This window comes from Oncorhynchus masou, chromosome 25 (genome assembly GCF_036934945.1).
Source record: "Oncorhynchus masou masou isolate Uvic2021 chromosome 25, UVic_Omas_1.1, whole genome shotgun sequence".
Taxonomy (NCBI): domain Eukaryota; kingdom Metazoa; phylum Chordata; class Actinopteri; order Salmoniformes; family Salmonidae; genus Oncorhynchus; species Oncorhynchus masou.
The window spans coordinates 14,882,645-14,954,733 of NC_088236.1; the positions used below are offsets into that span (position 1 = coordinate 14,882,645).

At 42.3% G+C, this 72,089-nt stretch overlaps 3 protein-coding genes across 4 annotated transcripts in view; 2 read left to right on the forward strand and 1 right to left on the reverse strand.

Annotated features, from left to right (window-relative positions):
- The first annotated feature begins 1,195 nt into the window (after positions 1-1,195).
- Positions 1,196-43,372, forward strand: LOC135513813 (neural proliferation differentiation and control protein 1-like). 2 transcript variants are annotated; one of them, XM_064936760.1, is made up of 9 exons: positions 1,197-1,591; positions 27,925-28,086; positions 37,967-38,062; positions 38,261-38,485; positions 40,764-40,830; positions 41,017-41,101; positions 41,432-41,511; positions 41,877-41,976; positions 42,246-43,372. In XM_064936760.1, the coding sequence occupies exons 1-9, from the start codon at positions 1,489-1,491 to the stop codon at positions 42,315-42,317; spliced, it is 990 nt and encodes a 329-aa protein (XP_064792832.1). In that variant the 5' UTR covers positions 1,197-1,488; the 3' UTR covers positions 42,318-43,372. The 2 variants fall into 2 exon arrangements, with proteins under 2 accessions (XP_064792833.1, XP_064792832.1); XM_064936761.1 differs by lacking the exon at positions 40,764-40,830 and having other exon boundaries at positions 1,196-1,591.
- A 3,255-nt stretch (positions 43,373-46,627) lies between these two features.
- Positions 46,628-47,644, reverse strand: LOC135513503 (alpha-(1,3)-fucosyltransferase 7-like). The gene has a single exon (XM_064936382.1). It carries the CDS (start codon positions 47,642-47,644, stop codon positions 46,628-46,630), a length of 1,017 nt encoding a protein of 338 aa, XP_064792454.1.
- Positions 47,645-59,623: 11,979 nt separating this feature from the next.
- The window catches only part of LOC135513589 (ATP-binding cassette sub-family A member 2-like), a 149,088-nt gene continuing 136,622 nt past the window's right edge, over positions 59,624-72,089 (forward strand). The window contains 1 exon segment of the mRNA XM_064936475.1: positions 59,624-60,043. Within this exon segment, the coding sequence (XP_064792547.1) occupies positions 59,978-60,043 (66 nt within the window). The 5' untranslated portion in view covers positions 59,624-59,977.

Below are 72,089 nucleotides of genomic sequence, written 5' to 3' on the forward strand. Positions count from 1 at the left end.
AGTTCATGATCCCTGCACTAGAAGCACTAGTCTAGTGTCTTATGAAATGCACCTTTTTGTATTTTCCTCTTCTGTACTGTCTATTATATTGACTAGATAGCCAAGTGGCAGTTCTAACAATGGAAATACATGTCCTCAAAGATGGAACGCAGGCGGTAGGAGGCGAGATCAGATGGGACCATCGTAGCCAAGGAGAGGGCAGATACTCCATAGAGATAGAGGACTCATCTTTGTATCTGTGACGTAGTGTCTGTGACCGCATGTGCAGCACCATTGAGGCTATCTCCATTTTAATGTAGTCAATTTTATTTGTCTTCATTGGCTGATTGCGACCAACTTATAGGAATCCCCACCCAGTTGACTACTTTAAAATAGTGGAAGCCCTCATTGGCAACGTCCATACTAAAACGGGCAATATCCATGATGAGTCCTCTAGCTCTATGAAAAGAGGCACAACTCTGATAATGTATTTTATGCAGCATACCACCCTGCATACCACTGCTGGCTTGCTTCTGAAGCTAAGCAAGGTTGGTCCTGGATGGGAGACCAGATGCTGCTGGAAGTGGTGTTGGAGGGCCAGTAGGAGGCACTCTTCCCTCTGGTCTAAAAAAATATCCCAATCCCCCAGGGCAGTGATTGGGGACACTGCCCTGTGTAGGGTGCCATCTTTCGGATGGGGCGTTAAACGGGTGTCCTGACTCTCTGAGGTCATTAAAGATCCCATGGCACTTATCGTACAAGTAGGGGTGTTAACCCCGGTGTATCACGGTCACCTAATAATCCCCAGTTTACAATTGGCTCATTTATCCCCCTTCTCTCCCCTGTAACTATTCCCCAGGTCGTTGCTGCAAATGAGAACGTGTTCTCAGTCAATTTACCTGGTAAAAATAAAAAAGTTGCCAAAATGCCATGTGCGTCCGCTTATATCAGTGCATTTGTAACAAACTAACCATTACGACACTTGTATTCGATTAAATAAACCTCACGTAGCAAATGAGCAATTACATGTTGTTTTGTTGACAAATTCGACACTCACAGACCTCCATACAAAGATTCCTCACTTCGTGGTATTATTTTCGTGGGCGGAATAAAACCTCTCCCTTCGCCTCTTCCCCTCTGCCTGTAATTGCGGCTATGCGTACGGCACAACGGATTAGGAGAGCGTCGTGACGACATCGTCCACGTACCGCTCTCACCAAAGACCGACAGCTCAGCAATAACAGCCCTCAACGTCGTTTCTTCAAGCTTCACCCAATATAGCGCTCAACTGAATGGGATCCTGCGCAAAACACAGAGGAGACGGCATCGTTCACCATCGCTCTATTACCGAATCTGATAACTGCAATTGAGCGCGCACTCCGCATTCGGATTACATATATACAGAAGCTGAACACATTTCCTGAGCTTCCTTCTCTAGTAAGGGGATGGGGGTATGACCGACCCCCGACTCCCAACTCTGTTCTATCAGTTGTAGGAGCGCTTTGCAGCATGCTATCGCCGAGAAGAGGGGTCGATCACAGGCCCGCCGCTACGATTTTAACCCAGGTTGCTGTCATTGCAATCTTCGTTTCTATGAGCGCTTGCATGCCAGGTAAGAACAACACTTTTCGTACGAAGTCGTGCATGTTTTGCACACATTTATTAAAGTTGATGTGGATGATGTCATATGCTGTCAATTAAAACATATTTGCAGATGTTACCACGTTCCCTAACATATAGTAACATATGATAGGTCTACACCAACTCATGAAAATAAGACTGTTTTCTGACCATAGGCTATTTTAGAATTTAAAAGTGATATTTCAATTGGCGTGTATTCCCATTGTAATTGTTCTGTGTTTTAAGCAAGTAACTTCAGAGCACCTGTGGTTTCTGTGAGGCTTGTTTTTAAATCCCCCTTCAATTTTGGGGGGGATAGCTCAATTCATAGTGCATAGCACTGACTACACGGGATTTTTGGGTCATGTTTCAATACTTTCTATGTATCTGAAATGGTGTACCTCAAACACTGACATATTACCTTGGAGGAGGGGTGACACATCTGGCTGGGGATGACCTGATGTGACGTATGGCATGTCTGTGGATACTCACACTTAAACAGTAATTACCAGAACCATAAGAAATGGCCGTTACTGACCAGTGACTACATTGCATGATTACCAGAAGGCCGGGAACCTTTATTAGGTTACAAGCCTGGACTACACGACTGCAAAATGCATTACAATGATACCATGTATCATATCATCCATATGTAGACCCTTGGACGGACACACACACACTTGGCTACAGTGAGGTCATGTATTGTCACCCGTGAGGTATCTTATCTTAGTGGTGAAATGGAAACTGGCTATCAGTAGGCAAGCTGTTCTGTGACACACTCCCCCTGTCAGAGAGACTACCCCTATTCAAGTCATTGGTCAGAGGTACTATGTCCATTCCAGTGATGGTATTTATGCAGTCCTGTGACACACTCCCCCTGTCAGAGAGACTACCCCTATTCAAGTCATTGGTCAGAGGTACTATGTCCATTCCAGTGATGGTACTTATGCAGTCCTGTGACACATTCCCCCTGTCAGAGAGACTACCCCTATTCAAGTCATTGGTCAGAGGTACTATGTCCATTCCAGTGATGGTATTTATGCAGTCCTGTGACACATTCCCCCTGTCAGAGAGACTACCCCTATTCAAGTCATTGGTCAGAGGTACTATGTCCATTCCAGTGATGGTACTTATGCAGTCCTGTGACACACTCCCCCTGTCAGAGAGACTACCCCTATTCAAGTCATTGGTCAGAGGTACTATGTCCATTCCAGTGATGGTACTTATGCAGTCCTGTGACACACTCCCCCTGTCAGAGAGACTACCCCTATTCAAGTCATTGGTCAGAGGTACTATGTCCATTCCAGTGATGGTATTTATGCAGTCCTGTGACACACTCCCCCTGTCAGAGAGACTACCCCTATTCAAGTCATTAGTCAGAGGTACTATGTCCATTCCAGTGATGGTACTTATGCAGTCCTGTGACACATTCCCCCTGTCAGAAAAATCAGCAGAGATCTTATGTGTATAAAGGGCTAAAATGCATCTAATGACGCACTTTGTTGTTCTACGACTGGTCTGAGGCAGTCGGTAAATAACAAGTGTTTTAAAGTGCAACTTTACTAATGATGGTTTTGGGAAACAGCTTGGAGATTTAACGATGTTCCTACGAAGGTTCTAATGGTGAGTTTAGCCTTAAGAACTTTAGGAAACTGTGCCCTGTATATTTTGCTCCATCCCTAATCTAGCTCACCGGATTTAAGAAAAATGGGTTGATAAGCTGAATCAGGTTAGTTACAACTTGGGTTGGAGCGAAAACCCCAAGGAGGGGTTCGAGAACCCTGTTCTAGGTTGTCCTGTAACACATTCCCTCTGTCAGAGAAACCACATAAATAGATTCACTAGAATGGGAATCCCTTTTCAAGTCAATGGGCAGAGTTTCCCGTGTGGCTCAGTTGGTAGAGCATGGAGCTTTAATGACTCATTTCTCTGAAGGGGGAAAAAACTATCACATTACCTGAGAATACATTACATAATATGAATGAACAATACTCCAAGCTGCAGCTTCCTACTTCGTGTCAAACATAATGGATGTTTGGTTCAAATCAGATGTTGGGTACTATATGTATTGAATATTATATGAATCCTTCTAAATTGAAATGACTCATGTCAGTGTAAAATGCATCCCAAACAAAAAACATTGATTTCAAAGTTAATAAATCATACAACTCTATGCACATGGACAGCTTTTAACAATTTACACTGATCAGTTTACAAAAACATTTACTGGAAGAACTGTGCAGATGCAGAATTTAGTAAAATGATTTTGGTAAAATCTTTCTCAGTTTTCTTTGTGTCCACGTTTTTCAAAAATATCTGCTCTGAATTAAGATTCAATGACATCTGCAGAAAGAATGGGGTGTCAGCTATGACATGACACATTGACTTTAAAACACTCTTTTGGTTATTGAAATGCAGTAAGTGAAGTGGATTTACACCTGTTAATGGAATTACAGTAACAGAATTTCATCATATGTCCCTGATCTGTAATAAACAGAAATGCATAATTATGAATAAGAATGTCATTCTCCTCATGTTGATGTATCCTAAATAGGTATACCATGTTAGAAATATGCAATATCCTCCTTTGCATATTTGGTTATTATTCTACACGCTGGCTATGATTTTAATGATCTCTGCAAGACTAAATTTGATTGGTCTGGGCAAGACCAAATCTGAACCAGTCATTGACATCTACTAACTCTACTGTGCTGACCAAACTGTTTGTGACTACTATGACTTCCCCCATTGTAGCCAATTCAATTGCAGAAATTCCGTTACCAATTTATTTAATTTTTAATTTTTTGGGAATGTCGAGTTTTAATCACATAATAATTAATAAACAAAATTGATATGAGTAAAAACATTAATTCATAGGTCTACCTTTACTTGTTAGCTCTGTGTACTTTCATTATCCTCTGTCCTCATGAGAGAAATTAGAAAAGATCTTAAAGATATGTTTATTTTTTTGGTAACAGAATTTCATGGCATAAGGTAACGTTTCTTAAACTTACAGAAGGCAGAAAAATGTAGTCATATTAGCTGGCAGGGGTCTTCAATATTATTGTGTTTTGATGTATTTCTAATACCTTTTTAAGACTAATACCTTTTCTATTTGTTTGACCAGAAGCCTTAGTTAATTCTACATTTTTAGGATGGGAAATGGGTAAACTATATGTATATTTGTGTGTGCGTGTATGTATATATGCCAAAACATGTAGCTTTCATTTGACACCCATATGAACTTCACATGTTGGTGTTCATGGGTTATTTTACATGCCCAATGGCCAATTTAGGTGCAATCAGTTCGGCTTAATGTCTTTTTAACAAGATAATGTTGCAGGAATTCTTCTGTTTCTAACTACAGAAACCCTTTCAGAACAGTCTGAGAGGGTGGGTGTCATGGCTTGCTGAAATGAAACTAAGCTGTTGTTAGCTCTTAAGCACAGGTAGCAATGACAGACTGGGGTGTCCTAATTTGCACCCCCTTCCATTTTACAGTGCACTGCTTTCGACCAGAGCTCAAAGGGTGGTCTGAAGTAGTTTGCTATATAGGGTGTCATTTGGGACTTAACCTGGGTCTGTGAGCTCTGTGCTGCTGTGGATAGAAGGACTGAGAGGAGAGTGCAGGCTTCTGTTAAGGCTGTAAAATGGAGATTATAACCTGATTATAGTGCCATAGAGGAGAGCCCTACAGCTGTGAAGTATTCTGCTCCTTAAAATACATGTGCTGGGCTTGCACTGCCGTCCTGCACACACTCTCACCTTATTGTTTATTCACCTTCTATGTCCAAAAAATACTGTTTTTAGAGAGAAACATTTTGGTCACGCGGTCACGTTTTAGAGTGAAGCAGTTTCAGACCATTGGGTGACTTTTTGTCCCTGTGCCAGAGGGAGGCCCCATTTGTTAAAATTCAGATAGATAATGTGGGTTTGTTTCTCCAGTCATTTGGGTAAGAAATAGGATGCAACCTCTGACTGTTCAAGGAAACCATAGGCTTTGTCCAACTCTTCTTGGAAGAGATGCCACTTGGAATACCAGAAGCACAATTAAAAGGCTATCAATGATAATTGAGAATAAGGGGATTGACATTTAGTGTTGAGAGAAGAGAACGTTTCTGGGGGAAATCGATTGCTTTGTCGCTGTGGAGATGTTGAATTTGTTGTTTTGCTGATGCCCCAAGAGGAAGAGAGGTGACTGAAAGGGGTAGGAGAGATGGATGAATGAAAAGGTTAGCTGCCAAGGTTTATTAGATGCTGTGAAGCGTAACCGGGGCAACACGACCATTGCAGTTCTGTTTCTTTCGCCGAAGGCGTTGGTTTTGGGAGCGAGACCGAAATTTGGTTTCTTCATCTCACCTGCCTCTTGTTGTCTTACATGCTCTCGCGTCTGCAGAGGTCTTTGGCTTTAGCCTCAAAAGGAAGTTCATGGATTTGCTGTTAGACTGGCAGTCTTAGGGCTTTTTTTACACAAACAAATATTTGAAGTAAGATTTGATTTAAACATTAAGAAACCTTAATATGTTTTTTCATGTATTTCCTGGCCCAGTGTTTTGTTGCTGTATGGAAGTGAATGGAAAATGTCAATCGACTGACGTCACACATGGTGAACGAACTGGCCTGCTTGCTGCCTGTCAGCAGCTTTCAGATCTTATCGTGTCACAAAAGAATGACCAAATGTTAGATTTAGAGGTTCCAAAACCTGTCCTCTGTGCTGTGTGCGTCTTGCAAAGCTGCGTTCCCCCAAGTAGTCAGAGTAGCGCTGGCTTAAAGATGAAATCCTGTTGACATGTCAGTAAGATGTTTTAGGCTTTCTGCTGATGTGGTTTGCTGCTGGCACTGGGAGGACCAGCTTTATTCACTGTGTTTGACTGACTCTCTCTGTCTTGTGCTCTTTCTGTCTTGTGCTCTTTCTATCTCTTTCTCTCGAGCATATTTCTTTCTCGCTCTTTTGTTCTTTCTGTCTCTCAATCTCTCTGCTCCATCTCTCTCTCAGCTGTTGTTGTGAATAACACCTCTGGTGTTGTAAGTATACTGTATGTTCAATAACTCACTTCACTCTCACAGCTCATCACTGTACCCTCTCTCAAACCATGGTTACGCTTGTACCATCTAGGATGTCATGCATGTCCTGTTTCTAATATTAGATACATTTTTTTTAAGTAATGTAAGAGGACGCTTATAGACTACTTGACATGTCTGAAACCATCTTTGCTCGTCTTGAATCCTCCTTTCTATTCTGAAGAGAGAATATAACCAAAATAATTTGAATGATAGGTTACTATTTTTGAGAGACTTATATTGTCCATTGCAGAGTTCTATTCCCATAAATGCTTATATCCTATGAAGATCATTTCAACCACATCCTCAAATGAAGATTTACATTTATTTAACTAGGTAAGTCAGGGGACCATGTCTAATAATTTAGTCAGGCACTGGAATAGAAGCCGCTGTCACACAACCCTGATCAATGGGAATCATTTGAATCAATTATATTTAAGTCTTCATGATTTACTGACATCAGGGATGTTAGTGTGTATTATCAATCATTCATTAGGCTGTATTCTGTAATGCATGAATCTGTTTGACTTAACATTTTAATGTTGATCGGTAAATCAACATTCCAGTAACCAGATGGAAATAACATTATATTTGTGCTTTTAATACCAAAAACATAAAGGACACTACTACTACTCTGTTTATGAATACTAATTCATCTTATGTGATATTTTCCCATCATGACTAGGGATTGCTTTATGCCCAATCTGGATGAACAGAGGTGAAATAATATGAAGTGAATTAAGAATAGAATGGGGAAAAATAAAGTATATTGTAGAGGGAATGTTCTTTGTCATATCTTTTTTACATTTATGTTTTAAAAAGCATTTTAAGGGCCTCCCAGGTGGCGCAGTGGTCTAGGGCACTGCATTGCAGTGCTAGATGTGCCACCAAAGACTCTGGTCTCGCGCCCAGACTCTGCCGCGACCGGGAGGTCCGTGGGGCGACGCACAATAGGCCTAGCGTCGTCCGTGTTAGGGAGGGTTTGGTTGGTAGGGATATCGTTGTCTCATCGCGCACCAGCGGCTCCAGTGGCAGGCCGGGCGCAGTGCGAGCTAACCAAGGTTGCCAGATGCACGGTGTTTCCTCCGACACATTGGTGCGGCTGGCTTCCGGGTTGGATGCGCGCTGTGTTAAGAAGCAGTGCGGCTTGGTTGGGTTGTGTTTCGGAGGACGCATGGCTTTCGACCTTCGTCTCTCCCGAGCCCGTACGGGAGTTGTAGCGATGAGAGAAGATAGTAACTACTAACAATTGGACACCACGAAATTGGGGAGAAAAGGGGGTAAAATAAAACATTTTAGTATCTCTTCTCTCATGTCACTGTGACATTCTGCATGGCTAAACAAGGACACAAAGTCCTCCTTGCATATGGCAGATTAAATGCATAAGTCAAACCAGTCCACCTCTTGCCATATTTAAGGTGGACTTTTTGTGTCCTTGTTTAGCTTTGCAGAATGCCACAGTGAATCACAGGAGAGAAGATACAGTAAATGAATATGTAGTGTGAAAATAACTATCAGGCTGGCAGCTGGGGCTATCTGTGTTATTATACAATACACTCTGGGGGGGCCTCAATTACTTTCAATGGTTCACATGGACTCACGCCTGTAGGTTGTCTCAGATGAGATCAGATCACACTCGCTACTAGACATTGTTCTGGGAATATTCAATGTCATTACACTAGAAATAGATTTGATTTCAATGTTCAATACTGCAGACCAAATCACGTCCCCAGTCGACTTTCCCTCCATAATGCAGTAGCGATTGAGCCTGGCCACGTGGTTACTTCTGAGCCTGGCCACGTGGTTACTTCTGAGCCTGGCCGCGTGGTTACTTCTGAGCCTGGCCGCGTGTTTACTTCTGAGTCTGGCCACGTGGTTACTTCTGAGCCTGGCCGCGTGGTTACTTCTGAGTCTGGCCGCGTGGTTACTTCTGAGTCTGGCCACGTGGTTACTTCTGAGTCTGGCCGCGTGGTTACTTCTGAGCCTGGCCGCGTGGTTACTTCTGAGTCTGGCCGCGTGGTTACTTCTGAGCCTGGCCGCGTGGTTACTTCTGAGCCTGGCCGCGTGTTTACTTCTGAGCCTGGCCGCGTGGTTACTTCTGAGCCTGGCCGCGTGGTTACTTCTGAGCCTGGCCGCGTGGTTACTTCTGAGCCTGGCCGCGTGGTTACTTCTGAGCCTGGCCGCGTGGTTACTTCTGAGCCTGGCCGCGTGGTTACTTCTGAGTCTGGCCGCGTGGTTACTTCTGAGCCTGGCCGCGTGGTTACTTCTGAGCCTGGCCGCGTGGTTACTTCTGAGTCTGGCCGCGCGGTTACTTCTGAGCCTGGCCGCGCGGTTACTTCTGAGCCTGGCCGCGCGGTTACTTCTGAGTCTGGCCGCGTGGTTACTTCTGAGCCTGGCCGCGTGTTTACTTCTGAGCCTGGCCGCGTGGTTACTTCTGAGCCTGGCCGCGTGGTTACTTCTGAGCCTGGCCGCGTGGTTACTTCTGAGCCTGGCCGCGTGGTTACTTCTGAGTCTGGCCGCGCGGTTACTTCTGAGTCTGGCCGCGTGGTTACTTCTGAGTCTGGCCGCGTGGTTACTTCTGAGCCTGGCCACGTGGTTACTTCTGAGCCTGGCCGCGTGGTTACTTCTGAGTCTGGCCGCGCGGTTACTTCTGAGTCTGGCCGCGTGGTTACTTCTGAGCCTGGCCACGTGGTTACTTCTGAGCCTGGCCACGTGGTTACTTCTGAGTCTGGCCGCGCGGCTACTTCTGAGTCTGGCCGCGCGGTTACTTCTGAGTCTGGCCGCGTGGTTACTTCTGAGCCTGGCCACGTGGTTACTTCTGAGCCTGGCCACGTGGTTACTTCTGAGCCTGGCCGCGCGGCTACTTCTGAGTCTGGCCGCGCGGTTACTTCTGAGTCTGGCCGCGCGGTTACTTCTGAGCCTGGCCACGTGGTTACTTCTGAGCCTGGCCACGTGGTTACTTCTTAGTCTGGCCACGCGGTTACTTCTGAGCCTGCAGTATAGCTCGCTCACTGACAAAATACCTGGAAAAATTCTACGTAATACACTTGAGACCATGACCACTAGACTCATATATGCAGGGCTAACCGTAGCCTATTCTGAGACCATGGCCACTCTAGACAGATACTTTTGGTTATGTACTGTATGTGGACACTTGGACATCTCATTCCACAATCATGGGCATTAATATGGAGGTGTTCCCCCCCATTCTTCTGGGAAGGCTTTCCACTAGATGTTGGAACATTGCTGCAGGGACTTGCTTCCATTAAGCCACGAGCATTAGTGAGGTCGGGCACTGATGTTGGGCGACGAGGCCTGGCTCGCAGTCGACGTTCTAATTCATCCAAAAGGTGTTCGATGGGGTTTATGTCAGCGCTGCGTGTAGACCAGTCAAGTTCTTCCACACTGATCTCGACAAACCATTTCTGTATTGAGCTTGCTTTACACAGGAGCATTGTCATGCTGAAACAGGAAAGGGCCTTCCCCAAACTGGTGCCACAAAGTTGGAATGGTCTAGAATGTCATTGTATGCTGTAGCGTTAAGATTTCCCTTCACGGAAACTAAGGGGCCTAGTCCAAACCGTGAACCACAGTCCCAGACCATTGTTGCTCCTCCACCAAACTTCACAGAGTGCACTGCATTTGGGCAGGTAGCGTTCTCCTGGCACCTACCAAACCCAGATTAGTCCATCAGACTGCCAGATGGTAATGCGTGATTCATCACTACAGAGTCCAATGGCGGCAAGCTTTACACCATTCCAGCCGGCAATTGACATTGCTCATGGTGACCTGGCCAAGACTTTTGACTCTGTCAATCACCGCATTCTTATCGGCACACTCAACAGCCTTGGTTTCTCAAATGACTGCCTCGCCTGGTTCACTGACTACTTCTCATATAGAGTTCAGTGTGTCAAATCGGAGGGCCTGTTGTCTGGACCCTTCTTGGGCATACTATTTTCTCTGTATATATCGATGTTGCTCTTGCAGCTGATGATTCTCTGATCCACCTCTACGCTGACGACACCATTCTGTATACCTCTGGCCCTTTGGACACTGTTAACAAACCTCCAGACGAGCTTCAATGCCATACAACACTCCGTCCGTTGCCTCCAACTGCTCATCAATGCAAGTAAAACTAAATGCATGCTCTTCAACCAATCGCTAGTCTGGATGGTTCTGACTTAGAAATATGTGGACAACTACAAATACCTAGGTGTCTGGTTAGACTATAAACTCTCCTTCCAGACTCACATTCAGCATATCCAAAACTAAATCTAGAATAGGCTTCCTATTTCGCAACAAAGCATCCTTAACCCCGTAAAACTGACTATCCTGCCGATTCTTGACTTCAGCGACGTCATTTACAAAATAGCCTCCAACATTCTACTCAGCAAATTGGATGTAGTCTATCACAGTCCCATCCGTTTTGTCACAAAAGTCCCATATATCCACCACTGCGACCTGTATGCTCTCGTTGGCTGGCCCTCGCTTCATATTCATCGCCAAACCCACTGGCTCCAGGTCATCTATAAGTCTTTGCTATGTAAAGCCCTGCCTTATCTCAGCTCACTGGTCACCATAGCAGCACCCACCCATAGCACACGCTCCAGCAGGTGTGTGTAGTTCACTGCTGCCAATGATAGGGGAAAAATTCAAAAATCACTGAAGCTGGAGACTTATCCCCCTACTAATTTTAAGCATCAACTGTCAGAGCAGCTAACCGATCATTGCACCTGTACATAGGCCATCTGTAAATAGCCCACCCAACTACCTCACCCTTTTTTTTTTGCTCCTTTCCACCCCAGTATCTCTACTTGCACATTCATCTTCTGCACTAGAGGTCGACCGATTAATAGGAATGGCTGATTTAATTAAAGCCGATTTTCAAGTTTTCATAACAATCGGTAATCAGCATTTTTGGACACCGATCATGGCCGATTACATTGCACTCCACGAGGAGACTGCGTGGCAGGCTGACTACCTGTTATGCGAGTGCAGCAAGGAGCCAAGTTAAGGTGCTAGCTAGCATTAACCAACAATCAGTCTTAACATAACTAGTGATTAACTACACATGGTTGATAATATTACTAGTTTATCTAGCTTGTTCTACGTTGCATATAATCAATGCGGTGCCTGTTAATTTATCATTGAATCACAGCCTACTTCGCGAAATGGGTGATTTAACAAGCACATTCGCAAAAAAAGCACTGGTGTTGCACCAATGTGTACCTAACCATAGACATCAACGCCTTTCTTAAAATCAATACACAAGTATATATTTTTAAACCTACATATTTCGTTAATATTGCCTGCTAACATGAATTGTTTTTTAACTAGGGAAATTGTGTCACTTCTCTTGCGCTCTGTGCAACAGAGTCAAGGTATATGCAGCAGTTTGGGCCGCCTGGCTCGTTGCGAACTGTGTGAAGACCATTTCTTCCTAACAAAGACAGCCAACTTCGCCAAACGGGGGATGATTTAACAAAAGCGCATTTGCGAATAAAGCACAATCATTGCATAAATTTACCTAACCATAAACATCAATGGCTTTCTTAAAATCAATACACAGAAGTATATTTTTTTAAATATTTATTATGACATAACATTGAAGGTTGTGCAATGTAACAGCAATATCTAGACTTATGGATGACACCTGAAATTAGTTTCTGGATTTGACCATATTAATGACCTAAGGCTCGCATTTCTGTGTGTTTATTATATTATAATTAAGTCTCTGATTTGATAGAGCAGTCTGACTGAGTGGTGGTAAGCAGCAGCAGGCTCGTAAGCATTCATTCAAACAGCACTTTACTGCATTTGCCAGCAGCTCTTCACAATGCTTCAAGCCTATCAACTCCTGAGATTAGGCTGGCAATACTAAAGTACCTATTAGAACATCCAATAGTCAAAGGTATATGAAATACAAATGGTATAGAGAGAAATAGCCCTACAATAACTACAACCTAAAACTTCTTACCTGGGAATATTGAAGACTCATGTTAAAAGGAACCACCTGCTTTCATATGTTCTGAGCAAGGAACTGAAACATTAGCTTTTTTACATGGCACATATTGCACTTTTACTTTCTTCTCCTACACTTTGTTTTTGCATTATTTAAACCAAATTGAACATGTTTCATTTATTTGAGACTAAATGGATGTTATTGATGTATTATATTAAGTTAAAATAAGTTCATTGTTCATTCAGTATTGTTGTAATTGTCATTATTACAAATATATATATAAAAACATCGTCCAATTTAATCGGTATCAGCTTTTTTGGTCCTCCAATAATTGGTATCAGCATTGAAAAATCATAATCGGTTGACCTCTATTCTGCACATCTATCACTCCAGTGTTTTAACTGCTAAATTGTAATTATTTTGCCATTATGGCCTATTTATTGCCTTACCTCCCTAATCTTGCTACATTTGCGCACACTGTATAAAGACTTTTCTATTGTGTTATTGACTGTACGTTTGTTTATCCCATGTGTAACTCTGTTGTTTTTGTCGCACTGCTTTGCTCTATCTTGGCCAGGTTACAGTTGTAAATGAGAACTTGTTCTCAACTGGCCTACCTGGTTAAATAAAGGTGAAATCAAATAAAAAATCTTAGTCTGTTCAGCCGTGGAAACCCATTTCATGATCTCCAGGCGAATAGTTATTGTGCTGACGTTGCTTCAAGAAGCAGTTTGGAACTTGGTAGTGAGTGTTGCAACCGAGGACAGATGATTTTTACATGCTACGTGCTTCAGCACCCGGCAGTCCCGTTCTGTAAACTTGTGTGGCCTACCACTTCGCGGCCGAGCCGTTGTTGCTTCTTGACATTTCCACTTCACAATAACAGCACTTAGTTGACCAGGGCAGCAATTTGATGAACTGACTTGTTGGAAAGGTGGCATCCTATGACAGTGCCACGTTGAAAGTCACTGACCTCTGCAGTAAGGCCATTCTTCTGCCATTTGTTTCTCTTCACTAATTTGAAGTGGTGTGTGTGTATATATAGTGTACATGTCGGGCCAAAAGCAGCCTATTCGGAGACCATGTCCGCTCGATGCATAGGGCCAACGGTAGCCCATTTCAGGCCAGTTCCAAAACCAAGAGACATGTTCAAACAAGACATTGCTCTTTTGCAGCCCCAACCAGCAACTCGATAAACAAAGAACATTTTGAGAAAATGTGACAGAATAATTACATTAGAGCACTGAGCTACATTGACTCATATTTGTGTTGCCCTCGTGTCCTGTGTGCATCCCAAACGGCACTGGTCTGAAGTAGTGCAGTATACAGGGAATAGGGTGCCATTTGGGACGCATGTTAGTTTCAGATGGGATTAAGGGGAGGAGGAGGAGAGAGCAGGGGGGGGAATTTTTACAGAACCAGCTCAAATTTGTTTACATCCCTGTTACTGAGCATTTCTCCTTTGTCAAGATAATCCATCCAACTGACAGGTGTGGCATATCAAGAATCTGATTAAACAGTGTGATCATTACACAGGTGTACCTTGTGCTGGGGACAATAAAAGGCCACTAAAAGTGTGCAGTTTTGTCACACAATGCAATGTCACAGATGTTTTGAAAGAGCGTGCATTTGACATGCTGACTGCAGGAATGTCCACCAGAGCTGTTGACTGAGAATTTATTGTTAATTTCTCTACCATAAGCCTTCTCCAACGTTGTTTTAGAGAATTTGGTGGTACGTCCAACCAGCCTCACAACCACAGACCACGTGTAACCATGCCAGTCCTAGACCTCCACATCCAGCTTCTTCACCTGCAGGATCGTCTGAGACGAGCCACCCAGACAGCTGATGAAACTGAGGAGTATTTCTGTCTGTAACAAAACCCTTTTGAGGGGGAAAAACTCATTCTGATTGGCTGTGCCTGGCTCCCCCTGCCCAGTCATGTGAAATCCATAGGTTAAGGCCGAATGAACTTATTTCTAATTACTGATTTCCTTATATGAACGGTAACTCAGTTAAATCTTTGAAATTGTTGCATGTTGAGTTCATATTTTTGTTCATTATAATAACAACCAATACAGAGAGTGAGAACCTCAGGAGGACTGTTTTAATTTACCCTTTAACTGTGGCACTTGCAGAGTACTGCAGATGGAAGATCAATCAAATGTATTTATAAAGCCCTTTACATCCGATGTCACAAAGTACTGTACTGAAACCCATCCTAAAACCACAAACAGCAAGCAATGCAGATGTAGAAGCACGATGGCTGGGAAAAACTCCCCAGAAAGGCAGTAACCTAGGAAGAAACCTAGAGATGAACCAGGCAGAGGGAGAGACACACACACGTTCAGTGAACAGGTCACGGTTCCATAGCCGCAGGCAGGACATTTGAAGCCGGAGCAGCAGCATCACGAGTGGCAGCTGCAACCTTTTCTCTGTCTCTAATGTATTGTGTCCTTTTATCAATAGGGAATATATAACTAATATATGCATCACTAGCTTGTGTCATTCAAACCCATATGGTGCCATCAACCACAGCTGGAAGGGACCCAGACTGAAAAAGGTCTCTGCAGTTTTAAATACAATACTTAATGACATTAACACATTATCCGAGACAGCCTTACAAGAGATGCGCAACGAGGCATGTTGTCTCACATACTGTGTGTATAGAAAAAAAAGAAGATTATCACGGTGTCATGACGTTGGCCTGGGGGTAGGTTCATGACGGTCATAAATACCTCTTCCCCCTCTTCCCTCTCTTTTACTTTTGCAAACCCCTTGGTTAACATAGAGATTCTGGGAACATCAGAAGGTGAGGGGAAATGAACTATATTCTGGTAATCCGACCAAATGAATATGATGTCAGTTCGGTTGTCATCTGAGACATTCTCATCAATGATAAGATGACAAACTTTACAGTGGAAAGTCTACACATCAGAGTTATCGGATTCACATGGAATTGTTGTTCAATTCAAATGTTTGAATATGAAATTATTTGTGATGAGATGAAATGTGATTTTAGCTTCTAAAATGTGAGATTTGGGTTTTCATAAGGTTAGGGCTCTGCTCAATCAGTGGCCCGCCCCTGTGAAGAGTCATGGGTTATACAATTTTTCAGACACACCCTTCTCACTCCACTATATAAAGCCTTGATGAAAATGTAACCTCCTGTTCTGAGGATGTGAGGACGACGGTCCGATGTCAAAATGGTTCACATAATAACTACAGAACGAAGCCAACATCAGCGTGAGTTTTGGTTGCGAATGGTATGAATTTTGAACTCTTATTCACTACAGAAGTGATACCTCCTAGCCGTTGAGTTAGCAACAGCAGATGCAAACGAGGGTTAGGAAGGAACAGACAGAGTATCCCGTCTATCACACAACAACTTTACTACAACGTATCCAATTGACCATCAGAGACATTCTTCAAATGACTCAGTTTGGCAACACGGCCTTCCATCTACCACCAACCTACTGAAGCGCAGCTCAGAGTAAATATTTATTGCATTTTCCTTTTCCAAATGGGCGGTAATTTAGAATGCATAAGATACTGTATTTACGATAGCACAGCCTCTTCCTTTGTTACTCAGTCTTCCAGCTCTTTCACTCAAATCCAGCCCCCTTTCCTTTTGTGTAACAAGATGTCATATCTGTTCCGCCCGCTAGGGACGATTTCCTTTATGACGTAATTTGTAATCAAGTTACGATGAATTATATGTATGTGTAATTCTGTGTGATTAGTTAGGTATTTAGTAAATAAATAATTAAACCCAATTTTGCATTGCTGATTCAACTTGTTAGCCAGGGTTTGTGAAGATAACCAAGAATTTACAACTTTCATATGAGATTGAATTAAGGTGACAATTAATATTGACTGCTATTGATGTAAAATATTACTAGGTCTTTAAGAGTTTATTCGGAAGATAACAGCTCTATAAATATTATTTTGTGGTGCCCCGACTCTAGTTAATTACATTTACATGATTAGCTCAATCGGGTAATATTAATTATTTTATAGAATAGCATGTCATATCACTTAATCCGGCATAGCCAAAGACACGACAACGGTTTAATTTAAAAAGACTTCCAATAGAGCAGAAGTGCGACACGGATCCAATATATAATTTTCTCTACGCTACAAGTAAGGCAGAGTCCCATGTAGAGTCAGGCTGTGTGTCCCTGTTCCCTATATAGTGCCCTATTGGCCCTGAGCAAAAGTAGTGCACTATATAGGAAATGGGTGTCATTTGGGACACGGCCTATGTCTTGATAGTAACCAACTTGCCAAAAGGAGGATTCTCATCAGTCTGTCCTTTTGGCAGTGAATGGTCTCTTCCTGTTGACATTGCTCAAGCAGATCGACAGCTTGACAGAGACAAAGCCTCTTATTTGTAAATGGAAGACTCTTGATGGACGGAGGCTGCCTGTCATGTTTTCAGATTAGTACCAACACCGCTCTGGGTACATAGGGCTTAATTACGGCTTCTTCACTCCTCTACATCTGGCCTCCTGACAGCACCTCCCAGCCTGGCTGGTCTGGCCCTGAGGATCACCAGCCCTAATAGGTAGCGGCAGGTTGTTTAGGAGCTACGCAGCAGGTTGTGGAGGAGCTACGCTGCAGGTTGTTTAGGAGCTATGCTGCAGGTTGTGGAGGAGCTACGCTGCAGGTTGTGGAGGAGCTACGCTGCAGGTTGTGGAGGAGCTACGCTGCAGGTTGTGGAGGAGCTACGCTGCAGGTTGTTTAGGAGCAACGCGGCAGGTTGTGGAGTGACAGGTTGTGGAGGAGCCATGCTGCAGGTTGTTTAGGAGCTACGCGGCAGGTTGTGGAGGAGCTACGCTGCAGGTTGTTTAGGAGCTATGCTGCAGGTTGTGGAGGAGCTACGCTGCAGGTTGTGGAGGAGCTACGCTGCAGGTTGTGGAGGAGCTACGCTGCAGGTTGTTTAGGAGCTATGCTGCAGGTTGTGGAGGAGCTACGCTGCAGGTTGTGGAGGAGCTACGCTGCAGGTTGTGGAGGAGCTACGCTGCAGGTTGTGGAGGAGCTACGCTGCAGGTTGTTTAGGAGCAACGCGGCAGGTTGTGGAGTGACAGGTTGTGGAGGAGCCATGCTGCAGGTTGTTTAGGAGCTACGCGGCAGGTTGTGAAGGAGCTACGCTGCAGGTTGTGGAGCAGCTACGCTGCAGGTTGTTTAGGAGCTACGCGGCAGGTTGTGGAGCAGCTATGCTGCAGGTTGTGGAGCAGCTACGCTGCAGGTTGTGGAGCAGCTACGCTGCAGGTTGCTTAAGAGCTACGCTGCAGGTTGTTTAGGAGCTACGCTGCAGGTTGTTTAGGAGCTACGCTGCAGGTTGTTTAGGAGCTACGCTGCAGGTTGTTTAGGAGCTACGCAGCAGGTTGTGGAGGAGCTACGCTGCAGGTTGTGGAGGAGCTACGCTGCAGGTTGTGGAGGAGCTACGCTGCGGGTTGTTTAGGAGCTACGCTGCAGGTTGTTTAGGAGCTACGCTGCAGCTTGTTTAGGAGCTACGCTGCAGCTTGTTTAGGAGCTATGCTGCAGCTTGTTTGGTAGCTACGCTGCAGGTTGTGGAGGAGCTACGCGGCAGGTTGTTTAGGAGCTACGCGGCAGGTTGTGGAGGAGCTACGCGGCAGGTTGTGGAGGAGCTACGCGGCAGGTTGTTTAGGAGCTACGCGGCAGGTTGTTTAGGAGCTACGCGGCAGTTTGTGGAGGAGCTACGCGGCAGGTTGTGGAGGAGCTACGCTGCAGGTTGTTTAGGAGCTACGCTGCAGGTTGTTTAGGAGCTACGCTGCAGCTTGTTTAGGAGCTACGCTGCAGCTTGTTTAGGAGCTACGCTGCAGCTTGTTTGGTAGCTACGCGGCAGGTTGTGGAGGAGCTACGCGGCAGGTTGTGGAGGAGCTACGCGGCAGGTTGTGGAGGAGCTACGCGGCAGGTTGTGGAGGAGCTACGCAGCAGGTTGTTTAGGAGCTACGCGGCAGGTTGTGGAGCCAGAGGGCATTGCACACGTAGATAGACGTAGACAGAATGGAGAGAGCAGCTCAGCTGGCACTGAGGAAGGAAACACTGAGTCTTGCAGGGTTTAAATCATTCACATTGGCAATGTCACTGAGTATAAATTGAGTGAGAGGTGGAGGGGACCGACGACTAAAAGCTTTTTCTTTGGGTTTTCATTTTAATACTGTTCCGTTCTACTTCCCGATTGCTTTGATAATCCCCAAGCAGTGGTTTAATTTCAGTTTGAGTCAGTTAAATTAGAATTCTGATCATGAATTCGTTGGAGAGTTCTCCAGAAAACGATTGGCATTGTTCTAAATCAAAGGTCTGCAGTAGTTTGAATGTAATTGACTCTGGCAGACAGTTCATAGGCATAAAACACTGTCATGTCAGACAGTCTTGACCCACTGTGGGTTGGGCTCAGTAGGAGATATCGTACTACTGCATTCCCCTCTTCTGTCAGAGTAGATTTTCATTCAGTAGATGAGCTGCTAGTGAACCTGGGTTCAAATACTATTTGACATTTTAAAGATACTTTAGGGCTGATCCCAGTCAGTTGAATGGTCGATTGTTTGGTCAATAGGCTGTTGGTCGACCAAGAATTTGGTAGTCGATCAGTTGCAACAAAAAAAGTAATGTTTTATTGCATTTATTGCTTGATTGATTCCTGTCTCAGTAGACGAATCCATTGCATAGGCCGCAGGGATGCCTCCCCAGTCGTACATTTACCGTTAATTACCATAACTTCTAATCTACAATGTTTGTTTGGTTACTGTCATTTCTGTTAATGCATTCAATAATAATATTATTATGTATTTTTTATTTATTTATTATTATTGGTCTCAATGTTCTCATTGTCGGAGTGGACACGTTGTTTGCAGAGCGCACAACCTAGGCTACACTTGTGAGAAACAAGTTTTGATTTATTTCATTCTGTTTCCGAGTTGTCAATTTATTCATTGTGTTTTATTCATTGTGTTTTGTTTTGAGCGCTCCTGTTGAGTAAGGACACGCACCTGATTCCGCATAGAAGTAGGCCTAGGCTACCTGGCCTGCGAGCAAATGTAGGCTTAGAAATCTGATAGTATTTCTAATTGTCTGAACTCACCACCACTAATGAGCTGTGGAGCTTCGCAAAGAAATGTTTTCTTCAACTCAAACAGCAAGTAAACTAAGTCTGTTTTTAACATCCATTGAGAATGACAATAGTTCCTCAATGTAGCCTATTTAAAAAACCTTTCCAGGTTCCTCCCTTTCGATAACCACTCATTTTGAAAGGGAGAAAAAAATGTTGTTCACTGATCCGGTGGTAATGTCATAAAATAGGCCTACCTGATTACTACTTATCCTTGGATCAAATAGCCTACAACTGTGTCTGTCCAACGCTTACTGCCACAGAACTCTGAGGGGACAGAATATTTTATACAATGTTGAAAGTTTATTAGCATGAGCTTCTGGCTGGACCAAGTTGATACAGTGTTTCAAGTTCCTTGCATACAGGCCATGTGTGATTTCTACCTGCATGCAGGCTGCAATGTTTTTATTTGTTGGCTTTATGTAGTCTATTTTTATATACAATATCAATCAAAAGTTTGGACACCTCATTCAAGGGTTTTTCTTTATTTTTACTATTTTCTACATTGTAGAATAATAGAAGAATGTTGTGGTAGCTATGCTGGTTAAGTGTGCCTTGAATTCTAAATACCAGAAAAGCACCATCACACCACCTCCTCCATGCTTCACGGTGGGAACAACACATGCGGAGATCATCCATTCACCTACTCTGCATCGCACGAAGACACGGTGGTTGGAACCAAAAATCTCAAATTTGTACTCATCAGACCAAAGCACAGATTTCCACTGGTCTAATGTCCATTGCTTGTGTTTCTTGGCCCAAGCAAGTCTCTTCTTATTTACATTTACATTACATTTAAGTCATTTGGCAGACGCTCTTATCCAGAGCGACTTACAAATTGGTGAATTCACTTTATGACATCCAGTGGAACAGCCACTTTACAATAGTGCATCTAAATAATTTAAGGGGGGTGAGAAGGATTACTTTGTCCTATCCTAGGTATTCCTTAAAGAGGTGGGGTTTCAGGTGTCTCCGGAAGGTGGTGATTGACTCCGCTGTCCTGGCGTCGTGAGGGAGTTTGTTCCACCATTGGGGGGCCAGAGCAGCGAACAGTTTTGACTGGGCTGAGCGGGAACTGTACTTCCTCAGTGGTAGGGAGGCGAGCAGGCCAGAGGTGGATGAACGCAGTGCCCTTGTTTGGGTGTAGGGCCTGATCAGAGCCTGGAGGTACTGCGGTGCCGTTCCCCTCACAGCTCCGTAGGCAAGCACCATGGTCGTGTAGTTTTTTTTGCAGCAATTCAACCATGAAGGCCTGATTCACCCAGTCTCCTCTAAACAGTTGATTTTGAGATGTCTGTTACTTGATATTTGTGAAGCATTTATTTGGGCTCATTTACGGATTTACTGACCTTCATGTCTTAACTTTTTAGTGACAGGGCAGTATTCGGAAATTTGGATGAGTGATGTGCCAAAAGTAAACTGCCTGTTACTCAGGCCCAGAAGCTAGGATATGCATATACTTGGTAGAATTAGATAGAAAATACTCTGAAGTTTCTAAAACTGTTAAAATAATGTCTCTGAGTATGACAGACCTGATATGGCAGGTGAAAACTCAAGGAAAATCCATCCAGGAAATGGGTTTCCATTGAATGCCTATTGACTATGTAATTGGTTAGGGCCCAGGCTGCAGTTCCTATGGCTTCCACTAGATGTCAACAGTCTTTAGTCATGTTTTCAGGCTTGTTTTCTGAAAAACGACGAAGACAAATACCTTTTTGCTAGGGGACTGGGGAAGCGCGCCCTTCGTTCTTTTTTTTTTACGCTTTTGTCCGGTTGAAATATTATCGATAATTGACACCCTGAGGATTAGTTATAAACATTGTTTGACACTCCAAATGTTACTGGCTACAATCTAAATGTTACTGGCTATTACTCCCAGGGGTGTAATGGCAACGTAATGGCAGAAGCTGGAGGAGGAAGTTCGGGAAAAGGTTAAAAAAAATTCTGGTTAGGCTATCTTGATCTCTGGCTCCCTCTTGAGTCATTTGTGTCTCAATTATTTAATCACAGTGTGCTTAAAGCATCAGACAAGCTCAGTAGTCTACATATAGTTGATTTTATTAAAACACATAGGATGTGCCTATATTTATGGAAAAATACACAATTTAGAATTTTGACCAGTCAATTGGTCGAAAAAAGATGAGCATTTACTATAGCCTGCCTTGAGTGACAGGTGGACAAGATTTACCATTTTGGGCCAATTCATTTGGTCCATTTAAGCCAGGCAAGCTCAACCAAGCCCAGATAGGTATTTAGAAATAAATTAAAATAGTATTTGAACCCAAGTCTGTCTGCTAAATGGACCAGGTAACCTCCAAAGTGTAGTGGATTTCTTGACCGTCAGATAAGGTAAGAAAACGATAGAATGCCGCTCTTGAATGGCTTATAGTCAGATATGTGCATGCTTGGCTTAGCCTAGACAGTAAGCAGCTGGATGCTGCCTAAAGACCATCACAAGTGGATACGGATCTTGTTAGGTGTTCATACCACTCACTATGGAATTTGTAGGATTAGAAATGTTAGAAGTGATAGAAACCAGAAATGATAGGATCTCGATGCCACTCACACACTGCAGAGGAAAACTATTCCTTTCCCTAGGCTGGGGCTAGGCTACACTAGCTGATTTGTAGACAGAGTGTGCTCTCTGGGGAACTTAGCCAGGGTGATTTATACCCTGCTGCTGCTGAATGAAGATTATAGGAGATCTGCTCTCTGTCAGGACCAATTGAGAGGGCTGATTTGTCAAATGCAAAAGTAGCAAATTGGGTCAGAAATGTTGTTAGTCAGATCAGGAAAACTGAGTGTGTGTCCCAAATCGCACCCTATTCCCTACATAGTGCACTACGTTTGACCACAACCTTAAAGGGAATATGGTGCCATTTGGGACGCGGACTATAACAATTATTTTCCATGGAGGGCCACATTAGAATATATTTTTGCCATCATGGGCCAGAATCATATTACAGGATTATACATCATGTGTATGACTGTGTTGACAGATATATCTACTGTAATTCACATCCAGATATGCCACTTATTTTACTTTTTAACATGCACAGAAATAAACCACATCCATGTTCTCCTTTTGGTAGGTATTTTCGTTATGAAACATGCAATGAACTAAATGGAGGGAAATGTACACTACATTCAGCACCACGGACAGAACTCTTGTTAATGGGGATGCACAAAAACAGAGAGCTTTACACTACTCAGTGTGAGGAGTGAAGTCTCTGATGGGCATTGACTAGAGCAGTGAAGTCGGGTATAGTTTCTGATGTCGCTATGCACAGGATTGCTGAGAGGTGAGAGTCAGTAAGAGAAGATCTGTGCCTTGGTGTGTTATATTTCATCACTGAATATGTCTGTTCACATACATAGGTTGACCCAAACAGTGCAAACCTCTTTTGAGCATGACTCCTAATCTTTGGAATGTTTTGTTCATCGAGAGATGTATATAACCTTGTCAGTGACATTGTTTTGAAGAGTTCTCCAATCACTGCATCAGACTGAAGATCGATAAGCTCAAGTTGCAGGTCAGTGGGAGCGTTATCCACATTGAAGGTGAAAGGAGAGGAAACCAACAGCATGTCATTTCCCAACACTTTGAAATCCTCAACATTCACCGTTCAAAGCATGCAGCAGCGATGTATACTTCTCCCGCTTGTCATCTGATAGGGAACAGACTAGTAGTGTCGGAAGGTGGGTGAGATTGTTGGTTTCTACTTGGCGCGTCAGGAGGAGTAATTTTCCCTTGAAGGCTTTGACAAGGCTGTACATCTGATGTGCAAAAAGGCCCTTCCCTTGTAGTTTGGAATTTAGTTAATTCGAGGGTCATGATGTCCACAGTGAAGGAAAAATCAGCCAACCATTCTTCATCTTACAGTTGAGGGAAATCCACATTTTCCTTTCATTTGCAAAAACTCAGCAATCTCCAATCTTCAGGTCCCACACCCTTTTTAAGCAACTCAGCCATCTCACGTTTGCATGGTGGGGGAGATCTGCATGACCTGACTCTGTCTCCAACAGTGAGACAAACTGCCTGTGGTTTTGAAGATTTTGCTCTTATGAAGTTTACCACTTGTGTGACTGTATCCACAACATGGCTCATATTGCTGCCGAGTCAATGAAACATTCTTTAATGAATTCTCCCTCAGAGAATGGCTTGCTATGTTTAGCAATTTTGTGGGACAGTACATAGCTAGTGCTCTCAATTCCGTTGTTTGCTGAATGCAGTTTAGTGAAAATTCCTTATGAAAAGATTTCGATGTCCACTCTTGCTGGAACACCCTACATTCATTATCTACTTTTCTTTGGAAAAACAACCTTTTGCGCTAATTTCTAGCTAGCTACTATTTGTAACTGTGACGTGTGTGTGTGTCAGCCACTGTCTGTCCTTGTACAGTTGTTATTTATACGTGCCTTTAAAATAAATGTCCCACAAGTGGTGGGAGTTAAATCATTACCCAAAGGCCAGTATTCATTGTGCTTTTCATTTGAATAACGAATACATTTTTCAAACCTTTACTATCGCAATTTTTTTATGTGATCTGAGCATGATTCCGCGGATCGTATTGAATCAGGTCGTGGTCCACATATGGCCCCCGTGCCGGACTTTGCTCAGGTCTGGACTATAAGAATGAGGACAAATATGAGAATTTGTGAAAAAAATCGCTATATTGTTTAGCTACTATACAATTACATTCAGATGGGATTCATGAATATCTGCTTGCGAACATTTATCAGAAACAGAATGGTACATATCCTACTACTTAACATAAACACTGTCCTTGGTCTCCTGTCCTTGGTCTTGCCAGCCAACTTAAAATAAATGTTCCCCTCTTCTTATCGTTTGTCTTAATCTTAGCTTGTTCATCCCCATTTGTCTCTCTTGATAGCCCCCCTTCTCTTCCCCCGCCTTCTGCATTCACAGTGTGACTCACACCTGATGATGTCACACAGTCTCAGTTGCCATGGCAGTCGTTATGGCAACCGCAGCAGCCTTTCAGAGTTTCAGCTGCGTAGCCCTCCAAAGGGATGTGATGTCTGTCAAGGGTTAGTATTGATAGGTTTACTTGAATGAGTTGCTTCCCTTGAATGTGCAGGGTACTGTGGACACTTATTACTCAGTGGTGGAAAAAAATACCCAATTGTCATACTTGAGTAAAAGTAAAGAAAATGCTTCTAGTGAAAGTCACCCAGTAAAATACTACTTGAGTAAAAGTCTAAAAGTATTTGTTTTAAAATATACTTTAGTATTAAGGGTAAATGTAATTGCTAAAATATACTTAAATATCAAAAGTAAAAGTATAAATAATTTCAAATTCGTTATATTAAGCAAATATATTTTTTAAATTACGAGTAGCCTCCACACTCCTGCACTCAAACATAATTTACAAATAAAGTATTTGTTTCGTGAGTCCTCCAGATCAGAAGCAGTAAGGATGACCAGGGGTATTCTCTTAAGTGTGTGAATTGGACCATTGTCCTGCTAAGCACGTATGGCTTAAACAGTACATTTATTTTCTTTAGGGATGTAGTGGTGTAATCAAAATATTTACAAACATGATGAAAATGATCATGAAATAGAATGAAAGATAAGGAGTGAAGGTCTGGAGATCCTGAACATGACATTTTATTCAACTCAGAGTCTGTAATCAAAATCTGTTGTGGCTTCTTGATTGTTCAGGCCACATGTAGGATAGAAATGGAAAATGATGGATGTGTGTGCTTTCTGGTTGAGTTGGGTGGTTCCTCCTTCAGGTTGCTCCTGAGTTAGTGTCCTTATGATTGTTGCTCTTCTCTGTTGACTCCTTGCTTGAGTTGCAGAGGCTGTGCTCTAAATGTCTACTCTTTCTTTCCTTGTAGAAGGTTATTTTAAGTGTACCTTTCAGGCTACACTAGCTCTTAAGTCTTCTGTTTTCTTCTGAGACTGTTTAGTACCAATTTCTGTTCTATTCCCTAAAAGGTACTTTTCCCCAAACTTATCAGTTACCCGTTCTGGCCATTCAAGGCAAAGGTCCAGGGCCTGTGGTCGGGCTGCTGGAGATGGAGGTTTTTTCCCTCCTTCTGGTCCAGAGTTGAGCGAAGGGAGCAGTACTTTTCTAGTCCTGCTAGGTCACATGGTTACACCACTAGGTGTCGAGAGCCATTTTTACCACCCATTGTCTTGGAGGTACAGAAGACATTTTGGGTGGAGAGCCTGTTTTGGTTAAGGTCAGTTCAATCATATTGTTCAACATATGACATTCAAACAACACATCTCTGCAAATGCTGACCAGTCTTTCCAGGATTCTACGATCTCATTTTTGTTGTTGCAAAATCCCAAATTCCCCACATATATTACTGGACAAAACACATAAAACATAAAACACATAAAACTGCCTCATTACCACAGTACAAAAAGAGGGGTCGCAATTTCAACCAATCACCGCACATGTACTGCATAATATGGTTCAATCAAGCCACACGTCAACAAACGTTTTCCCTCGGCAGTGCATTTTCAAGACAAATTGGACAAACATCTCATATTGACATGCAAAATGGAATAATTGCCGTGGGAAAATCAAGCATTTTTGCCCTCAAATATCACAGAAAATCCCAGCGAAATCCTGGAGGGACTGGTTTACAGATCATTGGCGGGCGGAGACCGAAAGGGCAGTGGCTGGTTGTAAGCATTTCTCTAACATCCCTTTTAAGTTTAGCCCAGGTGACGCCTGTCACACACACAAAGACTAGGACTGTGTCCCAAATAGCACACTATTCCCTATATAAAAACTAGGGCGACCCCCATATAGGGATTAGGTTGCCATTCGGCACACAGCTGAACAGTCTGGGGAAAGCGTTATTCAGTTGGTGAAGGGTCTGGCCAGGCGTTTACTCTGTTAAGCAGGCGTTTACTCTGCATGATAACAGACACACAACGCAGCAGGACTCAGGAGCCTTGGGCAGACTGACTCACTCACTATTTTGGTCTGTCATTTAAGGGGTATTATTCCATGTGAAAGTGATCTAGCTGACAGCTCTCTCCCTTAACGCATCCCACCTTCACCCCACTGCACACAGCCATATATCTGACAGCTGTTCACAACCTTGGCCCAACTCCGGCTCCAAAACATTATCAAACGGCAGCGTAAAAGTAGGTTCCGGGCTTCATCTTTTCATGTCAGAATGAAGGATTTCCACCTGGAACAGCGTGCTCATCCATGGGAGCCTAAACCTGCAGTATTATTTCAAACTCCAGATAACAATCTAAAGACTTTGAAGTCAGAGGAGGTTGGTTTCTATGACAACCATAGACTTGGTACAGTGAGCAATTAAAGTGACTGAGATCCCTGATTTTCAGTTAGAGGCAGTAAAGTAGATATTGTCTTCTGAAACTAGGACTCTTAAATGACACCCCTATTCCTTATTTAGTCCACTGTTTTTGACCAGGGGAAAGGGGATACCTAGTCAGTTGTACAACTGAATGCCTTTAACTGAAATGTGTCTTCCGTATGTAACCCAACCCCTCTGAATCAGAGGTGCGAGGGGCTGCCTTAATCCACTTCCTCAGCATCTGGGGAACAGACCTGCTGTGTCTCAGGGGCATAACGACATATTTTTACCTTGTCAACTCGGGGATTTGATCTAGCAACCTTACGGTTACTAGCCCAACCACTGAGCTACCTGCCGCCCTAGGGCCCATATCTAGTCTGATTAGCTGTAGCTTGGTGTGTGGTAGAGCTGGTGACTATATTAGCTGTACATGCAGGTGACTATGATGATTTATTATGATATTTCCTCCCTTTTCTCTTTCTCACTCGCTCTTCCGTTGTCACCTCAGGCTCCCTGATAATAGCTAGGCTGTAAGACTTAATGCCTGCATAATGAGATGAGTTCTCTGGTGTCACGTCCAATTTGTGTGGAAGCCTCAATGATTATTATTATCTTAGAGACCCGTGCTTTGTTTTTAAATTTACATTTGATTTTAATTTTTACATTTAAAATTATATCACGATGAAGTAATGTGTCTGCTGATGTTGATATTAACACTGACGGTCAGGAAGAGAGAGGCTTGCCTTTTTTCACTTTTGGTGGAGGGGTACTGGAGTTCAAATCCAAACTGTGTGAGATCCAGTAATGGATGTGAAAACTAATGTTAGTCTGTGTCTGTCTGTTTTCACAGGGTCTTCTTCCGTATGCCCACGTAGCCTGGACTGTGCCCGAGCAAGGAGGCATTTCTGCCAGCCGGGCAGCTCACACTGTGGCCCCTGCCTCACCCCGCTGGTAGAGAACTCACATGGCAGATGCATAGTGAAGAGGAGGCCCAGTCACGCCCCTCATTTTGGTAAGTTTACTTACCCTTACTAATGTATTTCTGTTGGTTTTCTACTGCAAGTGTAGGAACATTAAAGCCATACATGTTCAATGTAATCTCGACAACCCAGAACCAAATGTTGTGTGAGCTACTCAATTAGGCTCTGCATGGAGGATGGGGAGGAGTTGTACTAGTGCAGAACCAGGGTGCGTCCTCTTCGGCAGCCCCAGTGACACAAAACCAGCGCACAGAAAGAATTGTTCCATTTCAGTTGTCATATCCCACCATCTCCCAATAGATGTAACATTTTAAGGTTCTCGTTGTCACAGGACACTAGGTTAATGTGAAAAGGAGTTTACGGTGCTCCATTTTAATGTTCTCATTGTCACAGGACACTAGGTTAATGTGAAAAGGAGTTTACGGTGCTCCATTTTAATGTTCTCGTTGTCACAGGAGACTAGTTTAATGTGAAAAGGAGTTTACGGTGTTCCATTTTAATGTTCTCATTGTCACAGGACACTAGGTTAATGTGAAAAGGAGTTTACGGTGTTCCATTTTAATGTTCTCGTTGTCACAGGACACTAGGTTAATGTGAAAAGGAGTTTACGGTGCTCCATTTTAATGTTCTCGTTGTCACAGGAGACTAGTTTAATGTGAAAAGGAGTTTACGGTGTTCCATTTTAATGTTCTCGTTGTCACAGGAGACTAGTTTAATGTGAAAAGGAGTTTACGGTGTTCCATTTTAATGTTCTCATTGTCACAGGACACTAGGTTAATGTGAAAAGGAGTTTACGGTGTTCCATTTTAATGTTCTCGTTGTCACAGGACACTAGGTTAATGTGAAAAGGAGTTTACGGTGCTCCATTTTAATGTTCTCGTTGTCACAGGAGACTAGTTTAATGTGAAAAGGAGTTTACGGTGCTCCATTTTAATGTTCTCGTTGTCACAGGAGACTAGGTTAATGTGAAAAGGAGTTTACGGTGTTCCATTTTAATGTTCTCGTTGTCACAGGAGACTAGTTTAATGTGAAAAGGAGTTTACGGTGTTCCATTTTAATGTTCTCGTTGTCACAGGAGACTAGTTTAATGTGAAAAGGAGTTTACGGTGTTCCATTTTAATGTTCTCGTTGTCACAGGAGACTAGTTTAATGTGAAAAGGAGTTTACGGTGCTCCATTTTAATGTTCTCGTTGTCACAGGAGACTAGTTTAATGTGAAAAGGAGTTTACGGTGCTCCATTTTAATGTTCTCGTTGTCACAGAGACTAGTTTAATGTGAAAAGGAGTTTACGGTGCTCCATTTTAATGTTCTCGTTGTCACAGGAGACTAGGTTAATGTGAAAAGGAGTTTACGGTGTTCCATTTTAATGTTCTCGTTGTCACAGGAGACTAGTTTAATGTGAAAAGGAGTTTACGGTGTTCCATTTTAATGTTCTCGTTGTCACAGGAGACTAGTTTATTGTGAAAAGGAGTTTACGGTGCTCCATTTTAATGTTCTCGTTGTCACAGGACACTAGTTTAATGTGAAAAGGAGTTTACGGTGTTCCATTTTAATGTTCTCGTTGTCACAGGAGTCTAGTTTAATGTGAAAAGGAGTTTACGGTGCTCCATTTTAATGTTCTCGTTGTCACAGGAGACTAGTTTAATGTGAAAAGGAGTTTATGGTGCTCCATTTTAATGGCATGATGCTATTAGGTTTAGTCTCTCCCTTCCAGGCCCCCACAGCCTCTGACTTTAACGAGTGTTAATTATGCTGCTAGGTGATGCGTCATCAGGGGAATGAGAGATGATCACTCAGGAAAAAGGTCAGTTTCAAGAGTTAGAGCAATGGAATAGATTCATATGGTTTTGTCCAAAATGAAAGTGGTACCGATAGAAAACAATTGACAACAACAAAGACTGAAACGGAAATCGATTTAGATTAGGGATCATTTCACCTGATTCACCATCTGTGTGAGATGCATGGCTGTCTGGCCTGAACCCGGTATCTTAAGGCTACGTTCATCGTTAGAATCTTCAGAATGAATGTGACACTGCCTACAAATACTAACTTGGCCATTTCTTTGCATAACTATCCAAGGATATAAAACCACAGGATTCAAATGAAAACCGAGATGACTGTATTCAAATATATAAATACATTATAGACTTCATAGGCCTATATATTTGAATGATATTGAAATCAATTTCATGTTAATTCAATTGAGTTTTATTTCACTATTTGTATGCTACTGTTTCAATATATTTCATAATGTGTAGCCTAACTTGCAATGATAAGCCACCTCAATATTTGTAGCCTTTAGGTGATAGGCTAAAATCTCTCTATGAGCTGATCTGTCATCATTGTAATAATTATAATGTTAAGGTAAGATTGGAAAGGTAGAACACTGATCCGAGAGCAGTGCTTCCTTTCTTTTGATACTATCTGTATTGTAACATGCCTCAATGACTCACTTAGCAAACATTCTCTCTGCGTGGTGTTTTGGTAAACTCATGTTACATCTTCGGCCGATGTAGGAAAGATGCACCGTTAAAACATTCTTAAGCCTAAGTTCCATTACTGTTGGGAAACTGGTCTGTAGTAAGAGATGTAATAGAGAGAGATACCGGCTACCAGTGTTAAGTGCTGAGCAGCCCACTGGCCTGTATTAGATCCCACTCAGCTCTGAAGTCAGCTCTGACTCACTCACCGCCTACCCACTGGGTACAAACTGATCAATTCAACGTTGTTTCAAAGTCATTTGTCAACGTATTGTGATGTGGAATCTTCTTTGTAAATGAATTGGATCGGAAAAAGTCATCATCATCAACTGTTTTGAGGGTGAAATTTCAACCACAAGATTATATCATCATGGTAACCAAATTTCAACAGACAACCCTTCACTAAAATATGTTGAATTTGTACATTTAAAAAGTCTGATTTCAACATATCCACTATCAGAAGAAATAAACAATGGGCTGAGCAGCACCTCCGACTGAAAATTGATGTATCTACAGCTACAGTGTCCTTTCGGTCTCCCATCCAGGGTTTAAACCAAGCCCAGCTTAGCTATGATATTTGTCAGTGACTACTACCAGTGTGCTATCGTGAGAATGATTATTGAGTGATCTCCACTTAAAAACAAAATACATCCACGGTTGCTATCAAAGTCATTCCAAAGGGTAGGTTTAACAGAGAAAATAAAATGTGATCATACTTTATCACTCACCAATGGTGCTATTTAGACCTATTTTTTATTTATTTAACTAGGCAAGCCAGTTAAGAACAAATTCTTATTTTCAATGACGGCCTAGGAACAGTGGGTTATCTGCCTTGTTCAGGGGCAGAACAACATATTTTTACCTTGTCAGCGTGGGGATTTGATCTACTAGTCCAATGCTCTAACCACTAGGCTACCTATAGCATTTGATGTCATCAACAGCAGTTGTTTGAATTCAAGCCAGAATTCAACTAAAATAAACAATACAAGAGGTTTCAAGCTCTGATTTCAAGCTCTGGTTGATTTCAAATGTAATGATATTTAATGATATTAAATTTGATTGTCAACGCAACCAAATATCAACATTTGATTGAGATTCATCTGCTTGGATAGTTATAAATGTGCCACTGACTTAGTCTCGCTTTAATTCCAGTTTGTCTACAAATGAATAATTGATATGTTGGATTCACATCTCCTTCTCAACCAGAAATCAAAGTTAAAGAATAGAACTCAATCAAATCAAACTGTATTTAAAGTTTATACTATAACTTGGATTTTTGGTTGAGATGGACACATGAATCCAACATAGGTTGTAATCTCATTGATCAACGTCTCATCCAAATATTATTCACATGGAAATGACGTAGTGTTCCAAGTTGTTAGGCTCAACAGCTCTGACTGCCTCCTGAAGCTGGTGGAGAAAAGACCAAGAGTGTGAAAAGCTGTCATCAAGGCAAAGGGTGGCTACTATGAAGAATCTAAAACATTACATATATTTTGATTTAACACTTTTTTTGGTTCCTATATGATTCCATATGTGTTATTTCATAGTTTTGATGTCTGCACTATTATTCTACAATGTAGAAAATAGTAAAAATAAAGAAAAACCCTTGAATGAGTAGGCGTGTCCAAACTTTTGACTGGTACTGTGTATATTTGTTTGAGATACCTACTCATTCAAGGGTTTTTCTTTATTTGTACTGTGTGTGTGTGTGTGTGTGTGTGTGTGTGTGTGTGTGTGTGTGTGTGTGTGTGTGTGTGTGTGTGTGTGTGTGTGTGTGTGTGTGTGTGTGTTGTTTGTTTACTACCGTTCAAAAGTGTGGGGTCACTTTTGAAAGAAAAGCTAATTTTTTTGTCCATTAAAATAACATCTAATTGATCATAAATACAGTGTAGACATTGTTAAAGTTGTAAATAACTATTGTAGCTGGAAACATCTGACTTTAAAAAAATGGCATATCTACATAGGCATACAGAGGCTCATTATCAGCAACCATCAATCCAAGTGTATCATTTTAAAAGGCTAATTGATCATTAGAAAACCCTTTTGCAATTATGTTAGCACAGCTGAATACTGTTGTCCTGGCTAAAGGAGCAATAGAACTGGCCTTCTTTAGACTAGTTGAGTATCAGGAGCATCAGCTTTTGTGGGTTCGATTACAGGCTCAAAATTGCCAGAAACAAAGAACTTTCTTCTGAAACTCGTCATTCTATTCTTGTTCTGAGAAATGAAGGCTATTCCATGCGAGAAATTGCCAAGAAACTGAAGATCTCGTACAACACTGTGTACTATTCCCTTCACAGAACAGCACAAACTGGCCCTAAACAGAATAGAAAGAGTGGGAGGCCCCGGTGCAAAACTGAGCAAGATGACAAGTACATTGGAGTGTCTAGTTTGAGAAAGACACCTCACAAGTCCTCAACTGGCAGCTTCATTAAATAGTACCAGCAAAGTCTCAAATTCAACGGTGACGAGGCAACTCCGGAATGCTTGCCTTCTAGGCAGTGTTGCAAAGAAAAAGCCATATCTCAGACTGGCAAATAAAAATAAAAGACTAAGATGGACAAAAGACCACAGACACTGGTCAGAGTAACTCTGCCTAGAAGGTCAGCATCCCGGGTTTGCCTCTTCTCCCTCACACACACACACACACACACACACACACACACACACACACACACACACACACACACACACACACACACAAAGGATGTCCTCTGTTTTTCACAGAAAATACAGGTTCTTGCTAAGCTTCTAGATGATATACGTTTCTGATTTTCTTTATCCAAGGAACACAAGATAATTTGAGTCATCTGTGGTCTGCTGAATACAATAGTTGAATTGGACTGAATAGGAAGGATTGATTACAGGGTTCCCAGCAGATGGATCTATACTAATGTATTATTCAGTTCTTAGAAGCCACAGGTGAACCCATCTGTAACCTTAGATGACTGGGCACTTTGCTTCTCTGACCTGTGAGCAGAGCTGTTCATTTTGTTTTTTTCTCACAATTTTGTCTTTTCTCACTATTGTTTATTTATTTTACTTGCTTTGGCAATGTAAACATACAGTATGTTTACCATGCCAATAAAGAAAAGCACCTTTTTGAATTGAATTGACATTTTGTGACATATCTCTCTCTCTCTCTCTGTATCTCTCTCTGTTCCCTCCTCTCTTTATCTCTGTACTTCTCTCTGCTCTCTCTTTCTCAATCACTCTCTCTCTACAGTATTTCTTTCTCCCTCTCTCATTATCTCTGTATCTCCCTCCCGCCCTCTGTACCCTTCACCCACACGCTCAGAGCAGCACTGCGTGACAGAGAGGCTGACCCATCCACCCACGTACTGCACCACACTTACTCACCTACTCTCACCAATACCCACACACTTTCTCACATACATACCGCACCCCTCACTCACTCTGATTCAGCCAGCATTACTGTATCACTGGCTTACTCAGTCTAAAATACGCCGGGACACACACTACAGAACCACACGCTGCACCATGCATCAGTCAGTCTGTCTCCCTGGCACACAGAGCCTCATCATAACTGTATGATGGATCACACACCAATCCAATGTAAACATGCAGTGTGTTCTCTCCGCCAACACAAAGCTCTTTGATGCTTGTAATAGGCTACAGTTTGTTTGCGCAAGGCTTTTGTACTTGATGAGCGATTTGTCAATTCACTTGTTGTTTATAGGTGTTTTTTCACACTTGCCACATGGGGACAGCATGGAGTGGTTCCTTCTGTCTGGCATTCCTCCCAGCCCTGAGTACCAGTATGTGGCATATGGATGGAGTCACGGAGATACATACATTACATTTATATATATTATGAAATATTACAAACTGCATTGTTTGAGCCCTTATTGCCGATTTGACTGACAGCCGTGGTATATCAGACCGTATACCACGGGTATGACCACATTTATTTTTACTGCTCTAATTACGTTGGTAACAAGTTTATAACAGCAATAAGGCACGTCTGGGGGGGTTGGTGGTATATGGTCAATATACCACGGCTAAGGGCTGTGTCCAGGCACTCCGTGTTGCATCGTGGATAAGAACATCCCTTAAGGATGGTATATTTGCCATATACCACACCCCATTGGGCCTTATTGCTTCATTATAAAACAGGTTGTTTGGATCCTGAATGCAGAATGGTTGTTATTCACCACGATCCCCGTGTAATGCATGTTATTAGTTCCATTTGAATGATCAATATGCATCCACTGTCCCACAGTCCAGCCAGACAATTGATCAACTTCATCTCCCCTGGCATCTAGACACTCATAGCCTAGCATTTGGTTTGCAACAGTTTGGGTTGGTTCGTTCCCGGGCTGTAAAACAACCGGCCGTGATCAGGAGTCTCATAGGACGGCGCAATTTGGCCCAGCGTTGTCCGCGTTAGGGGAGGGTTTGGCCCAGCGTTGTCCGGGTTAGGGGAGGGTTTGGCCCAGCGTTGTCCGGGTTAGGGGAGGGTTTGGCCCAGCGTTGTCCGGGTTGGCCCAGCGTTGGGGAGGGTTTGGCCCAGCGTTGTCCGGGTTAGGGGAGGGTTTGGCCCAGCGTTGTCCGGGTTAGGGGAGGGTTTGGCCCAGCGTTGTCTGGGTTAGGGGAGGGTTTGGCCCAGCGTTGTCTGGGTTAGGGGAGGGTTTGGCCCAGCGTTGTCTGGGTTAGGGGAGGGTTTGGCCCAGCGTTGTCCGGGTTAGGGGAGGGTTTGGCCCAGCGTTGTCTGAGTTAGGGGAGGGTTTGGCCCAGCGTTGTCTGGGTTAGGGGAGGGTTTGGCCCAGCGTTGTCTGAGTTAGGGGAGGGTTTGGCCCAGCGTTGTCCGGGTTAGGGAGGGTTTGGCCCAGCGTTGTCTGAGTTAGGGGAGGGTTTGGCCCAGCGTTGTCCGGGTTAGGGGAGGGTTTGGCCCAGCGTTGTCTGAGTTAGGGGAGGGTTTGGCCCAGCGTTGTCCGGGTTAGGGGAGGGTTTGGCCCAGCGTTGTCTGGGTTAGGGGAGGGTTTGGCCCAGCGTTGTCTGGGTTAGGGGAGGGTTTGGCCCAGCGTTGTCTGGGTTAGGGGAGGGTTTGGCCCAGCGTTGTCTGGGTTAGGGGAGGGTTTGGCCCAGCGTTGTCTGGGTTAGGGGAGGGTTTGGCCCAGCGTTGTCTGAGTTAGGGGAGGGTTTGGCCGGGGTAGGCTGACACTCATACCTGTGCAGCATTGTTGCAGCTTTTTTCTTGGCTTGGCTTCGGTATTAAGAAAAGCCCTTAGTCGGGTATTATTCTCACGATAATCCCCGGATTCTCCTGCCTTAATGCTTAATGGTGCATTTACATGACATTATGTAATTCCGTATGGCAGCCATGTTGGGTCCCTATGAAAATGTATTTCTCTGGAGTCAAGTAGCAGAGACTCAATATTTCCTTTAGTCAGCAGTGCTGACAGCATTTCTATTAATAAGATTATACCATGCATTCAGTAAAGTATTCAGACCCCTTCACTTTTTTCACTTTTTGTTACGCTACGGCCTTTTTATCAAATTGATTAAATTGTTTCTTTCACCCTCATCAATCTACACACAATACCCCATAACAACAAGACAAAGCAAAAACATGTTAGACATTTTTGCTAATTTATAAAAAATTGAAAACAAAAATATTTAAAACATAAACATACTTATTTACCTAAGTATTCAGACCCTTTGCTATGATAATCAAATTGTGCTCGGTGCACCTGTTTCCATTGATCATCCTTGAGATGTTTCTCTAACTTGGAGTCCACTTGTGGTAAAGTCAATTGATTGGACATGATTTGGAAAGGCACACACCTGTCTATATAAGTTCTCACAGTTGACACTGCATGTCAGAGCAAAAACCAAGCCATGAGGTCAAAGGAATTATCTGTAGAGCTCCGAGACAGGATTGTGTCGAGGCACAGATCTGGGGAAGGGTACCAAAACATTTCTGCATCATTGATGGTCGCCAACAACACAGTGGCCTCATTCTTAAATGGAAGAAGTTTGGAACCACCAGGACTCTTCCTAGAGATGGATGCCTGGCCAAACTGAGCAATTAGGGGAGAAGGGTCATGGTCAGGGAGGTGACCAAGAACCTAATGGTCACACTGACACAGCTCCAGAGTTCCTCTGTGGAGATGGGAGAACCTTCCAGAAGGACAACCGTCTATGCAGCGCTCCACCTATCTGGCCTTTATGGTAGAGTGGCCAGACGGAAGCCACTCTTCAGTAAAAGGCACATGACAGCCCACTTGGAGTTGGCAAAAAGGCACCGAAAGGACTCTCAGACCATGAGAAACAAGATTCTCTGGTCTGATGAGATTGAATTGTTTGGCATGAATACCAAGCGTCATGTTTGGAGGATACCTGGCACGATCCCTATGGTGAAGCATGGTGGTGGCAGCATCCTGTGGGGATATTTTTCAGCGGCAGGGACTGGGAAACTAGTCAGGATCAAGGGAAAGATGAACAGAACAAAGTAGAGATCCTTGATGAAAACCTGCTCCAGAACCTACAGGGCCTCAAACTGAGGCGAAGGTTCACCTTCCAACAGGACAACAACCCTAAGCACACAGCCAAGACAATACAGGAGTGTCTTTGAGTGGCCCAACCAGAGCTCATACTTGAACCCCATCAAACATCTCTGGAGAGACCTGAATATAGCTGTGCAGTGATGCTCCCCATCCAACCTGACAGCGCTTGCGAGGATCTTCAGAGAAGAATTGGAGAAACTCCCCAAATACAGGTGTGCCAAGCTTGTAGTGTCGTACCCAAGAAGATTCAGTGATGTAATCGCTGCCAAAGGTGCTTCAACAAACTACTGAGTAGAGTAAAGGGTCTGAATACTATGTTAATGTGATATTTCCATTTTTTCAAAAGTTTCTAAAAAACAGTTTTTGCTTTTCATTATGGGGTATTGTGTGTAGATGGGGGGGAGGTGGGGGGGGGCTATTTAATCCATTTTAGAATAAGGCTGTAGCGTAACAAAATGTGGGAAAAGTCAAGGGGTCGGAATACTTTCCAAATCCACTGTATAGTATGAATAGACGCTGGATCTATTCAGTACAGTGACTATGACTGTATTTCATAGTGTTTCATTCTGTATGGATATAAGTAGTTGATTTAGGTGTAGCCTATGTTGTCAGCATCTGATGACTGATTTGTTGTGGACAATCAGCCTCCATAGGCACTCTGTATGGTGTAGTATGAGGTCATCATTGGTAATTGTAGATCTGAGTCAAACCTGGAATCATTGGGATGGTTGAGGACGATTCATTATCTCCCTCCTTTCCTCCTCTCCTCTCCTCTCCTTCACTCGCATGGAAAATGTGAAATTCCATTAGAAATGCACAAATCATTAGAAATGTTGCCCCATCATTGTGTAATCATTGAAACCCAGTGACCCACATCTTCGGTCTCCTTTTTGATGCAGGCAAAGTGACCACTTTCCCTGAAGTGGACGAGGAGATAGACTTCCTGTCCACCATCATCAGCCAACAGGAGACTGAATCAGGTTTCAGACATCCAGGTGAGAGGACAAACCTTTGGCCCGTCCCAAAGGGTGTTACTTCAGAAGGTTTGATTGACTAAGATTTTACTAATTGCATATAGTATTAACATAATGTGACCAGTAATACCATACCATTTGCTAAGTTAGTAGTAGATGTCGTTTTGCCTTGCTATCAATTACCATTTAATTATATTTTATTTTTGTATCTCCTTCTAGCTTCTTCCTTTCAGGATGTTCCTAAAGTCAAGGAGGAGGAGGATGACAGATCAATGATCCTCACCCAACGGCCTACCACAAAGCAGCCTACTACACACGGCGCCACCACAGCCCCTCCACCCACCTCTATCACTACAGCCAACACCACCACTACCAGCCACTCCACAGCAGTACGCAGCGGTCCCCTGATCATCCCTTACCCCTCCAACAGCCGAGTGTTTATCAGTATGTAACCTTAATCCTTGTTAATGATTTTCAGTCCCAGTTGACCCATTTTTTGAATGACAACCATGATTCCCTGATCTGTGTTGAGAATTAATTTCTCCGCATCCTGCTGCTCTTGTGAATGCTGCTCTGACTGACACTGCTCTTGTAAATGCTGCTCTGACTGACACTGCTCTTGTGAATGCTGCTCTGACTGTCACTGTTCTTGTGAATGCTGCTCTGACTGTCACTGCTCTTGTGAATGCTGCTCTGACTGTCACTGCTCTTGTGAATGCTGCTCTGACTGTCACTGCTCTTGTGAATGCTGCTCTGACTGACACTGCTCTTGTGAATGCTGCTCTGACTGTCACTGCTCTTGTGAATGCTGCTCTGACTGTCACTGCTCTTGTGAATGCTGCTCTGACTGTCACTGCTCTTGTGAATGCTGCTCTGACTGTCACTGCTCTTGTGAATGCTGCTCTGACTGTCACTGCTCTTGCCTATTAATATTGACAATTTGCAGATGGACTCTTTCCTGTCCTCCTTTCTCGTACATGGGTGAATCTTAATTGTATTTCCTTGTTTCATCACACCGTCCCTCCTCGTCTCCCTCTCTAAGCACGTTCAAGTAGAAGATCGGAGGTTCCAAGGACAAAGGATGCGAGGAATCAAGGAAATAATCTCAGCAAAAAAAGAAATGTCCTCTCACTGTCAACTACGTTTATTTTCAGCAAACTTTAATATGTGTATATATTTGTATGAACATAATAGGATTCAACAACTGAGACATAAACTGAACAAGTTCCACAGACATGTGACTAACAGAAATGGAATAATGTGTCCTTGAACAAAGGGGGGGTCAAAATCAAGTGTCAGTCAGTATCTGGTGTGACCACCAGCTGCATTAAGTACTGCAGTGCATCTCCTCCTCATGAACTGCACCATATTTGCCAGTACTTGCTGTGAGATGTTACCCCACTCTTCCACCAAGGCACCTGCAAGTTCCCAGACATTTCTGGGGGCAATGGCCCTAGCCCTCACCCTCTGATCCAACAGGTCCCAGACGTGCGTAATGGGATTGAGATCCTGGCTCTTCACTGGCCATGGCAGAACACTGACATTCCTGTCTTACAGGAAATCACGCACAGAACGAGCAGTATGGCTGGTGGCATTGTCATGCTGGAGGTTCATGTCAGGATGAGCCTGTTGGAAGGGTACCACATGAGTGAGGAGGATGTCTTCCCTGTAATGCACAGCGTGGAGATTGCCTGCAATGACAACACGCTGAGTCCGATGATGCTGTGACACATCGGCCCAGACCATGACGGATCCTACACTTTCAAATCAATCCCGCTCCAGAGTACAGGCCTCGGTGTAACGCTCATTCCTTCGACGATAAACGCAAATCTGACCATCACCCCTGGTGAGACAAAACCACGACTCGTCAGTGAAGAGCACTTCTTGCCAGTCCTGTCTGGTCCAGCGACGATGGGTTTGTGCCCATAGGCAACGTTGTTGCCGGTGATGTCAGGTGAGGACCTACCTTACAACAGGCCTACAAGCCCTCAGTCCAGCCTCTCTCAGCCTATTGCGCACAATCTGAGCACTGATGGAGGGATTGTTTGTTCCTGGTGTAACTCGGACAGTTGTTGTTTCCAACATGTACCTGTCCCGCAGGTGTGATGTTCGGATGTACCGATACTGTGCAGGTGTTGTTACACGTGGTCTGCCACTGCGAGGATGATCAGCTGTCCGTCCTCTCTCCCTGTGGCGCTGTTTTAGCAATTTATTGCCCTGGCCACATCTGCAGTCCTTAATGCCTCCTTGCAGCATGTTTAAGGCACATTCACGTGGATGAGCAGGGACCCTGGGCATCTTTCTTTTTGTGTTTTTCAGAGTTAGTAGAAAGGCCTCTTTAGTGTCCTAAGTTTTCATAACTGTGACCTTAATTGCCTACTGTCTGTAAGCTGTTAGTGTCTTAACGACCGTTCCACAGGTGCATGTTCATTTAAATGTTTATGGTTCATTGAACAAGCATGGGAAACAGTGCTTAAACCCTTTACAATGAAGATCTGTGAAGTTTTGGGGATTTTTACGAATTATCTTTGAAAGACAGGGTCCTGAAAAAGAGACGTTTCTTTTATTTTGTTGCCGAGTTTACAATTGAGATGCACCCCACAAACACCAACTTCCTTACTGTCTCCCCACCTGATCTGTTCCTGGTATTCTGGGTAATATGTCTTCCTCTGCCAGATGTTTCTTCCTCTTCTCCTGACAGCCTTTCTCTATCTCTTCACAGTCATGACCAGTGTGTTTTTGGTTGTGGGGTCTGTTGCCTTGCTCTTGGCTGCTGTCTGTTGGATCAGGTAAAACTCTACATCTGTTTTGCACTGATACCAGCTATGTGGAAGAATGGTCTGCGATAACTGTGATACGTGGTTGTTGTTCCCTACTTCACTTAGTTAAATGTACTGACTCATTTTAATAATTGTCATGTAGTTTAATGATGTGGTTATGGGAAACTGACCATGATGTCCCCCATCTTATCCCAGGTTGCAGAGAGGTGTGCGGCTGGCTCAGAAGGTCGACTACCCGGCCTATGGGGGGATGGGGCCCCATTCCTATGACAATGATGTGGTATGTACAGCAGAACACACAATCACACAAAGTCATGGTTACAACAGATTATATTCATGTCAGTGAAGAAAGTTTTTTTGTTTCATGTTAGTTTTATTTATTTTATTTTATATTATTTTATTTCATTAATTGCCATCTGTTTATTTTATCTCCTAAATTTGATTGTTTTACTGTAAAACAAATTTTTATTTTCAATAAATCTAAAGTTTGATTTGATAACATACTAATCACATGGGAACAAACATCTTCTGTACAATAAATTTTATACTGAAACGGCTTCTGGTTGAGAGCCATGTCATCTCTGGCCCTCCCTCTGTGTCCTGCCTGCAGCTTGGGGATAGGAGGTTGGCTCAGAGTGCCCAGATGTACCACTACCAACACCAGAAACAGCAGATGCTCTGCCTGGAGAAGTGAGTCATACCCCCCATGGCCTTCTGTCTGTATGTTAACTAGACATATCTGTCTGCCAGTTTAGTCTGCTCTCTGACCCTGGCTGTCTAAAAATCCATTTCTTGCTTCCTGATTCTCCTTCAACTCATTTCAAAGCTAATTGGTGGAGGTCCAAGGTCCCATGTTTTTTAAGAGGAGGGGGTATGGAGGAAGTAAGCTGTAAATGTTTCCAGACACTGCCCTTGTCTCCCTCCTCTTCCCTCCCTTCTCCTTCCCTGTCCTCCTGTCAGTCTGTATCGGTGTTCTCCTCTGTGAATGGTGGGTTGGGATGTTATGTGATGTGAGTGGATACCTCCATGACTCAGTGTTTTTCCTTTGTCTCCAGACACAGGGATGAACCCAAGGTGCCTGACTCCGGGGCCACGTCAGATGAGGAGAATGAGGATGGGGATTTCACGGTATATGAGTGCCCTGGGCTTGCCCCGGTAAGAGACAGACATACCTGATGCACATACAGTGTGCTGCACAGCCATGCAGTACAATAGCAGACATGGAGAGGCAGCGATGGCTGATATCCAATATATATTTACCTTTAGTTAAATACTGTACATTTAGTTTACATACATTTGTACTTACAATAGGCTACAGATACACACATTTTATTGTTTTAGCTGTGTAATAACTTACTCTTCTCTCCTTTCTTTCGCTCTCTCTTTTTCTATCTTTCTTTCTCGTTCTCTCTTTTCCTCTCTAGACAGGAGAGATGGAGGTGAAGAATCCTTTGTTTGATGACTCCACCCTTTACCTTCAGAGGAGCCACAAGTAACCCTGACAACTCTGGACATTCTGATATGCACCTATAAAACATACCACCCTACATGTACAGGAAGATCAAATCATACTCACTCCCTTGCACACCGACAAACACACATCAGGTTTCTCTGTTTAACCTTTTGACCTGTCCCACGTGATACACTACTTCCACTGAAGGGCTGGTGATGAGGAGGAGGACTGTATGAACGCTATATCTAAATGACCGACTGACGTGAATCTCCTCTTGAAACAGACTGATATCTGGGACCAATGACGTCTCACACTCTCAGAAAACCTACATGATCTTTAAGCTTTCCGTCTGGCCTATCATAACCATGCCTTGTTTTGTTGTATGTTAACTCTGTTATCTCTTGTGGATTCATTCTGTAATATCCTCTGTTTTTTCTGTCAAACATGTGCACAACCAAATACCTGACTGAGAGATTAATGTGTATGATGATGGATACTATTCTCCATGTTCTGCAAGATTCTATACCTGAACTTTTCCAACAAGAAATTCTTGTTTTTGTGTTCTGTTGCAAAATGTTATGCTACGGTGTGCACTAATGAATACCACCCTGCTTCATACGACATATACCGACAGAAAGGTTCAGGAAGAGAGCAGAGAAGGACTACATTGAAAAAATAAATGTGTTATGGGTCTGTGGGTGTATGATTTATTACATTACACAATCTGTGGAGACTAACTTTGAATCTGGCATCATACTTTTGAATGTTACCCAGACCATGACTTACAGTGAACTATACAGGCCAATGTCCAAACCACAAACCTTTAGTAATAGTGAACAGGAAGATTGTGTTGGAGGCAAACATTTTGTGCAGAATGTGAAATTGAATAACCAATCCAGATACAAATTCTCTAAATAATAGACTGCAGCATTACCCAGACTCCTGGACTAAAAAGCATTGATAATCTCAGTTGAAAATTCAGTTGAGGAATAGGCTTAATCTGGGTCTGGGAACTGGTCCTATAAATCATTCTGGAACTGCAGATGTTAGGCCATATGCCTTTGAAACAGAGCTGGAGCACAGTGGGAATATGCCAATTTATCAAACTGTCAATAGTAATTATTGGCTAACTAAATATCTGTGTCCCAATAACACCCTATTCTCTACATGGTGCCCTACTTTTGCCAGCGCATTATCGACCCCGGTCAGAAGTAGTGCACTACAGTATGTGGAGAATATGGTGCCATTAATGACGCATTCCCAAGATCTGGATCAACTCATCTTTGACTTTCTTCATTACCAAAACGTTTTTTTAACATTTTTTTTCTTACATACAAAGGTGATTTTAATGTTTCATAAATGTGCACATGCAGTATGTATGGTAAACTTTTACGTTTTGTTATGTAGCCATTATATTCTCAGTATCAATGGTCCCTCTATGCATGACTTGATGATGCTGTGCTCTGCTGAAAAAGGGATACAATTCAATATGCATTTATGGTCCTTACAAGTTTCTTGTGTAAACTTGCTTATGATGATATTTAAATAACTTGAATGATTTCAAAGGAATTTGGAACTTCTTTACAGAACTCTGAAACAGAGCAACCCCACTATGTACATTCATATACACAGTGCTTGACTTGGGCAGGAGCTTGCCGGAGTACTGGCACCTCAACTGCTTGAGCTCCTGTTCCTCTTCTAGAATATCAGCTCAAAGTATTGTGGAGCTCCTGTTCCTCTTCTAGAATATCAGCTCAAAGTATTGTGGAGCTCCTGCATCTAAACATAAACAGTACCGGCACCCAGAATGAGTACCTGGATCCTATTTCAGTCCAAGTCAAGCACTGAATATACCGTATCAAACAAACGCATGGCTTGTCCCATGATTTGTGATGTTATTTATGTAAATAGCCACTGATGTGTACTGTACAGAGAGATGGCAACCTGGCTCTAATGATGTATTTGTACACATTATTATTCTATATTTCTGATTGCTGTGTCAAATAAACCTTTTTTTCTTTAGCCTAGTGTGCCTCCAAAATGGCACCCTATTCCGTATATAGGGCATTGCTTTTGACGAAAGCCCTATAGTTTTTGGTCAAATGTAGTGCACTATATAGGGAATAGGGTGCCATTTTGGATGTACATTAGAGTCTGTTCAGAAGTTGCCTATTGCGGTTATCTCTCAGGAAAGCGTGTTGTTATTAGCTTTTTTATTTACTTAGGACAACTCCACACAACTATATTTTGGTATTTGTTTCATTAGTCCATTGTTGATATAGTCCCAAAATATTTTGCATTTCAGCAATCAATTTTCAAAATGCATAAATACAGCTGGTATGATGCATCGAGCATCATATGATGCTGCGTTTTGGATCATGATGCAAAATGTGTCATACTGGCTATATTTCTGTATAGTTGTGTATATATATAGAAGTTGTATATCTTCATTGCTGACATACAAAACATTTTGGAACTATATCAACCATGGACTAATGAAAAAAAACAAGAGTTTTCGGGTGGAATTTTCATATAACTGTTCCCCTAACTCTCTGCCTCCACTCTCTCTGAAGAACAGTGAAGTGGTCGGACACATACAGTAATGTGATGCTCTTTGGGTGATGATTTGATTTTCCTTTTTGGTCCTCAAGAACAATGTATGTGAGACAGAAAGAGTATTGGACTCGTAGAATGGACCCATTCATTGACCTAGATTACTGGTAAAGATGAACATCAAACTTAAACCTTCTTTGGCTGTTACCATAAAGTTACATATACCTACATCAATATTGTCCCCTAGGGTTGCAAAATGCAAATAACATTTCCCAGGTTTTCCAGAAATTTTAGTTTGATGGATTGAAAGTTGCTCTTTGTTTTCTCTCATGAATGTGGATGGTTATAAATCTCCAGGACTCCCCTTGTATACAGTAAAACCACCCTCTCTAAATAACGACACACCAGATTGATTAACACACCAACCCTGAGAGATGACCGACCTCTTTTACTACTACTGGAATTGCTGGACATGATGCATGTAAACATTTCAGAGATGAACATTGGAAAATAAATATTTATATTATCTTCACTGCAACATGGTCTGCTGTGCTGTTTTCTTTAATGGTATGATAGACAATCTTGTTGCAAGTTGATCAACTGTCTTGGATCTCATGAGAGAGAAGCAAAATATATGTTAATAGCTGAATCTAGCCTTAAAAACAAGTGATGAGGTAAAAATCATATTGTTATCAGTTCAAGTTTATTCAGTTTTTAGGTAATCCTGACCTCTGGTGGTCAGAGCTGTTATTGCATGTTCTGTTATTGGATTGTTCCCTGAATCCATAGACATTGAGATGATAAAGCAACACCCCCTCAGTATCTAGACCAGAAACTGTTTGCATACGAAATGGAAACCTAATTGTGATGCATATGATTTAATTATAGGAATAACTTATAAAATGCACTATGTGGGGAATAGGGCACCACCTTGGTGTGTAATCTAAATTGACACTAGAAATGAAATCATATGCATCACAATTAGTCAAAGTTACATTTGTATACAGAGGAGTACGGTTGAATTGAGTGACATACAGAACTTTCAATGTACAGTCATTTCTCTGAGACGGGTTGTTTAGATTTAGTATTTGTACAGGGTTTTTGTTTGTGGTTTGTGGTCGACCCAGAAACATTTGGAGGAGAGGGATCCAGGCAGAAATGACTGGGAGCGGCCTCAACTGGTGTGACCTGGAAAAACTTGCCCCGAACCGAGTGAGATGGAGGACATTCATCAACTGCCTATGAAGGGTATGAACTGTACCGTAGAGTATTATGTGTAGCCAAATACTGAGAGAAAAAAATCCTTGAAAGCTTACCCTCAATATTACTGCTGGGAAAGACATTTCCTTGTGCCATTTAAATAGAATTATGAGCCAGCTTACAGGGTTGTGTGATGTTTTTATTTGTGGCAATTTGTCTTGTAAAGGCTGGAATGTCGTCAATGGGACCTTACATGTGATCGGACACTGTGGGTACACATTCATACTTACTCTTCCCTTCTTTAAGTTGTTTTTAAGTTGTGATTTGTCTGTGGTGTTTCTGCATTGGGGACCAAAATGCAATGTTGTAATGGACGTTTAAGTCACACACTATCACAACAATGCAGAAATTAATGTATTTCACGTTTTACCTGTGACATTTTGTGTGTGAACGAACTGGTCCTGTTGTAAGTATAGCCCATCACAGGTTGTTGAACATGTCTTTTCACTGTTGTTTTTATTTTATTTCTTAACTTACCTATTTTTTACTTAACAATTGCACTGTTACCAAATAACTTGCAGTAAAAGCAGTTTTTGCCAGTTATCTATTGGCCCATCCATCCAGATCATAGTACACCTTTTTAGCTGGCAGTCTGTGATAGATGATACAGATATTACAGAGCCTCTCTCTCCAGTCTGTGTATGTCTTGATTTCATGGGTCTGACGCCACTTGAAGTAAGCCTCATAACGCCCTCTGTCTGTGGCCAGCTGCTGTAGGAAGGCAGCCAGACGCTCTGTGCTGCTGAAGTCACTGACATGGATGAACGAGCCTGAGGGCACCAAGGCCTCATAGTTAGACCGAGAGGGCCCCAGAACCACGGGTACTGCCCCTGCTTGGTAGGCATTCCTCCACAGCTTCTCAGTGATGTAGTCTATGGCCACCGAATTCTCAAAGGCCAGGTAGAAGTTACAGCGGCCAATGGTGGGTATCAGACTTTGGTCAGTCAGTGGCCTCTTTAGCCAGTGGCCATACACCTCTATAGGAATGTATTTCCTTAGGCTCTGGTAGACTTGACTCCTGGCATGGTCAGGGCTGTAGTTGCTGACCACCCAGCTGGCCAGGCAAGCCCCTTTCTTAGGGATCACATAGCTGCTGCTGTTGCTGTTTGGTGAAACTTCCACCGTCTTCCCATAGGGCATTGGTACATCAGCGTCTGCTCGGTAGCTCATGGTCCAGTTGAACAGTCCTTTGTATTGGGTCAGGTTGCCGTTGTTCACCGGGGGCTCCAGGGAGAGCCAGAGCCAGCGCTGGGAGGCCGGCCGTGGGAGATGGAGAGGCACGGCGGAGCGACCCGTCCTCAGCTCATGGTGGTGGAAGACCACCACATCTGCCTGAAGGTACAGGGAGGTGTTGTCACTGAGGAGGCAGCCTGGGATACCGTACTCGTCGCTGCAAACGTCTCCCTCCAGGCTGTAGGGGCGGCTGAAGGGCCAGTGCCACAGCAGAATGGTGAGGTTCCTGAGTTGGTGTTGATGAGTGGTCCCTATCTCAGCCTGCAGCCTCATGTGGAACAAGTACAAGGAGATGCTGAAGATCATGACGCCGGAGAGGAACATGGGCATGGAGGCAGCCATCTCTGTCCCAGTGGATGACAGGCAAGCAACACACTGACTGGTACAATTGCAGCGTACTTTAGTTTAGTCCACGATCACACATTCTCCTTGGGATTTTTACTGTAGTAGTGTTGTATTTCACCCCTGGTAAGACAAAAATAAATTAGTATCCAATCAGGGGTGTAGTGGAGGGTACACACAAATAAACACAGTTTACCCACCTTTTGTGGAAAAATGAATTGAAAAACGTTACTTTTTTTTACCATGACTGGTGATCAGAGTTTACTCACCTACTTGTTTTACCACTAAATCACTGTATAATGCAGAAGATTTAAGACCTGATCAAAAAGCTTAGGAAATGCATACCTTTCCTAAGTCTGAATCAGGCACTTAAAGAAAAATATAATAATAGTTTGATGAAGCTCTTCAAATTCTTTATGAATGCAGACATGGACAATATAGGAAAAGATTATCTAGTGAATGAAAACACTTTTAGAGGACTGCACCAGATTTACATTCATCACTTCCTCCTTTCATCGCTTCCTCCTTTCATCACTTCCTCCTTTCATCACTTCCTCCTTTTATCACTTCTTCACTTCATCACTTCCTCCTTTCATCACTTCCTCCTTTCATCACTTCCGATATTGACACTCCTATTTGCAACATCTTCAATTTAAGCCTCAAAGTGTGTGCCCTCAGACTTGGAGGGAAGCAAAGTCACTCCGCTACCTAAGAATAGTAAATCCCCCTTTACTGGCTCAAATAGCCGACCAATCAGCCTGTTACCAACCCTTAGTAAACTTTTGGAAAAAATTGTGTTTGACCAGATACAATGCTATTTTACAGTAAACAACCTGCCAAACTTTCAGCATGCTTATAGAGAAGTACATTCAACAAATACAGCACTTACACAAATAACTGCTGAGAGAAATTGCTGATAAAAATATTGTGGGGGCTGTTTTGTTATACTTCAGTGTGGAGTTTGACATTATCAATCATAGTCTGCTGCTGGCAAAACTTATGTGTTATGGCTTTACACCCCCTGCTATATTGTGGATAAAGAGTTACCTGTCTAACAGAACACAGAAGGTGTTCTTTAATAGAAGCCTCGCCAACCTAATCCAGGTAAAATCAGGAATTCCTCAAGGCAGCTGTCAAGGCCCTTACCTTTTTTCAATCTTTACTAATGAATTGCCACTGGCTTTGAGGAAAGCTACCATGTCTATGTATGAGGATGAGTCAACACTATACATGTCAGCTAATACAGCGACTGAAATGACTGCAACACGTAAACAAAGAGTTGCAGTTAATTTCAGAGTGGGTGGCAAGGAATAAGTTAGTCCTAAATATTTCTAAAACTAAAATAATTATATTTGGGACAAATCATTCACTAAACCCTAAACCTCAACTAAATCATGTAATAAATAATGTGGAAATTCAGCAAGTTGAGCTGACTAAACTGCTTGAAGTAACCCTGGATTGTAAACTGTCATGGTCAAAACATATTGATACAACAGTAGCTAAGATGGGGAGAAGTCTGGCCATAATAAAGCGCTGCTCTGCCTTCTTAACAGCACTATCAACAAGGCAGGTCCTACAGGCCATAGTTTTGTCACACCTGGACTACTGTTCAGTCATGTGGTCAGGTGCCCCAAAAAAGGACTTAGGAAAATGTCAATTGGTTCAGAACAGGGCAGCACGGCTGGCCCTTGGATGTACACAAAGAGCTAATAATAATAATATGCATGTCTATCTCTCTGGCTCAAAGTGGAGGAGAGATTGACTTCATCACTGCTTGTATTTATGAGAGGTATTGACATGTTGAATGCACCACACTGTCTGTTTGAACTACTGGCGCACAGCCTGGACACCCATCCATACCCCACAAGACATGCCACAAGAGGTCTCTTCACAGTCCCCAAGTCCAGAACAGACTATGGAAGGCGCACAGTACTAAATAGAGCCATGACTACATGGAACTCCATTCCACATCAAGTAACTCATGCAAGCAGAAAAATTTGATTTTTAAAAAACGGATAAAAAAAACCTTTACGGAACATCGGGGACTGTGACGCAACACAAACATAGGTACAGACACATGCACACACACAAAGGCATATGCACTATACACACACATACACATGGATTTTGTACTGTATATACAGTTGAAGACAGAAGTTTACATACACCTCAGCCAAATCTATTTAAACTCAGTTTAACACAAGTCCTGACATTTAATCCTAGTAAAAATGCCCTGTTTTAGGTCAGTTAGGATCACCACTTTATTTTAAGAATGTGAAATGTCAGAATAATAGTAGAGAGAATGATTTATTTCAGCTTTTATTTTTTTCATCAAATTCCCAGTGGGTCAGAAGTTTACATACACTCAATTAGTATTTGGTAGCATTGCATTTAAATTGTTTAACTTGGGTCAAATGTTTCCGGTAGCCTTCCACAAGCTTCCCACAACAAGTTGGTTGAATTTTGTCCCATTCCTCCTGACAGAGCTGGTGTAAGTGAGTCAGGTTTGTAGGCCTCCTTGCTCGCACACGCTTTTTCAGTTCTGCCCACAAATTGTATATAGGATTGAGGTCAGGGCTTTGTGATGGATACTCCAATACCTTGACATTGTTGTCCTTAAGCCATTTTGCCACAACTTTGGAAGAATGCTTGGGGTCATTGTCCATTTGGAAGACCCATTTGCGAGCAAGCTTTAACTTCCTGACTGATGTCTTGAGATATTGCTTCAATATATCCACGTAATTTTCATTCCTCGTGATGCCATCTATTTTGTGAAGTGCACCAGTCCCTCCTGCAGCAAGGCACCTCCACAACATGATGCTGCCACCCCCGTGCTTCACGGTTGGGATGGTGTTCTTCGGCTTGCAAGCCTCCCCCTTTTTCCTCCAAACATAACGATGGTCGTTATGGTCAAGCATTTCTTTATTTGTTTCATCAGACAAGAGGATATTTCTCCAAAAAGTATGATCTTTGTCCCCATGTCCAGTTGCAAACCATAGTCTGGCTTTTTTATGGAGGTTTTGGAGCAGTGGCTTCTTCCTTGCTGAGCGGCCTTTCAAGTTATGTCGATATAGGACTTGTTTTACTGTGGATATAGATACTTTTTTACCTGTATCCTGCAGCATCTTCACAAGGTCCTTTGCTGTTGTTCTGGGATTGATTTGCACTTTTCGCACCAAAGTACATTCATCTCTAGGAGACAGAACGCGTCTCCTCCCTGAGCGGTGTGACGGCTGCGTGACCCCATGGTGTTTATACTTGCGTATTATTGTTTGTACAGATGAACGTGGTACCTTCAGGCCTTTGGAAATTGCTCCCAAGGATGAACCAGACTTGGGGAGGTTTACAATTTTTTTCAGAGATCATGGCTGATTACTTTTGATTTTCCCATGATGTCAAGCAAAGAGGCACTGAGTTTGAAGGTAGGCCTTGAAATACATCCACAGGTACACCTCCAATGATGTCAATTAACCTATCAGAAGCTTTTAAAGCCATGACATAATTTTCTGGAATTTTCCAAGCTGTTTAAAGGCACAGTCAACTCAGTGTATGTTAACTTCTGACCCACTGGAATTGTGATACAGTTATAAGTGAAATCATCTGTCTCTAAACAATTGTTGGAAAAATGACTTGTGTCATGCACAAAGTAGATGTCCTAACCGACTTGCCAAAACTATAGTTTGTTGGCAAGAAATTTGTGTAGTGGTTGAAAAACGAGTTTTAATGACTCCAACATAAGTGCATGCAAACTTCCGACTTCAACTGTTTGTGGTAGTGGTGGACTATTTTCGCATTGTAGAATAATATTGAAGACATCAAAACTATGAAATAACACATATAGAATAATGTAGAAACCAAAAAAGTGTTAAACAAATCAAAATATAGTTTATATTTGAGATTCTTCAAATAGACACAATTTGCCTCGATGACAGTTTTGCCCACTCTTGGCATTCTCTCAACCAGCTTCATGAGGTAGTCACCTGGAATGCATTTCAATTAACAGCTGTGCCTTCTTAAAAGTTAATTAATGGAAGTAATGTGTTTGAGCCAATCAGTTATGTTGTGACATGGTAGAGGGGTATACAGAAGATAGACCTATTTGGTAAAATACCAAGTTCCTATTATGGCAATAACAGCTCAAATAAGCAAAGAGAAATGACAGTCCATCATTACTTTAAGACATGAAGCTCAGTCAATACTGAACCTTTCAAGAACTTTGAAAGTTTCTTCAAGTGCAAACATCAAGCTCTATGATTAAACTGGCTCTCATGAGGACCGTCACAGGAAAGGAAGACCCAGAGTTACCTCTGCTGCAGAGGATGAGTTCATTAGAGTTACCAGCCACAGAAATTGCAGCCCAAATAAAGGCTTCACAGAGTTCAAGTAACAGACACATCTCAGCATCAACTGTTCAGAGGAGACTGTGAATCAGGTCTTCATGGTCGAAATACTGCAAAGAAACCACTACTAAAAGACACCAATAAGAAGAAGACACTTGCTTGGGCCAAGAAACACGAGCAATGGACATTTGGTTCCGACCTCATATGTCTTTGTTAGACGCGATGTGGGTGAACGGATGATCTCCAAATTTGTATTTCACACCGGAAAGCATGTGGGTGGAGGTGTGGTGGTGCTTTGCTGGTGACACCATCTGTAATTTATTTAGAATTCAAGGCACAATTCACCAGCATGTCTACCACGGCATTCTGCAACAATACGCAGTCCCATCTGGTTTGGGCTTAGTGGGACTATCGTTTGTTTTTCAACAGGACAATGACCCAACACACCTACAGGCTGTGTATGGGCTATTTCGCCAATAATGATAGTGATGGAGTGCTGCATCAGTTAACCTGGCCTCCTCAGTCCCCCTACCTCAACCAAATTGAAATGTTTTGGGATGAGTCAGACCGGAGAGTAAAGGAAAAGCAAATGTGGGAACTCCTACAAGACTTGGTAAGCACCCCAGGTGAAGCTGGTTGAGAGAATGCCAAGAGTGTGCAAAGCTGTCATCAAGGCAAATATAAAATGTATTTTGATTTGTTTAACACTTTTTTAGTTACTACATGATCCCATATGTGTTATTTAATCGTTTTGATGTCTTCACTATTATTCTATAATGTATAACGTCACCTTTTCTTTTTTGGAACATGACTCTACCCAGATGAATACCACATTCCATTCCAAGCCTTTTATTACCACTGGGATATATAAACTCTCCGCTGGGCTCATAGACTAGACGTAATATAGTACATGTACATCAGTGACACTCAAATTAGTATGATATGTAAGGTAACATAGCTCTTATCCAGAGCAACTTACAGGAGCAATTAGGGTTAAGTGCCTTGCTCAAGGGCACATCGCCAGATTTTTCAGCTAGTCAGCCTAATGATTCAAACCAGCAACAATTCAGTGACTGGCCCTGCAATACTTAACCACTACTTGCCACCCTACATACTGTAAGTCATATGGTTACTTAAGACAAAAACGAAAGTGTGGTGATTTTCAACTACTTATGACTTTTTAGCTACGTTGCAACTACTTAGCATGTCAAAAAACAACTACTTAGCATGTCAGCTAACCCTTCCCCTAACCCTAACCTTGACCCTTTAACCTAACTCCTAAAATGAACAACTAACCTTAACTCTATCCTCTACACCCCTACCCCTATTCTAACCCCCCCAAATAGGGCTATCTTCTGTATACCACCCCTACATTGTCACAACACAACGGATTGGCTCAAACTCAATAAGAAGGAAAGTAATTCAACAAATTCACTTTTAACTGTTAATTGAAATGCATTCCAGGTAACCACCTCATGAAGCTGGTTAAAGAATCTCAAATATAAAATATATTTTTTGGTTACTACATGATTCCATATGTGTTATTTCATAGCTTTGATGTCTTCACTATTATTCTACAATGTAGAGAATAGTACAAATAAAGAAAACCCTTGAATGAGTAGATGTGTCCAAACTTTTGACTGGTACTGTATATTTCCTGCAAATTTGTAACATAGAGTATGTTTTTCAAATTCATAACGTATTGTATGTTTTGCAATTTCATAACATATAATACAAATCATAATTCATAACATATCATACAAAATGAGTTATGTACATCCACAAGTTAATACATACTAAAGTGTTTTACGTAAACAATAATACAAAATGCTCTGAGACCAGGTTGAAACGCTACATGTCACAGAGATGACCTTCCTCATGACACCTGTGCTCAGCAAACCTACCAGTTAAGAGTGTTGGGCAAGTAACCGACAGGTCGCTGGTTCCAATCCCTGAACCGGCAAGGTGGAAAAATCTGCCGTTCTGCCTTTGAGCAAGGCAGTTAACCCCCAAAAACAACTGCTCCCTGGGCACTGATGATGTCCATTAAGGCAGCCCCCCACATATCTCTGCTTCAGAGACACATTTCAGTTGAATGCATTTAGTGGTACAACTTAATAGATATTCCCTTTCCCAGTGGTCTCAGTGTTTTCTGTCTTTTGGAGGTAAGACTCACTAAACCTGACTTCCTTCTCGAAGATGATTTAAGTAGTGGCACATAACAGTGGGTAGGAAATCCTGTTTTGGCCTTTATTTTCACTCCTCTTTCACATCATCTCTCTGTTTTCTCACAACACGCACACATGCCACAACCACACCCCTGTAACTTTTTGACAGTCATATGGACACTACTATGAGGCTATAGGGCACTATTGTAGCTAGTCTAGAATGAGAATAAATGTAGCTATTTACATTGTAGCCACTTATAGATCCAGTTCCTGGAACTTGTTTTGCAGAGATGTAGCTCATGGCCTATGCACCACCAAACAACTACAATAATGAAATAATATTAAAATATTCTCATCCAAAAATTTGAATCTTTTAATCTTTGGATAGTAGCACAATGTCAGAGTCAGTTGTTCTGGTTTTGTAGTTTCATCTGTTCTGCATTCATTTCATATGTTCAAACTTTCCTTTTTTGACGGTATTGTATTTTAGTTAGAACATTTTTCCCCAGTCGTAACCTGGGCCATGTTCTCAGACGAATGACTTCAGAGGGTGTGACTTTCAGATCACTAAATCACAATGTTTTCCTGTTATTGGTACATATGGAGAGTAAAGAGGTACCACAGTATAACCATGATACACTGCTCAAAATAATAAAGGGAACACTTAAACAACACAATGTAACTCCAAGTCAATCACACTTCTGTGAAATCAAACTGACCACTTAGGAAGCAACACTGATTGACAATACATTTCACATGCTGTTGTGCAAATGGAATAGACAACAGGTGGAAATTATAGGCAATTAGCAAGACACCCCCAATAAAGGAGTGGTTCTGCAGGTGGTGACCACAGACCACTTCTCAGTTCCTATGCTTCCTGGCTTATGTTTTGGTCACTTTTGAATGCTGGCGGTGCTTTCAATCTAGTGGTAGCATGAGACAGAGTCTACAACCCACACAAGTGGCTCAGGTAGTGCAGCTCATCCAGGATGGCACATCAATGCGAGCTGTGGCAAGAAGGTTTGCTATGTCTGTCAGCGTAGTGTCCAGAGCATGGAGGCACTACCAGGAGACAGGCCAGTACATCAGGAAACGTGGAGGAGGCCGTAGGAGGGCAACAACCCAGCAGCAGGACCGCTACCTCCGCCTTTGTGCAAGGAGGAGCAGGAGGAGCACTGCCAGAGCCCTGCAAAATGACCTCCAGCAGGCCACAAATGTGCATGTGTCTGCTCAAACGGTCAAAAACAGACTCCATGAGGGTGGTATGAGGGCCCGACATCCACATATAGGGGTTGTACTTACAGCCCAACACCGTGCAGGATGTTTGGCATTTGCCAGAGAACACCAAGATTGGCAAATTCGCCACTGGCGCCCTGTGCTCTTCACAGATGAAAACAGGTTCACTGAGCACATGTGACAGACGTGACAGTCTGGAAACGGCGTGGAGAACATTCTGCTGCCTGCAACATCCTTCAGCATGACCGGTTTGGCGGTGGGTCAGTCATGGTGTGGGGTGGCATTTCTTTGGGGGGGCCGCACAGCACTCCATGTGCTTGCCAGAGGTAGCCTGACTGCCATTAGGTACCGAGATGAGATCCTCAGACCCCCTGTGAGACTATATGCTGGTGCGGTTGGCCCTGAGTTCCTCCTAATGCAAGTCAATGCTAGACCTCATGTGGCTGGAGTGTGTCAGCAGTTCCTGCAAGAGGAAGGCATTGATGCTATGGACTGGCCCGCCTGTTCCCCAAACGTGAATCCAATTGAGCACATCTGGGACATCATGTCTTGCTCCATCCACCAACGCCACGTTGCACCACAGACTGTCCAGGAGTTGGCGGATGCTTTAGTCCAGGTCTGGGAGGAGATCCCTCAGGAGACCATCCGCCACCTCATCAGGAGCATGCCCAGGTGTTGTAGGGAAGTCATACAGGCACGTGGAGGCCAAACACTACTGAGCCTCGTTTTGACTTGTTTTAAGTACATTACATCAAAGTTGGATCAGCCTGTAGTGTGGTTTTCCACTTTACTTTTGAGTGTAAACTCCAAATCCAGACCTCCATGGGTTGATAAATTTGATTTCCATTGATAATTTTTGTGTGATTTTGTTGTCAGCACATTCAACTATGTAAAGAAAAAAGTATTTAATAAGAATATTTCATTCATTCAGATCTATGATGTGTTATTTTAGTGTTCCCTTTTTTGAGCAATGTATAATGGTGGAAGGTAGGCTAGCTGTTAAATGTTTGTTTTTTAAACATTGTTTTTCCTTTGCAAATATTCCTTTACATTTGGTTTTTCCTTTCCAAAAATGTTTACTCATGGACTCATATGTCACGCTATGAGTGTGTGTATGTGTGTGCATGTGTGTGTGAGAGAGAGATTTTACAGAGGTGTAGATGGACAGTCATGTATAAAATAAAATAAAAATTAAATTAAAATAGGGATCTGGAAATTCCAAAATAAGATTCCTAGTCATGCATAATCACAGAATGATCCATGCTGAATAGTTAATTCCCTGTCCAGTGAGCCAGTATCTAGCTCCTGTGGTCCTGGATCACCATGGCCAGATGTTGCATGCTTATTTGGGTAGATTTATAGAGCTTTGTGAAATTCTAAGCCAAGCAGAGAGATTTGCATGTGACATCACTCTAGGATTGGAAAGTCATAACTGTTTCCAGGTAAAGCTTATCTTCTGTGACCTCTACTGAAGCCTACAGTTTAATATATTTTACACAGTTAATAAAGCAATAATAAAGACAGATACATTTACAGGGTGTATTTATGTTAATTAGCAACCTATGATGTTTGAGAAGAAACTATCTACGTATCTACTCATATCAGATCATTCCCACTGGGCACACAGTGTTTGAATCAACGTGGTTTCCACATCATTTCAATGACATTACGTTGAACCAACGTGGAATAGACTCAAAAGTAATGTTTAATGAGTCCATGTCTCCCATATTGCCATGTAGTACTGAGTAATAGTGGTACCAACATAGAGATGTTCAGGTCTTTAATGAATTATTAATTAAATTAATGAAACAATACAAAACTTGTCTTCATATGAACTATATTCTACTACTTCAGCATTTCTACCTGTTCCCAGGCATGTCCAAAGCATGCTGCATACTGCTGTCACCCTAGTGGTCTTTTCATACATTTGTACATTTTATAAAATTGTACTGCTACAATTGTTAAGACTTTTCTCTTTATCTAGAGCATTACTGCCTAGGGAATAGAGCACCATTTGGGATATGACCGAAGTAGTGATCTACTTGCTATCAAGGGAAAGCAGGGGTAAAAGCTTAGAGAAATGCCACTCAATGGTTTATTGTGAAGCAAATAGTAAACATGAACCGTGTTTTATTGTTATTGTTATAGTTTATTTATTGGATAAAAACAAAGTTTAAATGTTAGTCCTTTTCAAGCCTTGAATTTTTTTTTACATTTTTTGACATTTAAAAGTATTATCAGACAGGTCTTTGACGTTAGACTTTAGCCTGAGGGTTTGGGTCACAGGCCGGACTTGCACATTGGGTACACATGTCAGTTCAACAATTTGTTTGAGTTGTCAACTAACGTGAAATCAACAAAACATTTCACTATATCATTGGATTTAGGTTAAAAGTTGGGTGAACAAAATATGAAATCCCCTTACCTTGTTGACTTTCTGCAAATCCAATCAGTTTTCCACGTTGATTCAACTTCACCACATTGAATTTATTTATTGAAATGATGTGGAACAATTTTTGCCCAATGTGGGGGGGGGGGGGGGGTTCAGTTCAACCAGTTTTTGCCCAGTGGGGGGTTTCCAACAGGAAAGACCAACGTCTTGACTGTTTGACAAGGGTGACACTGATTTTGAAGTCGCAGGCAGGGCTGACTCATCACTAGACTGTAAACCCGACTCACGTCTGTTACATATGGGCAAAGAAAAATACATGAGTTTGAAACTCTGTTTTTTTGGGGTGTGGATGGTACTGTGCCACTATTACTGGCATATACAGTGCCTTCAGAATGTATTCACACCCCTTGACCCTTTCCACATTTTATTGTGTTACAGTCTGAATTCAAAATGGATTAAATATATATTTTTCTCTCACCCTTTCTACACACAATACCCAATGGAAACATGTTTTTAGACATGTTTGCAAATTTATTGAGAATGAAATACATAAATATCTCATAAAAAATGTACCGAATACAACAATGCAGTTAACCAACAATGCAGTTTAAAAAAAAACAAGTGTTAATTAAGTAAAAAAATAGATAAGTAAAAAATAATATATATATAATATATAATCAGTAATAACGGAAACCGGAAACCGTTATTACGTTTACATCCAGAGCGATTTACAGGAGCAATTAGGGTGAAGTTCCTTGCTCAAGGGCACACCGATTTTTCAATAAGTCATCTCAGGGATTCAAACCAGCGACCTTTCAGTTACTGCCACTACACTATTCAATGCAACATTTTGGGAACAATTTGGGGGCAAATCTAAAATTCTACAACTACAGTCTATCCTATTGAAATTAAATCAAATCAAATTTTATTTGTCACATACACATGGTTAGCAGATGTTAATGCGAGTGTAGCGAAATGCTTGTGCTTCTAGTTCCGACAATGCAGTAATAACCAACAAGTAATCTAACTAACAATTCCAAAACTACTGTCTTATACACACAAGTGTAAGGGGATAAAGAATATGTACATAAAGATATGAATGAGTGATGGTGCAGAGCAGCATAGGCAAGATACAGTAGATGGTATCGAGTACAGTATATACATATGAGATGAGTATGTAAACAAAGTGGCATAGTTAAAGTGGCTAGTGATACATGTATTACATAAAGATGCAGTCGATGATATAGAGTACAGTATATACGTATACATATGAGATGAATAATGTAGGGTATGTAAACATTATATTAGGTAGCATTGTTTAAAGTGGCTAGTGATATATTTTACATCATTTCCCATCAATTCCCATTATAAAAGTGGCTGGAGTTGAGTCAGTGTGTTGGCAGCAGCCACTCAATGTTAGCGGTTGCTGTTTAACAGTCTGATGGCCTTGAGATAGAAGCTGTTTTTCAGTCTCTCGGTCCCTGCTTTGATGCACCTGTACTGACCTCGCCTTCTGGACGATAGCGGGGTGAACAGGCAGTGGCTCGGGTGGTTGTTGTCCTTGATCGTTGAGACTGTCAATATACATTACCCTGGGATAAATATGTTACATTTCTTGACCTACACCTATACAGAATAGGTTTTAGGCTGTAAGAACAGTCATTTGTCAAATCATACAAGGTAACTTTGTGTTCCAATTTGCAAGAGGAACAGTAGCCTAGCCTTAGTATAGGGTGCGCGAGAAGACATACTATCTGTAGCGCCGTCTCCGCCCACTATACTGCACGATGGTGATATATATCCCTATATCGATGGTTGTATGTTCATTCTAACGCATTACTTTAGCACCGTTTCCATTGGATGCTTCTGTATTTTTCCGCCGATGGTGATATCATACAGAATATCAGCCACGCTTGCCACTGAATTACAGCTTGTCCTATTTAGCCATCTAACCACAAGGCAGAGGCAGAAAACAGTCGTCTCGTTCAGAGAGAGAGAGCGAGAGAGAGAGCTGTGAAATGGGCATATAAACCCGTATCAAGCATATTATCTAAATTGACATTTAAATACATCGGAATGGCTTGTAATCCATTACTAAAAATCCACCCCACTAAACAGTAACTTAATTACCGGTATCGTAATTTGACCGTAATTAGGGAAAAACCTCGAGCCTGTGGAGATGGGATTCCTCCACCAGCTACATCTTCTGTTGTGGAAGAATGTGTCTTTGAAGAGAAGAGGACCGGTAAGGAAACATTTTCTTTGATATTATTAGATAACAATTACAATATAGGGGTGCTTAGAAATATGGGACATTAGCTTAAATAGGCTACTGGTTGTGCGCTTGGAAAACATCACCGAATGTCAGTGCGAGATCAGACGGGCGTCAGGCTACAGAATTCGGTTGCTGCTACTGCATTGCCTTTATTTGAGGCTGGCATGATATTCACTGGGCACACACTGGTTGAATCAACGTTGTTCCACCAACGTGAAATAGACATTGAATTGACATCTGTGCGCAGTGGGGTGCCTTCATCAGTTCCCAGACATTTCAGTTCAAGAAATGTCATGTTTTTTTTGTGACAATTGTAGACTAATTTGCGCTGCCATAGTTTCCAAGGTGTTTGGATGTGTTATACCACCAGGTTTACTAGTCGTGAATTCACAGAAAACCGAACAGGTTGTTGTGTGCATAAACTCCTCATAACCTCTCATGCTTATCAGAACATCATGCCAAGCGCTAGAGAAGATGATGTAAACACACATTAATGACAATTTTTAATTGCGTCTTATTATGGTGCTATGAGAATATGTGAGGTGCATTTGGAAATTATAACTGATTCAATTCAAATAACACACTAGTATTCATATCAAAAGGTGCATAAGTGTAGCCTAAGTAATTGCTTATTCATCTATCTACTGCATGTACGTGGGTATTTTGGTTATGCACCTGCCTCACATGTAGCCTAGACTACCTGACAGACAATGACAGGAAGGACACTGAGAATGTGGCCCGCTGGTGCTCAAAGTCTTTAAAATAAACATTATGTTCAGTTTTTACCATCCCAATATATATATATATATATATATATATATATATATATATATATATATATATATATATATATATATATATATATATATATAAAAAATCTGTAGATACATTTGGGAGGAGCATTTTCACAGAGGGGGCAGGTACCCTGGCACCTGTAGACCTCTCTCTGTGCGTTGGCCTGCAAAGAAGATGATCTGAGGTCCTCTACAAGGACACCAGAGATAATGGACCAGAATCTCAGATATTCAGAGCTCTGACACATTTTTATGTAATGTCTGTATCTCTTATACACTCTGGATCGAACCAAAAAAAGTTATGTTTCTTTCTTCATATATGGCACCCTTAAAGGTTCTATATACAACCCATTTTTAGGGTTATGTGTTCAGAAGCCCAGTGGTTCTTCTTCAAGGAACCCACATTGGTTTCATATAGAACCCTTGGGTTTCAGATAGCGTTCTATATGGAACCAATTTCAGTTCTAAATAGAACCTTAAGGGGTGTCATATATGAAGAAAGCACACTTTTTTTGGTAGAACCGTTTTTGGTTGTATCCATAACCTTTGTTTCTAAGACTGTATGTCAAACCTTGATTAGTGAGGCCATGTATGGTGGATTAGACTCTACTACTTTGGTATAGTGGTGGACATGTATGGTGGATTAGACTCTACTACTTTGGTATAATGGGGGACATGTATGGTGGATTAGACTCTACTACTTTGGTATAGTCGGGGACATGTATGGGGGATTAGACTCTACTACTTTGGTATAGTGGGGGACATGTATGGGGGATTAGACTCTACTACTTTGGTATAGTGGTGGTCATGTATGGTGGATTAGACTCTACTACTTTGGTATAGTGGTGGACATGTATGGTGGATTAGACTCTACTACTTTGGTATAATGGGGGACACGTGTGGTGGATTAGACTCTACTACTTTGGTATAGTGGTGGACATGTATGGTGGATTAGACTCTACTACTTTGGTATAGTGGTGTAGTGGTGGACATGTATGGTGGATTAGACTCTACTACTTTGGTATAGTGGTGGTCATGTATGGTGGATTAGAATCTACTACTTTGGTATAGTGGTGTAGTGGTGGACATGTATGGTGGATTAGACTCTACTACTTTGGAATAGCGGTGGTCATGTATGGTGGATTAGAATCTACTACTTTGGTATAGTGGTGTAGTGGTGGACATGTATGGTGGATTAGACTCTACTACTTTGGTATAGTGGGGGACATGTATGGTGGATTAGACTCTACTACTTTGGTATAGTGGTGTAGTGGTGGACATGTATGGTGGATTAGACTCTACTACTTTGGTATAGTGGTGGACATGTATGGTGGATTAGACTCTACTACTTCGGTATAGTGGTGTAGTGGTGGACATGTATGGTGGATTAGACTCTACTACTTTGGTATAGTGGTGGACATGTATGGTGTATTAGACTCTACTACTTTGGTATAGTGGTGGACATGTATGGGGGATTAGACTCTACTACTTTGGTATAGTGGTGGACATGTATGGTGGATTAGACTCTACTACTTTGGTATAGTGGGGGACATGTATGGTGGATTAGACTCTACTACTTTGGTATAGTGGTGGTCATGTATGGTGGATTAGACTCTACTACTTTGGTATAGTGGTGTAGTGGTGGACATGCATGGTGGATTAGAGTCTACTACTTTGGTATAGTGGGGGACATGTATGGTGGATTAGACTCTACTACTTTGGTATAGTGGTGTAGTGGTGGACATGTATGGTGGATTAGACTCTACTACTTTGGTATAGTGGTGTAGTGGTTGACATTTATGGTGGATTAGACTCTACTACTTTGGTATAGTGGTGGACATGTATGGTGGATTAGACTCTACTACTTTGGTATACTGGTGTAGTGGTGGACATGTATGGTGGATTAGACTCTGCTACTTCGGTATAGTGGTGGACATGTATGGTGGATTAGACTCTACTACTTTGGTATAGTGGTGTAGAGGTGGACAAGTATGGTGGATTAGACTCTACTACTTTGGTATAGTGGGGGACATGTATGGTGGATTAGACTCTACTACTTTGGTAAAGTGGTGGACATGTATGGTGGATTAGACTCTACTACTTTGGTATAGCGGTGGATATGTATGGTGGATTAGACTCTACTACTTTGGTATAGTGGTGTAGTGGTGGACATGTATGGTGGATTAGACTCTACTACTTTGGTATAGTGGGGGACATGTATGGTGGATTAGACTCTACTACTTTGGCATAGTAGTGGGGACATGTATGGTGGATTAGACTCTACTACTTTGGTATAGTGGGGGACATGTATGGTGGATTAGACTCTACTACTTTGGTATAGTGGTGTAGTGGTGGACATGTATGGTGGATTAGACTCTACTACTTTGGTATAGTGGGGGACATGTATGGTGGATTAGACTCTACTACTTTGGTATACTGGTGTAGTGGTGGACATGTATGGTGGATTAGACTCTGCTACTTGGTATAGTGGTGGACATGTATGGTGGATTAGACTCTACTACTTTGGTATAGTGGTGTAGAGGTGGACAAGTATGGTGGATTAGACTCTACTACTTTGGTATAGTGGGGGACATGTATGGTGGATTAGACTCTACTACTTTGGTAAAGTGGTGGACATGTATGGTGGATTAGACTACTTTGGTATAGCGGTGGATATGTATGGTGGATTAGACTCTACTACTTTGGTATAGTGGTGTAGTGGTGGACATGTATGGTGGATTAGACTCTACTACTTTGGTATAGTGGGGGACATGTATGGTGGATTAGACTCTACTACTTTGGCATAGTAGGGGACATGTATGGTGGATTAGACTCTACTACTTTGGTGTAGTGGTGGACATGTATGGTGGATTAGACTCTACTACTTTGGTTTAGTGGTGGACATGAATGGTGGATTAGACTCTACTACTTTGGTATAGTGGGGGACATGTATGGTGGATTAGACTCTACTACTTTGGTATAGTGGTGGTCATGTATGGTGGATTAGACTCTACTACTTTGGTATAGTGGTGTATTGGTGGACATGCATGGTTGATTAGAGTCTACTACTTTGGTATAGTGGGGGACATGTATGGTGGATTAGACTCTACTACTTTGGTATAGTGGTGTAGTGGTGGACATGTATGGTGGATTAGACTCTACTACTTTGGTATAGTGGTGGACATGTATGGTGGATTAGACTCTTCTACTTTGGTATAGTGGTGTAGTGGTGGACATGTATGGTCGATTAGACTCTGCTACTTTGGTATAGTGGTGGACATGTATGGTGGATTAGACTCTACTACTTTGGTACAGTGGTGGACATGTATGGGGGATTAGACTCTACTACTTTGGTATAGTGGTGGACATGTATGGTGTATTAGACTCTACTACTTTGGTACAGTGGTGGACATGTATGGGGGATTGACTCTACTACTTTGGTATAGTGCTGGACATGTATGGGGGATTAGACTCTACTACTTTGGTATAGTGGTGGACATGTATGGTGGATTAGACTCTACTACTTTGGTATAGTGGGGGACATGTATGGTGGATTAGACTCTACTACTTTGGTATAGTGGTGGTCATGTATGGTGGATTAGACTCTACTTTGGTATAGTGGTGTAGTGGTGGACATGCATGGTGGATTAGAGTCTACTACTTTGGTATAGTGGGGGACATGTATGGTGGATTAAACTCTACTACTGTGGTATAGTGGTGTAGTGGTGGACATGTATGGTGGATTAGACTCTACTACTTTGGTATAGTGGTGTAGTGGTTGACATGTATGGTGGATTAGACTCTACTACTTTGGTATAGTGGTGGACATGTATTGTGGATTAGACTCTACTACTTTGGTATACTGGTGTAGTGGTGGACATGTATGGTGGATTAGACTCTGCTACTTTGGTATAGTGGTGGACATGTATGGTGGATTAGACTCTACTACTTTGGTATAGTGGTGTAGAGGTGGACAAGTATGGTGGATTAGACTCTACTACTTTGGTATAGTGGGGGACATGTATGGTGGATTAGACTCTACTACTTTGGTATAGTGGGGGACATGTATGGTGGATTAGACTCTACTACTTTGGTATAGTGGGGGACATGTATGGTGGATTAGACTCTACTACTTTGGTATAGTGGGGGACATGTATGGTGGATTAGACTCTACTACTTTGGTAAAGTGGTGGACATTTATGGTGGATTAGACTACTTTGGTATAGCGGTGGACATGTATGGTGGATTAGACTCTACTACTTTGGTATAGTGGTGTAGTGGTGGACATGTATGGTGGATTAGACTCTACTACTTTGGTATAGTGGGGGACATGTATGGTGGATTAGACTCTACTACTTTGGCATAGTAGGGGACATGTATGGTGGATTAGACTCTACTACTTTGGTATAGTGGGGGACATGTATGGTGGATTAGACTCTACTACTTTGGTATAGTGGTGTAGTGGTGGACATGTATGGTGGATTAGACTCTACTACTTTGGTTTAGTGGTGGACATGAATGGTGGATTAGACTCTACTACTTTGGTATAGTGGGTGGACATGTATGGTGGATTAGACTCTACTACTTTGGTATATTGGGGGACATGTATGGTGGATTAGACTCTACTACTTTGGTATAGTGAGGACATGTATGGTGGATTAGACTCTACTACTTTGGTATAGTGGTGGACATGTATGGTGGATTAGACTCTACTACTTTGGTATAATGGGGGACATGTATGGTGGATTAGACTCTACTACTTTGGTATAGTGGGGGACATGTATGGGGATTAGACTCTACTACTTTGGTATAGTGGGGGACATGTATGGGGGATTAGACTCTACTACTTTGGTATAGTGGTGGTCATGTATGGTGGATTAGACTCTACTACTTTGGTATAGTGGTGGACATGTATGGTGGATTAGACTCTACTACTTTGGTATAATGGGGACATGTGTGGTGGATTAGACTCTACTACTTTGGTATAGTGGTGGACATGTATGGTGGATTAGACTCTACTACTTTGGTATAGTGGTGTAGTGGTGGACATGTATGGTGGATTAGACTCTACTACTTTGGTATAGTGGTGGTCATGTATGGTGGATTAGAATCTACTACTTTGGTATAGTGGTGTAGTGGTGGACATGTATGGTGGATTAGACTCTACTACTTTGGTATAGTTGGTGGTCATGTATGGTGGATTAGAATCTACTACTTTGGTATAGTGGTGTAGTGGGGACATGTATGGTGGATTAGACTCTACTACTTTGGTATAGTGGGGGACATGTATGGTGGATTAGACTCTACTACTTTGGTATAGTGGTGTAGTGGTGGACATGTATGGTGGATTAGACTCTACTACTTTGGTATAGTGGTGGACATGTATGGTGGATTAGACTCTACTACTTAGTGGTGTAGTGGTGGACATGTATGGTGGATTAGACTCTACTACTTTGGTATAGTGGTGGACATGTATGGTGTATTAGACTCTACTACTTTGGTATAGTGGTGGACATGTATGGGGGATTAGACTCTACTACTTTGGTATAGTGGTGGACATGTATGGTGGATTAGACTCTACTACTTTGGTATAGTGGGGGACATGTATGGTGGATTAGACTCTACTACTTTGGTATAGTGGTGGTCATGTATGGTGGATTAGACTCTACTACTTTGGTATAGTGGTGTAGTGGTGGACATGCATGGTGGATTAGAGTCTACTACTTTGGTATAGTGGGGGACATGTATGGTGGATTAGACTCTACTACTTTGGTATAGTGGTGTAGTGGTGGACATGTATGGTGGATTAGACTCTACTACTTTGGTATAGTGGTGTAGTGGTTGACATGTATGGTGGATTAGACTCTACTACTTTGGTATAGTGGTGGACATGTATGGTGGATTAGACTCTACTACTTTGGTATACTGGTGTAGTGGTGGACATGTATGGTGGATTAGACTCTGCTACTTCGGTATAGTGGTGGACATGTATGGTGGATTAGACTCTACTACTTTGGTATAGTGGTGGTGGACAAGTATGGTGGATTAGACTCTACTACTTTGGTATAGTGGGGGACATGTATGGTGGATTAGACTCTACTATAAAGTGGTGGACATGTATGGTGGATTAGACTCTACTACTTTGGTATAGCGGTGGATATGTATGGTGGATTAGACTCTACTACTTTGGTATAGTGGTGTAGTGGTGGACATGTATGGTGGATTAGACTCTACTACTTTGGTATAGTGGGGGACATGTATGGTGGATTAGACTCTACTACTTTGGCATAGTAGGGGACATGTATGGTGGATTAGACTCTACTACTTTGGTATAGTGGGGGACATGTATGGTGGATTAGACTCTACTACTTTGGTATAGTGGTGTAGTGGTGGACATGTATGGTGGATTAGACTCTACTACTTTGGTATAGTGGGGGACATGTATGGTGGATTAGACTCTACTACTTTGGTATACTGGTGTAGTGGTGGACATGTATGGTGGATTAGACTCTGCTACTTCGGTATAGTGGTGGACATGTATGGTGGATTAGACTCTACTACTTTGGTATAGTGGTGTAGAGGTGGACAAGTATGGTGGATTAGACTCTACTACTTTGGTATAGTGGGGGACATGTATGGTGGATTAGACTCTACTACTTTGGTAAAGTGGTGGACATGTATGGTGGATTAGACTCTACTACTTTGGTATAGCGGTGGATATGTATGGTGGATTAGACTCTACTACTTTGGTATAGTGGTGTAGTGGTGGACATGTATGGTGGATTAGACTCTACTACTTTGGTATAGTGGGGGACATGTATGGTGGATTAGACTCTACTACTTTGGCATAGTAGGGGACATGTATGGTGGATTAGACTCTACTACTTTGGTATAGTGGGGGACATGTATGGTGGATTAGACTCTACTACTTTGGTATAGTGGTGTAGTGGTGGACATGTATGGTGGATTAGACTCTACTACTTTGGTTTAGTGGTGGACATGAATGGTGGATTAGACTCTACTACTTTGGTATAGTGGGGGACATGTATGGTGGATTAGACTCTACTACTTTGGTATAGTGGTGGTCATGTATGGTGGATTAGACTCTACTACTTTGGTATAGTGGTGTATTGGTGGACATGCATGGTTGATTAGAGTCTACTACTTTGGTATAGTGGTGGACATGTATGGTGGATTAGACTCTTCTACTTTGGTATAGTGGTGTAGTGGTGGACATGTATGGTGGATTAGACTCTGCTACTTTGGTATAGTGGTGGACATGTATGGTGGATTAGACTCTACTACTTTGGTACAGTGGTGGACATGTATGGGGGATTAGACTCTACTACTTTGGTATAGTGGTGGACATGTATGGTGTATTAGACTCTACTACTTTGGTACAGTGGTGGACATGTATGGGGGATTAGACTCTACTACTTTGGTATAGTGCTGGACATGTATGGGGGATTAGACTCTACTACTTTGGTATAGTGGTGGACATGTATGGTGGATTAGACTCTACTACTTTGGTATAGTGGGGGACATGTATGGTGGATTAGACTCTACTACTTTGGTATAGTGGTGGTCATGTATGGTGGATTAGACTCTACTTCTTTGGTATAGTGGTGTAGTGGTGGACATGTATGGTGGATTAGACTCTACTACTTTGGTATAGTGGTGGACATGTATGGTGGATTAGACTCTTCTACTTTGGTATAGTGGTGTAGTGGTGGACATGTATGGTCGATTAGACTCTGCTACTTTGGTATAGTGGTGGACATGTATGGTGGATTAGACTCTACTACTTTGGTACAGTGGTGGACATGTATGGGGGATTAGACTCTACTACTTTGGTATAGTGGTGGACATGTATGGTGGATTAGACTCTACTACTTTGGTACAGTGGTGGACATGTATGGGGATTAGACTCTACTACTTTGGTGGATAGTGCTGGACATGTATGGGGGATTAGACTCTACTACTTTGGTATAGTGGTGGACATGTATGGTGGATTAGACTCTACTACTTTGGTATAGTGGGGGACATGTATGGTGGATTAGACTCTACTACTTTGGTATAGTGGTGGTCATGTATGGTGGATTAGACTCTACTTTGGTATAGTGGTGTAGTGGTGGACATGCATGGTGGATTAGAGTCTACTACTTTGGTATAGTGGGGGACATGTATGGTGGATTAAACTCTACTACTTTGGTATAGTGGTGTAGTGGTGGACATGTATGGTGGATTAGACTCTACTACTTTGGTATAGTGGTGTAGTGGTTGACATGTATGGTGGATTAGACTCTACTACTTTGGTATAGTGGTGGACATGTATTGTGGATTAGACTCTACTACTTTGGTATACTGGTGTAGTGGTGGACATGTATGGTGGATTAGACTCTGCTACTTTGGTATAGTGGTGGACATGTATGGTGGATTAGACTCTGCTACTTTGGTATAGTGGTGTAGAGGTGGACAAGTATGGTGGATTAGACTCTACTACTTTGGTATAGTGGGGGACATGTATGGTGGATTAGACTCTACTACTTTGGTATAGTGGGGGACATGTATGGTGGATTAGACTCTACTACTTTGGTATAGTGGGGGACATGTATGGTGGATTAGACTCTACTACTTTGGTATAGTGGGGGACATGTATGGTGGATTAGACTCTACTACTTTGGTAAAGTGGTGGACATTTATGGTGGATTAGACTCTACTACTTTGGTATAGCGGTGGACATGTATGGTGGATTAGACTCTACTACTTTGGTATAGTGGTGTAGTGGTGGACATGTATGGTGGATTAGACTCTACTACTTTGGTATAGTGGGGGACATGTATGGTGGATTAGACTCTACTACTTTGGCATAGTAGGGGACATGTATGGTGGATTAGACTCTACTACTTTGGTATAGTGGGGGACATGTATGGTGGATTAGACTCTACTACTTTGGTATAGTGGTGTAGTGGTGGACATGTATGGTGGATTAGACTCTACTACTTTGGTTTAGTGGTGGACATGAATGGTGGATTAGACTCTACTACTTTGGTATAGCGGTGGACATGTATGGTGGATTAGACTCTACTACTTTGGTATATTGGGGGACATGTATGGTGGATTAGACTCTACTACTTTGGTATAGTGAGGCCATGTATGGTGGATTAGACTCTACTACTTTGGTATAGTGGTGGACATGTATGGTGGATTAGACTCTACTACTTTGGTATAATGGGGGACATGTATGGTGGATTAGACTCTACTACTTTGGTATAGTCGGGGACATGTATGGGGGATTAGACTCTACTACTTTGGTATAGTGGGGGACATGTATGGGGGATTAGACTCTACTACTTTGGTATAGTGGTGGTCATGTATGGTGGATTAGACTCTACTACTTTGGTATAGTGGTGGACATGTATGGTGGATTAGACTCTACTACTTTGGTATAATGGGGGACACGTGTGGTGGATTAGACTCTACTACTTTGGTATAGTGGTGGACATGTATGGTGGATTAGACTCTACTACTTTGGTATAGTGGTGTAGTGGTGGACATGTATGGTGGATTAGACTCTACTACTTTGGTATAGTGGTGGTCATGTATGGTGGATTAGAATCTACTACTTTGGTATAGTGGTGTAGTGGTGGACATGTATGGTGGATTAGACTCTACTACTTTGGTATAGCGGTGGTCATGTATGGTGGATTAGAATCTACTACTTTGGTATAGTGGTGTAGTGGTGGACATGTATGGTGGATTAGACTCTACTACTTTGGTATAGTGGGGGACATGTATGGTGGATTAGACTCTACTACTTTGGTATAGTGGTGTAGTGGTGGACATGTATGGTGGATTAGACTCTACTACTTTGGTATAGTGGTGGACATGTATGGTGGATTAGACTCTACTACTTTGGTATAGTGGTGTAGTGGTGGACATGTATGGTGGATTAGACTCTACTACTTTGGTATAGTGGTGGACATGTATGGTGTATTAGACTCTACTACTTTGGTATAGTGGTGGACATGTATGGGGATTAGACTCTACTACTTTGGTATAGTGGTGGACATGTATGGTGGATTAGACTCTACTACTTTGGTATAGTGGGGGACATGTATGGTGGATTAGACTCTACTACTTTGGTATAGTGGTGGTCATGTATGGTGGATTAGACTCTACTACTTTGGTATAGTGGTGTAGTGGTGGACATGCATGGTGGATTAGAGTCTACTACTTTGGTATAGTGGGGGACATGTATGGTGGATTAGACTCTACTACTTTGGTATAGTGGTGTAGTGGTGGACATGTATGGTGGATTAGACTCTACTACTTTGGTATAGTGGTGTAGTGGTTGACATGTATGGTGGATTAGACTCTACTACTTTGGTATAGTGGTGGACATGTATGGTGGATTAGACTCTACTACTTTGGTATACTGGTGTAGTGGTGGACATGTATGGTGGATTAGACTCTGCTACTTCGGTATAGTGGTGGACATGTATGGTGGATTAGACTCTACTACTTTGGTATAGTGGTGTAGAGGTGGACAAGTATGGTGGATTAGACTCTACTACTTTGGTATAGTTTGGATTAGACTCTACTACTTTGGTAAAGTGGTGGACATGTATGGTGGATTAGACTCTACTACTTTGGTATAGCGGTGGATATGTATGGTGGATTAGACTCTACTACTTTGGTATAGTGGTGTAGTGGTGGACATGTATGGTGGATTAGACTCTACTACTTTGGTATAGTGGGGGACATGTATGGTGGATTAGACTCTACTACTTTGGCATAGTAGGGGACATGTACGGTGGATTAGACTCTACTACTTTGGTATAGTGGGGGACATGTATGGTGGATTAGACTCTACTACTTTGGTATAGTGGTGTAGTGGTGGACATGTATGGTGGATTAGACTCTACTACTTTGGTATAGTGGGGGACATGTATGGTGGATTAGACTCTACTACTTTGGTATACTGGTGTAGTGGTGGACATGTATGGTGGATTAGACTCTGCTACTTCGGTATAGTGGTGGACATGTATGGTGGATTAGACTCTACTACTTTGGTATAGTGGTGTAGAGGTGGACAAGTATGGTGGATTAGACTCTACTACTTTGGTATAGTGGGGGACATGTATGGTGGATTAGACTCTACTACTTTGGTAAAGTGGTGGACATGTATGGTGGATTAGACTCTACTACTTTGGTATAGC

What these genes read in the sequence shown, in the direction of transcription:
- LOC135513813 (XM_064936760.1), top strand. Translation starts at nt 1,489, where the DNA reads ATGCTATCGCCGAGAAGAGGGGTCGATCACAGGCCCGCCGCTACGATT. An exon ending in CAGATGCTCTGCCTGGAGAA is followed by an intron (nt 41,512 to 41,876) that starts GTGAGTCATACC and finishes CTTTGTCTCCAG; the next exon opens with ACACAGGGATGAACCCAAGG. An exon ending in AGTGCCCTGGGCTTGCCCCG is followed by an intron (nt 41,977 to 42,245) that starts GTAAGAGACAGA and finishes TTTCCTCTCTAG; the next exon opens with ACAGGAGAGATGGAGGTGAA.
- LOC135513503 (XM_064936382.1), bottom strand. Translation starts at nt 47,644, where the DNA reads ATGTTCCTCTCCGGCGTCATGATCTTCAGCATCTCCTTGTACTTGTTC.